Consider the following 72,089-nt stretch of genomic DNA (forward strand, 5'->3'; position numbering starts at 1 on the left):
TGCTCACTCAACTTAACAAAGGAATCCTCTTAAGATCATGAATACAAAGCAGAAATACAAACAAAAGAGATTGAAATAATTTTTTGGTTTTTCTCTATGAATATTATATTTACTTTTTCTCCTAGTAACTTTTATTGATACCTCACTTAATGTCGTTTTTCATTGATAAGAAACAAAGAAAGATAAGAACTGAAGAATAGAAAATTTAATGAAAAACCATGAAGGAAAAAAATGTTAAGTTCAAAAGCTATGAAGACCTAAACAGTGTGCCCATTCTCCTTACTTCAATTTCTAGCTATTTACCCTTTTAAATAAGAGTGAAACTTCCAAAATTTGAGTTGGTTGAACACCTTTGACTTCGTTCTTCTTTCTCAAAATTCATAGCAAAAACACAGAGAAAAGATGAGACAATAACAGTAATTAGAGTTGGCTTGAATCCTCACTTAACTGCTTTTCTTCCTTTCTTTTTTTTTAGCTTCAACAATCTGAACCATTGATTCATTTTTTAACTCAAGTTTTATTTTTGACTTTTAATTTACAACAGAAATACACAACTTTCATTTTCTTCATCTTATCCAAATAATACATATAGGAGGAAAGTAGTTTCAACAAACTAAAATAGTAGTACAAAAATAAAAATGCTATTCTAATTTTTCTTCTGATTTAACCTTTGATTTGATTTTTATTTTTGACACTAACATTTTATTTTTCTTCCACCTTTTTTTTTTGTTGCTTGGATTTATTGATTATCTTTTACATTTTGATGGAATCCTAAACTGAATTTCTTTTTTTGCTTATTTTTAAAACTTGTTAACCTTGATTTAAGGTTATTCATGTGGTCACGTGAGTAAAAATAATTAAGAAGAGAGGAATAACACACATATTACAAACAGTTTTTGAGCTTTTAACCTAAGAGAGAAGTAACACACATATTACAAACATTTTTTAGACTTTCAACCTAAGACTATAATGTCAATCATTGTCAAATTATTATTGTTGTTTTTCTCAAACTCAACAAATAGATTGACTTAAGAATTTATCAAGATGAGAAATTTATTATACCATTTTATTTTTGCCAATTGTTGTTAAAAAATGAAAAGAGTTAAAAATTAAAAAAATTTATTCTGACATTATATTTTGAAAAATAAAAAAATACCATTCACATTAGCAAAATCAGTTTTTTAAAAACCAAAAAGAAAATTTAAAATTCGCTCTTCGAATTGTTAATTTAAAAAATTCTCTTTGAAAATTTTTATTTTTTTCCCATATTGGCTATTGCAATAAATCACTCCTAATAATCTGTTTTTGGAATTCATCCATCAACCAATCATATTAAAAAAAATTTTGACAATAAAAGAAATAGTGAATAATTAATATTTTATAATAAAATTTATTAACCTAAAATATATATTATTTGGTAGCTAAAACAAATAAAATATATAACTTAATACTAATTAATAGATGATGGTAGATAATTAATATATTTTCATCAAACTAGACTACCAGGAAAAAATATATATATTTGTTCATTTATGTGCTTCATGTATATATTTGTTTATTATTTTATTATGAACCGACCAATTGTTTTAGACTTTAGTATGACAGACAATAATCCAAAACGAACCATCAACCAGGGAGCAGCTGTAATTGATCAACTTGATAACTGATTAGCATATTCTATTTTAAAACCTCTGTTCCTATAAAGCAATTTGCATTCATGATCACTGAAGTCGGCAAGAATTAGGAAGTATATTAGACTCCGTCTGCAAGTGAGACAAAAGTTGAGAGAGAGATCAGGAGATAATGACCGAAAAATAAAGAGTAAATTAAATTTTTATATTATATTTAGTATAAAATATATTTGATTAAGTTATGTCTTAATATTATATTTAATTTAAAATAAATAGAGATTGAAAAATAAATTTAAAATTTAAAAAATTAAATGAGAATATTTTTAAAAAATATTAAAATTTTAATTTTTATCTCCAAAAATTTTAGTTTCTTAGGTAGTGTTTGTTTTGAGGTACTGGAACAGAAATTAGGAGACTGAAATTCAGTATTATGTTTGTTGGCTCAAAGACTAGTACTAAAATTTTTGTCTCTGTCTCCAAAATTTCAATATTTCAGTACTTCTAAAAAGTAGAGACACAGGAAACTGAAATTTTTGGAGACTGTGATGCGTGAACATCTTGTCTATCTTTTCCTAGTAAATTTGCACTTAAATTGTTGAGTTTAATTAAGAATTAATTATATTTTAGCCACTATGGATGCTATTTTGAGTTTTGTGCAATTTTATTTATTTCAGGTAGCATTCGGCAGGATTTGATGGAGTTTCTGCAGCACAAGAATCAAAGGAGATGGCTGCGAGGAGCGACGCGCACGCGTGCCTCACGCGTACGCGTGATCTGGAAGTATCCATGGCGACGCGTATGCGTGACCGACGAGTACGCGTGATTTGAGGAGTTGCTCCGCGACGCGGCCGCGTGACCAACGCATCCCTGAAAACTAAAACTTTAATAATATTTTATACCTAAAATACTCTCATTTTAATTAATTAATTCCAATTTTACTCTTTATACAAATTAATTAAAACTTCATTCTTATTTTAATTTCTATCTCTCACTTTACACCAAATAGAATACTAAAATTTATTTCAATCTCGATCTCTAAATTTCAGTCTCTCTATCTTTATCTTTCAATCTCTATCTCTCTACCAAGTATATCCTTATTTTGTTGGAAATATATATACTAAAATTTTTCAGTTTTTTAACATATGAAAACAAACGCTACGTATTAAATGAAAAGTATTATAGAACAAATATTTTTTATAAAAAATCAAAAGTTAACAAAAAAAAGTCAATATTTTTTGGTAAATATACTATGATAGTAGCAAATTCTTCGTTCCCCGCTATTGTTTTGGTTTCTACTTTTAACATTTTGCATCTCTTATCCTTTTTTTGTTTTGTTCTCTTTTTGGGAATCCCTTCTTGTTTGGTCATCACGACTAATAAATTAGTAAGGCAAAATCTCTGGTGTAGGAGATGTTGTGCTTTCTACATGTGTAGACATGGCGTGGTTGGTAACCATTTGTGACACGTGTATGAGTTGGAAGATAGATATGACATATTGCAATATTGATCTTTTCTCATGTTTGAGTCTGCTCCTAATATGATATGATATAAAAATGTTGTTAGCTTCTGTAATTAACTAATTACTAATTACATTAACGATAACTTTTTTTTTACAAGATATTAACGGTAGCTAATTAGTGTGAGATAAAGTTGGGCCTAATTTTGTTTGGGATTTTTATATTTTTGGAATGAGTAGGAAAAACTAGTGAAACTCAATTTGCTATGGTAGTGAACATTGGAATAAAGAAACATGAAAAGTTTATTAACGGACTAAACATTAGTGAACTTAAAAATATAATTTAAAAAAATCAATCTAAAATTTAAAAGAAAAAGACAAGTTTAGACTTTTACTTTTTAATAAAAAAACATATAAATACATACCAAAAAAATATTTTGTAACAATAATTATTGTGCAATAAAATTTTAATGTATTAAAAAATTTATATACATATTTGTTTTAATTTTAAAATATAAAATTCTTAAATTATAAAAATAATTATAAAATATTATTATGCACTTCTCTCTCATTTAGTATAATAATATAATAATGATGATGGTTTTCAAACTCAAATTGAATTCTTATCATACCGAAAATTTAACTTATTCAATTTAAATGATTAAAATTTTTTTAGTCTATTTATTTTAATAAAAACATCGTAAAATGATACATAGATATTAAATCAACGAGGTACTATAAGATAGTGGAGCCAAAAAAAAAAACAAAAAATATTACATCCTCTAACAGTTTATAATAGTATCAATTTTTACATAAATATCTACATATTATAGAAATATATAATAGTAATCAATTTTCACATACATTTCTACGTTATATAGCAATTTATGTATAAATTTTGAAATATTTATACTCTATAATAGATTATTAATACTTTCTAAAATTTATATAATTATATAATTCATGCATTTCGTTTTCTGTATATTAATGAGTTAAACTCTAAAATAGTCCATGAAATTGGTGTTATGCATTAAAATCGTTCTTAAAATTTCAATTACACAGAGATCGACAAAAGTGCACCACATTAGTCTTTGACCCATTTTTCATTAATGGCATGATAATATAAACTGCTAGTGACACATGTCACTCTATGATTTGGCCACGTGTAATAGTATGATAATGAGTTGACTAGTGACACGTAGCATACTGATGTAAATAATTATGCCACATGTCACTGTTATTTGACCATGTGTCAATTTGTGTCACGTGTCACAATGTTATTCACTCACCTATAATCGATCATATCATCATTTTGGATATACTAAATTAATCCTTCCTGACTCATTTTAATCCCGAAAACTAAATATTATACACCAAACTAGTTCCTTCACCAGCTTTTTCTCATTTTAATCCCGGAAGCTAACAACATTTTTATATCACATCGTGTTAGTAGCAGACTCAAACATAAAAGGAGACCAATAATACAACATATCATATTGTCCCCCAACTCACACACGTATCACAAGCTGCTAGCAACCACGCCATGTCTACACATGTAGAAAGCGCAATGTTTCATGTGTTCACTATCCGTGTTCTTTGAAAACAAAAGAAATTGCATTGGGACAAAAGCTTAACCCAAGCCAGGGATTGATTGGGTGATATTTAAGATGCAAGGATGACGGATAAATTTGTGCGATGTGTGTGCCATATACCACCCTCTGTTAGCGCCGTCTAATCGAGTCGGATTGGTTCAAATTTTGGGTGAAAAAAATGGCCGGACCGTTAAAATATAATTGGTTCATTAGTTAAAGAGAGTGTATTACTAATAATATGCAGCAAAACTTAAATTAACCAACTTCGGAAGGACAAAAACGGAGGAGAGCTTAAGAGACGTATGAAGGACGAAAAGCTTGTGCATTTAAGTAAATTTTTTTCCTAAGACAAGCCTAATCATGGTTGAGCTAATTTAGCCAAAATAACTAGGTCTAAAATCTTGACTTCCAATGTGTCATCTACCTTTACAATACCATCAGTACCATCTACACCAATCAACTTGCCTGTAGACCCCCTCAATGCTCCACCCATTATCTTTATTTTGTCTGATTTCCTTGGCACCACGGCCTCCATTTCATTGGGAAGGGCAGTTATCGTTTCACCATTTCCACTTGAGCCAAGCGCTACCTTGCAAGACCCATCCTGAACAAACGCATAATTACAATGTCCATTAACAGTATAATCAGGCCAAATGAATACAGTTCCATTAACTAGGAAGGTTAAATACCGCACATATAACTAAAATTCAAAACAATAATCGGTCAAATACAAAGGTCGGCTTCAAAAACCATGTATACAAATTCGAAAGCAACAAACAAAAACGTGTATAAAACCAAAGCTTCTAGGATCACATACCGGAAGAACCTCTCTTATAACTCCAACAGATTCTTCACCTGGCCTATGTACATTAACTAATATGTCTGGCATAAACCATGGCCCCTCATTGTCCCCACCTACAACAAAATCAAACCATCAAATTGACAACCTGACAAAGATACACACTACCAATTGAAATCTTACCAATAAGTCGACCAAATAAGTGACAAAAAATATCAATCACATGAATGAATCTAACAGAGAGCATGTTTGTTAATAATCATTACTTGCCGCCTAAAGTATGATGACTTGATGAGAATTTGGTATACCATAGATGCGTGTAATAACACCGACACAGAGAGTAAATCTGTGCAATATGTTAATTACAAAACAGATAGCTACCTAAAACTGGGGACATCATGTCCAGACCACCAGTTCCTGGAGTCATGGGTGGTCCTCCAGGGGTGCTGGGAAGATACACCGCGGAATTTGGCGTCATAGGCTGCCCACCAGGTGTTGATGGTAAATATGGGCTCGCAACATTTACTGCAAAACAATCCCACCCCCAAGATGGGATATTAGTATTAAAATACTAAATATTTGATATCATGGAGAAAAGTAAAAAAGTACTACCGTATGAGTCATGCGGTGTTCCAGCCTCATTATAGTTTCCGCCAGGAGTGCTACCCCAACCAGCACCAGGAGTGGGGGCTTCATATAGCCGTGAAGGTGAGCTTCCTGCCTGAAAACGTCAAAGCAAAAAGAGAAAATAAGATTTTTTGTTCATGCCAAACAAGTTCCAAGGCATATTAAAAGTTAAGGAACTGTTTTGACCTGGGACTGTGGGCTGGTTCCCCATGAGCCTGGATTTCCATCTTCCCAGTCCCTGATTAGTTTTCACCATCAGAATGCATAATATAATAGTACTTAACAGTCACTATAAACTAGAAATGCTTCTTATAACCCTCTTAAACTATAGTTTTATGTTTTGGACATTGAAATATATTACAAAATTGAAGAATTTAAACAAATATACTCTCCTATATTTCTCCTATTCTGTTAGATAAAAGAAGCCCATTGTCTGTAAATAAGAGGGAGGAGTGCTGAGCTTGTTGGAAGATGGCATGTAACAAGCCTCAAGTAAAGATTGACGAGAAGTTGGGGAAATGTAGGTCATTCAACAGGGTTGTTGATAGGGAGAAAAAACATAACAGGAGGCAGGTATCAGCTGGAAATGGAAGACACAACAATAGGAGAGAGAAATGGGCCATCATTTCCCCCCTTTGATTTTGCAAATAATTCCCCCATTTCTCTAACCTATAACTGGATGCCCAAACATGTCAGAAGAGCAAAGCTTTCCAACCACTCTTTAGCATAAGAGATATCATGAGACTTGCACAAAGGTTAACGATAATATATATATTCAGAATAAAATAGGAATGGACAAATTACAAAAAAAAAAAAAGCAATATACACTATGTAACATCGGAAGGATGACAATAATGCAAACCTAGTCGGACTCATTGGGGTATAAGGATTCCATGCCCGGTCACGCCTTGGTGTCCTCATTCCATCATGTATAGGAGTTGCTACAAATAGCAGTCCAGTGAACATTATTAGCAGTTATGTTAATCAGTTAATCAAATACGAACACCTCTAGTGTCATAAAATAGATTAAACAAACCTCCAGGATCTCTCATAGGGGTCATATATGGATGTAGGGGAGTTCGAGAAGGATGCATTGGGGTTTCACATCCAATCGAATATCGAGTTTCACTGGTTAAAGACATGGTCAAATGGGTAAGTATCCTCTGTTGAATGCAGTTAACAAATTGTTAAGAATACATGCATGCAACTTACCGCTGTGGGGTTACAGCTACATTATCCGATATATGGTTGCGATCAACTGCAGCAAACACAAGTCAGATAAGTTAGAGAAACACGCCGCATAAAAATACAAGCATTGCAGGTGTTTTCAAAAAAGACTAGGCAACCTACCCGTCACAACCTTCATTTGGGACTCCAATTCAACCCGAACTGTTGTGCCTTTAACTTCTATTACACGTCCACGATAACCTTTATAAGCACCCTGGCGTACTTTGACTGTTGCACCAGCCAAACCATCGTGTCCTCTTCCACCCCTGTGCCTTCCTCCAGCTAAATCACATTAAAAGAAATCAACATCAAATCTCTCTCATCAAAAGAAGCATCAAAATGGTACTTCAACTCAATATTCCAGTACATCTGAAAATTAAAAAATAAAAGATATTAACATACAATCAATTGGAGGCCCTCCTCGTGAAAACCTTCTTGGGGACTGGGGAATACGAGGTGGAGTTCTAAGGCCAGGGAATCTTGAGTAGGCATCACCCTGAGAAGACATGGAACAACTTAACCAAGACATATTTGCATGAATCAAACTAAAAAACCAAAATGCATAATTTAAAAATTAAAAAATTAAACTAAATAAAGGATGAAGAACTGGCTACGTTTCTGTCACCACTCGAACGTGAACCTCCAACGACCACACACGAGCCAGCCCTAGCACATATAAAGCCTGCATGTTCAAGATGATGGCGATCATAGATGAACAAGAACCCCCTAAATATGTGCTCCACAGGACCAGATTTTCCCTTCAAAAGAATCAAGAAAGCTGATCATCTGAACAAGAACTCTAAAGAAAGAAATAAGGCATAAGTTATAGAATCTTACATGGCAAGGACCTTCGACAACTCGCACAACATCCTTTACTGAGATTGTATTCTTATGCTTATCCTGCGCATTTATTTTCTTCTCTACCTTGCATTTAATCTCTCTTAATTTAACAAGTGCAACTTCAGGCCTGTCTGCAGTCCCCTTAAGAACCTATAAAAATGTAACACATGATGATGTTAATATAATAATAAAAAATTCATTTTAAATGAATGGAAAAGGTACTAAAGTATTGGCTCAAAGTAAGAAAGTAACCTGAAATGCCTCGCTTTCTACACGAATTATTACACCAAAGTCCATATTACTGCACATGCATAGTTAAAAGTGAGAGAAGTGTGAACCATGATATACAGGCAAGAATTTAAGATAATCTCAAGATCAACAAACGACTTACTCTAACAATACAAGATCACGAAGTTCATAGTCCCCAATTTTTGTAATTCCAGTGGTCACTTCAGAACTCTCCACAACATCATCTGCAAACACACGGATCTGAAGAGAGGACATTTCCATGTCACTTTTGCGCTACATATAAAAGCAAAAATTCACAAACCCTAGATCAACTTTATGTAGGGACCATTGAGCTCACATGTTCTTTTGTTGTGTCAGATAATAGAATCAATACATGCTGTTCCACCTTCACAACCATGCCGGTAGCACCCTCTTGAGCACCAGTAACAACCTTAACGTGGTTTCCAGGTTCAAAATATTTACAAAGTTCCCTTTCATTTACAGCAAGGGTTTTCTGGTGGAATAAAAGGTAACTTAAACTAAATCATCATGGAAATAATTCATTACAAAACCTTGGAGGAAAAAAAGCACATTTCGGAAAGAAACTAGCCAATTAAAAATTTATACTTACAGGAAGACCCTTCAATTCTGGTCTTATATGAACATTATCTTCATCTACTTTCTCCACCCACCCCTTCAACTTCTTCAAATCACCCTTCACAACAATTACAGCATCACCTTTCATAAAATGGCCTTTCTTTCTGTTAGCGAACAAAGTTGACAGACTTGCTACATCGCTGTCACCACTCTCACCAGGTTTTCGAAATTTTTCAAGTTCATTCAAAGTAGGTTTGATGTTTTGAGCATTGATGGATTTTATTGATACAGTTTTGTACAAGAATCCATCCTTAAACATCATTCCTCCAATTGCATCAAATCTTTCCCCATAGGCATCACGTCTATGCTCGACACGAATATGCAGTTCCCTGTATAAAACACAGTCTATCAGACCAGGAAGAAGAACAGGAACAACCACCACTATCAAACCTAGTACAATGAGAAGGGATTGGACACATGGATCAGTCAATGATGTCATGTCCTATCAACAAAGCATGCCTATGGATGATCTATTAAAGCTAATTTTTTTTCCAATGGTTTTGTGAATAGATTTTGCTAATCACTTTGTCATTTCTAACTAGTTATTGGACTACCCTCTGACTTATTTACTCTCCAGATTGAACATCTATAAGACTAGGAAGGAGAAAATTCCCAGGAAACAGAAGACATTCACTTATAGAGGAGATAATCACGAGTTACCTAGCTTCATCAACATTTAAAAAACGAGGAGGAGGGACAAACGCCTTCTTTTTCACAACTTCTCTACCTTCCTGCATGATACATCATTTTCACAACAAGAGACTCAAGTTGGTACGACTCCAATATGGAAACTAAGAATTTAATAAGACATTTAAGCATTTCATACCAGTTTATTTGCAAGCGCCTGCAAGTCTATCCTTGGAATCAGTTTCACCGTAACCCTCTGCCTCACATTATCAACATCAACTACCTACAGAAGATATAGTTTGATAGTGAATATAGCAGCCAAAACGGTAGTATGAATAATTTGCCTAGAATATGATGCATACCTTGGCAAGGTCCCCTTTATATGTGCCAATCTTCATTCTGACCCAAGTATCTCTGGCAAGATCAATTGCTTTGCTTTCAACTGACAGCACATCCGTCATTTCTCTTATTGGAACTAGTGTTATTTTTGACGCCCCATATATGTTCCTTAAACCCTTAATAGCCTAAAAAATATGAAAACTATGAAGAAGGTACAGAATATTGTTGATAACGATACACATGATCAGTAACTAAAACATGTTTCACATGACATTACCTCTCTCACGTGGGCCTCTTTATCTGCTTCCACATAAATATAGTTTTTAAGATGATCAAGGGCAATAGCTGACCTGATTTGCAATTCAGCCCCCTTATCTATATACTTTTGCATAAGGCAAACAGCTGTCTCTCTCTCATGACCAATCTAATGAACATCAACAGAAGAATATATAACATGCTTCTATATCTTTGCAAAAGATTATCACAAAATCAGTTGGGTTATACCTGACATTTCACCATCCACAGCTTTGGATCTCTAACAGATGGCAAAAGAGCTTGCTGTTCTACATCTGTAGCCTCTTCATCAAAAGATTCCACACGCCTTGCATATCTTTCCTGGATGTGTCTTTCTAAAGCTTCAAAATCTTCATTATCTTGCTCATGCAAAGGCCTATGAAGTCTGCTCCTACTGACATTGTCCTCAGGAATATCATTTCCATTATCAACAAAGAAATCTGCAACGTCAGATTATTGTTAGCTAATTAAGATATTTGACGTAACTATGCAAGGTAGCTTATACACGCAAAAAATTCAAATCTTACCAGAATTCATCCATTCAGAAAAGGCATAGATAAGATTTATAGCACTTCATACACTATGAAAGTGCATTTGTTACAGCTTTAGGATAGGAAATGAGTGATTATGAACTTATATCTTTTTTATATGATTGAAAAGCTAAACAGATTTTCTCACAAGTCACTCTTTTCAAATTTATTAAAAATATGAAACTGGATTTTTTTTTTTTTTTGCAGCTTAATTATTTAAATAATTTATCCAAATACATGAGAAGTTATTTCTTAGCACCGATTTACCTGAAGCAAACAGACCCTAAATGAATGTATTTGTGAAAACTCTACGATCTCATTCACTATGTAACATCAGTCATATTGAGGGGGAAATGTAAAATAGAACACTGGGATTCAGACAAATAGAAGAGACAAATATATAGAGCCTATTGCCTACTCTTGAGCTCGTCATGGTTATAAGTAAAATATACAAGTACAGTTATGTCCATGTCTTTGAAACTATTAGTGGTTTTGGAGAACCCTGGCCCCTCCATATATTATAGTTCATGTTTCTGACACAAAACAAGTCAGATATAAAGTAAAGGGCTACAGAAAGATCAAATATCAAATATAAAACCAGGTCTAACGAAATTGATTTTCAGCAATGTCTGCATAATTCATCACTGGCAGGCTACAACATAATTCATGTCTCAGTTTGAGAAAGCTCATTCCAACAAAGGGAAGTTTTCCAAACTCCAAATCAATAAAAACTTAACTACAAGTCACCATAACTGTAAACATACATATCAATCCTCCGTAGCAATGGGAAATAAAATGAAGGGAAATCAGGAACAGTCAGAACATACTGGTAATAGAGATCCATCTAAGTTTGATCAAACCTAAACAGCATCGTACAATTGACAAATCTCCGTGCAAAACCAATCCTATCTGACCAACGACATACTCAAGTACACAGAACCTGTTCATCCAATTCATCAGAATAACACTCATGTGCATAGCATATACATAGTCAGCAGCTTAAGGACTACCCAACAGCAGCTCCGCCGGCAAGAAATTGATTTTTAACCACACAAACCCCAATCCTAATTGACTTCCTCTTCAACTCGATCGCAACCTCCTAATAATCTCTATGCTCGCCATTTTAACCAGTTCCAAAGAAGAACAAAACGATGAACAAAAATGAAACCCTAAATCCCCAGTTGCAACCCTAATTTCTTCCCCCTTTCATATCTAATAGAATTTGCCAATATAATCGAATTACAATAAAGAGAAAAGCAAATGAACAGAAGAAAAATAAACGTACCGTCCTCCCCTTCCTCTTCTTCTTCTTCCCCATCTGAATCCACCTCCGCTATGTCATCGAAGAAATGAGAAGCAGAGGCTTTCCTATTCTGGCGCCTGCGGCCGCCACCACCCCCATAATCATCGTCATCGTCCTCCTCCTCCTCATCCTCATCCACCTCCTCAGCATCATCATCGATGAAATCAGATCTCCGACGCTTCCTGCCGCCGCTGCCGCGCCCCCTATCGTCCTCTTCCTCCTCTGCCTCCTCATCGAAGTCGGCTACCTGCTCGTCCTCCTCGTACTCCTCCTCATCATCGTCGTCCATTCCTCTGTGACTCATGGCGCAAGAACAAACCCTAGCGAACGCTCTCTCTGCCTTTTCTTTCTTTGTTTCTCTCGCGCGATGCAAGTGATGGTGGGTGCTGTGCGAGATACAAAGCCTTATGAAAGATAAAAGATTTTGGGGTAACAGAGGGATACTTATATACACTGCCAGGCCGTCAAATGCAGTTAAATATTATTTTAAAATTTCGCTTTTATATACCCTGTTTTAATCTAGTTTTACTGTATTATCGCCACGTAAACAAAATTAGTATCTTAAACAAGTGTAACAACCCTTGTGTGTCATGTATAGGATAAATTTTTTATTTTTTTAATTATAATCAATGTAATAATTAGATAAATTATCGTTTTTGAAAGAAATAATATATATAATTTGTTATACAAAATACTAATTTGAACATAACTATAAATTTAAAAGTTATATTATTTGAATTTAAATATAAAAATTTTAAAATTTAATTTTATTGCACCGATGCATATAATAATTTATATAGCATATAATTATGTTTATTTATTTTAGATAATTATTTATATAATTAATATAAAATAAATTATTTTTATTAATATAATATTATATAATTAAATGTACATATAAAATTATTTCACAATAAAAATATATACAGGACTATCTTTTAAAAGTGATAGATGGTCATTATTGTTAACAACTATTATTTGCACTAATATCATGATTTAACTTGCTAACTTTTAAATTCGTCAAAATAAAATAGTTTAGAACAAAACTTGTTCTGCAAAAAATGGTCAAAATTAATATACATTGCATTAACATATAAACTTATATTGTATCTTTTATGCAATTACGTGTAAAAATCTATGGGCTTGTTTAGGTAAGCTTTTAAGAAAAGATCTTTTTTCGAGTTATCTTTTTTTAAAAGATCTTATAGAGAAGTAAAAGTAATTTTATGTTTGGATATCTCATGTAAAAATGTCTTTTTATCTATCAATTATGTTTGGATATAACAATATAAAAGTACTTTTTTGTTTATTTATTACATGAAAAACATCTTTTTTAAGGAAAAAAGATCTTTTAAAAAAAGATGTAAATTACAGTTTCTCAGTGCTTTTACTTTTATTACTAAAAATTTACCAAACACGTTAAAAAATTAAAAAAAATCTTTTTTCAAAATAATGGCACCCAAACATGCACTATATATGTTAAATTTAATTAAGAAATATATATTAATTTTAAGTGTTAATTAGTCTAAATGCATTTTGAAGTGAGTCAGAGAAAAAGGAGGAAATTGAACTTCTTTATCTTATTGAGAATTAGAATTTCACATTTTTAAAAGTTATCTAAACACAAAACATATTATTTGCCATTAATTTTAAATACGTTTTAAAATTATTTTCTAACTTTAGTTATCCATTTAAACGCAAAGCAATATTTATGTACATTAATTTTTTGAAATGACACGTCACTTTTATTTTTTTATTTTTAAAATACTAAAAATATAATAATAATAGTTCATCTAAATTATTAAGGGCATAGTAATGATTTGGTACTATAGGGGGAAAAAAACCCCTTAAATACACAGAAGAGAAAAATCAATATTCCCCAAACACCTCATCTCAACACGTGTGAGGCACCGAGTCCAGAAATCGCAACCTTCTAGCACTTTTTAGCAAAGGGCAGTGAACAAGCTATTCGAGTTTCACACTTTCACTAGTTCACTGCCACAATTATAATAGAACCGTATCCACACAAGTCTAGAGCACTTTGACCAAACTAACCATGCATAGCCATATATATTAAGACCTCAGCATTCTGCCTTAATCTTTCTCCACGCTTGCTAAGATTTTCTCTCGGGTTCCTCAGCATACCGATTCCATTGTTCATTTCAATCACATAAAAATCTTGTGTGGACATGGCAACAGCCTTGTCCACAACCTGTTTTCTTTCCTGGAGGAACCACCATCAAGTGAATATACAACCCTCTCCATTACAAAATGGAGTTCAAAGAGCTTCAGCTGATTCAGTATCAAAGGGGAGTTGTTTGACCAATGAAGAAAGCCAGAGATGTTCCACTTTGTCTTTGGTGAACAGAAGAGCGGTTTTGGCTTCTGGGGTGTGCTTGTTGGGTTTTCCAGGGGAGAGTTTTGCGGTTGTGAAACAAGGTCTTCTGGCAGGGAGAATCCCTGGCCTGTCAGAGCCAGACGAAAATGGTTCGTTTTCTTTGTTGTTTTGGAATAACATAGTTTATCCTTGTTTGGAGACATAACCATTCATTGTTTTGATTCTGTAGTTAATTAGTGTTCTTTTCCCACTCATTGTTGAATAATAAACCACTAGAAATAGCATTCAAATTTCACATGGAAGCTTATGATAAAGGAATTGTGATGATGCCAAGGGGGGTTGTTGCACAAGTGATAAAAACTAGGAACATATTCAATAGATGCAAGTTTTAATCATCTGTATTGTTATGAGAAAACATGGGGGATGCTTTGTCCTTGGTAGTATCAGTGGTGTGAATGAAGCTGTTCTTTGTAGCGTTGTTCTTCTTCAACTTCAGATCCTAGCGAAGATAGAAAAAACTATCTATGAGTTGGTTTAAAAGATTTGTTATGTGGTCTAACTCTAGTTAATACTTGATAATCTTAAAGGTGTCAAAAGTTATATCAAGCTACCCAGTGTTCATTGAAAAAACCCTCAGCTTTTTCTCCATTTATGAAATTAGAAGCTTGCAATGTTTCTTACTCAACTTTTGTTTCTAAATATTTTCCATTTAGAGTTCGAAATGTCTGTTCTGATATTGATTTCAAGTGACAATGACATAATGTGGACAAGCGTTTGATCAGACAGGTTGGAGGACATACCGCAGGCCGGATGATAAGTCCGGTGGACATGGTGTTGGATGGAGTCCGATTATACCATACGCTTTCCGAGTACCTGAGGAATGGGAAGAGGTAATGATCAATTAATTCTTTTGTTTAAAGCTGCAAAACAATCCAGCAAGATTTCTGTTATATGAACTATTGATTAAGTTTTGAGGTAGAAATTCCTCAAAGTGCAAGAAAGAACTTTTAATATAATCACAGGACAGAAACATATTCTGTAGGACATACTAATTATCCTTGAATTATTTAATGCGACCCATACAAAAATCTACAAGTAATTGCACAAGTCCACGATGGCCATTGCCATTCCTAGCATTACTTACACTATATATATTTGTGATCGTCACTACATATGCTTAACAGGTACCAGTATCAATAGCAGATCTTGGTGGCACTGAGATAGATTTGAGATTTGCAAACTCTAAGCAAGGGCGTCTGTTTGTCGTTGTTGCTCCTGTTCTTAGATTTGCTGATAGTGAGTTTTCTTTGATTCTTTTTGTATTTTTAAAGAGATTGAAAATAAGATTGAAATGAAAACAGCAGTGAAACTTCATGGGAAATAATAAAATGTTGACTGTGTACAGATCTTGGTGATGATGCTACAATAGAAAAAATCGGACCTCCAGAGAAAGTCATCAATGCATTTGGTCCGGAAATGATTGGGGACAATGTCGAGGGGAAGGTTCTAAGTTCAGACGTAGCAGAACACGATGGAAGAACATACTACCAGTTTGAGCTAGAGCCTCCTCATATTTTTATTACTGCTACTGCAGCAGGAAATCGCTTGTACTTGTTTGGTGTAACAGGCAGTGGTATGTATATTTATTCTCTTCTAAGCAGTCTTGCATCATCAAGTCTGGACAGGCATAAAAAAAACAAGAAAAAATGCTTGAAAATGTTAACAGAAAATAACAGAATGTTGTCCTCATTGCAGGTCTTCAGTGGAAGAGACACTACAACGATTTGAAGAAGATAGCCGAGTCTTTTCGAGTTGTATAATTATCAATTGAGAGCTTTTGAGAATGAGAGATCATAAATGTGCACTTTCTGTATATGTATTTTAGTAACAGCAGATATTTTCTTTCCCACTATTTTGATTGGGAAACGAATTTGAGCAATCATGTATGAAAAGTCTGTATACCTTCAACATACCAATTCTGAGGTGGTCAATGGTCTATCTTTATTTTGACATTGCTTGGCAGTCCCCATTCTAACTTCTAGGTACACACTTTAGTGATTGTGACTTATAAATGGAGGACATTATAAAGGCATTTAAGTTCTTCACTTTTGTAGAAAGTCTTGGATTCCATTGAACCAGCTTGTTGGTTTACACCTTGGCTTCAAAGCAGTGTGTCTTTTGCCCTCAACACCACCTTGATCAATGATCACTAACCATAACTCAAATATCTTCAGTGATTAAAGTGATCTATTGGAATAATATCCCAAAATTGGGGTAGCAAGTAGCAACCATGGTGATCTCGTCAAGGAGCTCAAAGTTATAAAACAATTATGATAGAGATCAAATCCTTCTGTTTTTAATATATTACTTTGTCCAAGTGAACATGGACGAAGCACTGAAGATGAATGAACTGCACCCAGGTGTTTTTTGAATTCTTTCATCTACTCTGATCCTCATCTGTTCACATTTCTCCCATTTTTCAGAAGCTGCATAGGTATTGAACAGAAGCACATTGAGAGAATCAGAACTTGAAACAGTGCTTGCACTGATTAATTTCATTACTTGTTCTGCCATTTGCACGTCTGAATGAATCCGGCATGCACCAAGCAGTGCCCCAAAAACAGCTTCATTCGGTTTCATTGGCATTCTCTTTATCAAGTCATAAGCCTTCTTTAACCTCCCTGCTCTTCCCAATAGGTCAACCATGCATCCATAATGTCTAATTCCTATTTCAATTCCATATCTTTCCATTTTAGCTGCTACTTCCAAAGCCTCATTAACCAAACCACCATGAGCACAAGCAGAGAGCACAATGAGACAGGTGATTGAATCAGGCTTTATATTTGATTCCTCCAATCTGCCAAAACACTCAAGGACTTCATGGAATTTTCCATTGATGGCAAAGCCTGAAATCATTGCGTTCCAGCAGATGATGTTCTTCTCAATGGACTCTGATGCTTCAAATACCAACCTTGCATTGGCCAGGTCCCCACATTTTGCATACATGTCAACCAATCCACTCACAACAAAGGGACTCAACCTCATCCCTTTCTGCTTTATCATGTTATGGATTTCCTTACCGGCATCCAAGAGTCCCAGCTGAGAACATGCAGATAAAACACTAACAACAGTGAATTCATCCGGTTCAAACCCTTCACCCTTCATTTCCTCAAAAAGCTGCAGTGCTTTTTCACCAAATCCATTCTGGACATGCCCAGCAATCATTGAATTCCAAATCTCCACGTTGCGTTCTGGAACGCGCTCGAAAATCACCCCAGCCTCCTCGACAATGCCCTTCTTGCAATAACCACAAATCATAGATGACCACACAAAGCAGTTCCTAATTGGCATCTGTTCAAAGATCTCCCTGGCAGCTTCCATATCCCCATTCCTAGCATACCCATCAACCATCACAGTCCACGTCACTACGTTCTTTGCCTCGTCCGGAACCTTATTGAACAACCTCCTAGCAGCAGCAGTATCCCCGTTCCTGGCAAACCCATCAATCATCTGGCTCCAAGACACGGGAGTCTTCTCCGGCATCGCCTCAAACATTGAGGAGGCAGATTCTTTGTCCCCAGCTCTCAAGTACCCACCAATCATTGCATTCCAAGTTACAACATTTCTGTCAGGCATTGTATCAAACACCTTGCGGGAGTCCCCAAGGATACCACATTTTGAATAAGTTCCTACTAATGCTGTTCCGATGAACACATCACAATGTGAACCAGCTTTAATGGACTCGGCATGCAAGGCCTTAACGTGGTGAAGAATTGAAAGAGAAACACAAGCCTTGAACAACAAAGGGACAACGCTGGGATCATAGAGACCTTCGCGGCGAGTTTGTTTATACAGAAGAAGAGCACATTTATGAGAACCTTGACTAATGTGGTTCCTTATGGAAGAAAACAAGAGCGATGAGTACGTTAATGTATTGTTAGTACTTGTGCAAAGGCTAAACCTTTGCATGGTTAATTAAGCAACAAAAACCTGCTCCAAATCTTCATGAAAGATTCTACCAGCATAGAAGTATGAACGCTAATTTTATCTCTTCTATAATCCCTTCGGCTGCGTTTGTTTCCAAGAGAAGGATAGAATAAGACACTGAAAATAGGATAAGACAAGATTGATAGACAAAAAGACATAAAATTTTATCTATTTGATAATAAATTAGAACAAATTATAAAAATTTAATTTATTTTCATTTTTTTTATTCAAAAAATTTGAGATGAAAAATATAACAATAAAAAATATAATTATAAAAAATTAACAAGAATAATAAAAGAAAAAATAAAAAATAAGTTGTGTTCTTTGTTAGTGTTTCTGTGTTTTTTTCTGTCAGAATGGACATAAAATACACTAATTTAGTGTCTTTAGACACATTATATCTGTCCATATTTCCTCTATCAAATACGATTTTATATCTCAATATCCCTGTCAGTGTCTTGTATATGCAAATAAACGCAGCCTTGCTTACTCTTCCAGAACTTGAAACTTTTCCTTCCTTATCCTTTCAAAGTTTCAATAATAATAATTATGATGTATTTATCAAATTTCGTTATTACCGTGATGATGTATATAGTGAAAAAAAGTAGTTAACTCTAGCATAAAAAACAACCGAAAATTGTTGTGATGGAACCTAAAATCTTGACAATTGACAAATCATTTCAATTACGATTTAAGGATAACAGCTGTGCATAGTTATAAGTATGAACTCGTTTGCAAATAGGCATTGTTGACAAATGAAAAAAATTTATGGAGTTTTGGTTTTCTTTTACTATATCCATAGGTGAAAGTTAGGTTGGAGTTTGGATTGAGGTTAGGGGATAAGGGTAAAAATGGCAAAAAATAATTTCGCTCATAACTTCAGAGTTAAAAAATTAATGGCAAGAATAAAATTGAATTTTTTTTAAATATTAGTGATAAAATTGAATCAAATGAAATAATAGCAAATTAACAATAGTTTAAAAAAAGAGTAAAGTATTGTTTTTGTTTTCAATGTTTAGGGTATGTTTTAAATTTGTCTCTAACATTTAAATCGTCCTATTTAAGTTGCTAAAGTTTCAAAATTGAGTTGTCCTGCCGCTAGAAATCGTCTTATTAAGTCTTTAGCGTTTCAAAATCGTCTCAATTTCGCTCCGCCGTCAATTTTGTTAACAGATCTTCAACGACAAGACAATATTAAGTCAAATTTTAAAACGTTATGGACAACTTTAGGGCTTATCCCAAAACGTTGGGACAAAAACAATACTTTACTCTTTTGAAAAATTTTAAAAACGTTAAAGATAAAATGTATCTTTCACCTTTAAAGTTATGGCCTAAAATGGACTGGCCTCCTTCAATGAACTCAATGAGACATGTCTAGTTTAAAGAAAATTAGTAAAAAAGTTACGTGAATTAATCTACCAAACTTATTCGGAGTATGGATATCATAATTTGTGTTAGTATTAGAATTCTTTGCAAGTATCTCTAATAGTCATCTTGGAACTGACATGAAGACATCTCAGGCACCCTCACTTCCATTTCCAATCTTTTTCACAAAACACAATAATTTTCAACCCGTTCTAAGTACGTCTCGAAATATTGATGTCGTTGCCGAAGACCTAGAACTCAACCTTTTATAATGGCGAACAATCAGCAGCAAGGTCAACGGATCGCGTCTGATTTTGGATTAAGAAGTGAAAACTACTGCAACGAGATCGAATTGATTCGACTTAGGTCAAAGCTGAAATTAAATAATCTAATAACGGTCCTTTTAACCCGTTTAAAATAATAATTTTTAGCATTGTTCTAAATCAATTCTACAACATTTAAATCACGAAAAATATTTACAACATGAAACATGTGCGAAGGATGGACCCTAGAATTAAGATATAGGTACTGAACGGTGTAAATCACACGAGTAGAACTCTTGGTTTCAATGGTCAGTTTATTCAAATTTGCAAAGAGTGAGAAAAAGGGAACAAGTACAAAGAGGAAAAGAGGAGATGTGAATGAATGATGAATGAAGCTACGATAGTGATGTTGATGTGATTCACAAGTTCTTGCTTCTATCTCAATACAAGTTCATTTGTCTATTGTGATAATGATGAAATGCTTAACCAAGTGACCAACATTTGGAACATTCACCCCCTTCCGCCATCACAATAATTTGGAAAGATTCCCAACCTTAATCTCTTACTAGAGGCATGAATTCACACGAAAAGCTTATAGGTGTCGAAATTTAATTTTGTGTTATATGCTAAAGTTTTTTGCCATAGGCATATGGGTTATGCAAATTAAATGAAAGCTCAATACTTGGGTAAGGTAAGGCCCGAGTAGACTAGAATCTGCGGAAAGCACTTTGTTTTGGCAAAAGGGTAGTGACTAGTGAGCCTCCAATTGAATATTAATTGAAGTTGGTATGCAATAATAATGGATCAAAATTATATGTATGTGTCACAATAATGAAGCGTGTAGTCTTTGCACTTTCGGTGGGGACATGAAAAAGCAACAAAAAGACATCGAAGATGCTATGATGATTGAGAATTTGAGATGAAGGTTGGCAATCTTTGAAGTTGTTCATTGCCCGAAAAAGATGCTTAATCCTAAATTAGCCTCTTCTTGACGTGTGGCCTTAAAAATTTTGGTGGTGGTTTTAAGGGTCCTTGGCTAAACTTTAGAACTATTGGTGTTGCCTTGATTGCACGATGATTAGTAATTTGGAACTACGCACATGTCTCACAATTTTGAATTGGTTATAGAGTTAAAGATATTGTATCATCTTTTTTTTTTTTTATTGTTCACATTTGGGGGTTTTTTTAAACCTCGTTCTGGTCTTAGTTGAAATTTGAACTTGGTGTAATTTGTTTAAGAGGCAATCTCATTAGCCATTAGTCTCGACTTTCACTAACTGGTATTTAAAATTTTGAATGAACGATATGATCTCTGGATTAACTTTAAGAAACAAAAAATCATTAGTCAACCATAAAAGATGGCACACTCTAGAAAATTTGATAGTGAAATAGATGTTATTTTCAGCATATCTTCTATATACCACTTTAGATGCGTTGATGTATTGAAGTTACATTTAAAGATAGAAGACTATAGATATGACAAAATGATATCATATAATAAAATAAAATTTCACTAGATTGATATGGTCTAGATCAGAGATGAAATAATATTGTTAAGAGTATTTTTATCTTTGCGATATTGATATTGATAATAGATGACAACTTGTCAACTCGTTCAATTGTAAGATTATATGAAAAAAGATATTTATAAACATACTCTATTGTTTAAATTAAATTTTATATATCATGATTATGCTATAGGTAATGTTATAAAATAAATATAATTTATTTTTTTTAGTAATTAATTATTAATATTTAAAAATATTAACTAAAAATACAGTTAGATTGCTGGTCAAAATTAAAGAAGTCATTATAAATTGAGCAAACTATTATTTTTACCCATAAAAATTGAAAACACTGATATATTTACTCATAAAAGATTAAAATTATCATTTGTACCGATAAAAGATTGACTTTCGCAAACAAAATTACCCAAACCCTAAATAATTACATAAAATCCCTAAACTATCCCCTTCTCTTCTCTCACACACCCACCCTCACTCACTATTTACAGCACCTAAACCACCACTACCATCATCTCCCTTCCTACTCTCTCTCTCTCTATATCACTTACTCACTCACTTTTTCTCTCTCATCTCTTGAACATCAACATAACTCAGCCAATATCCTCTTCAAAATCACAAAAAATAAACTCAGATCAAATTGAAGAATAGAATATACATAGATTCAAAATAAAATCCTAATTTCTTATAACCTTAACCAAAAATTGACAATTTCTCAAATTTCAGATCACAATTTTCGTTGCAAATAACACATAACACTAATTTGATTTTGGCAACACTGGGAGGAGATGACAAAGATGCATCGCTAGGAGAAGAAGAAAGCAGTCATGCCAAGAGAAGGAGAATGCGAAGATACGACATTTGAAAAAGGAAGAAACTCAACGCTGAAGAAGTTGGGGTTGCAGAAAATAGAGGATTCAAAATTGCTACTTCCTGAAGAGGTTCTCGAAGAAGAAGAAAAAGAAGAGGAGGGGAGGAGAAGATGGAGCTCGCGATGGCAAAAGGAGGAACCACCATTAATGCACAAAAGAGAGAGAAGAACGACAAAGAAGAGAGAAACATCAATAGGAAAAGAAGAGGAAGGAGAAAAGTGCGAAGAGGAAGGACAGAAAGAGAGAATGAACGATTGAAGAAGATGGAGGAGAAGAAAGAGAGAGAGTGAAAAGGGGATGGTGCTGCAGCAGTGCTGGTTCACGGCTTAGATGAAGAGTTGAAGAGGATGACCACTAAGGGTAGATTGGGAATTTTTTTATGGGTAAATATGTCATGATACCATGTCATGATACTATGTATCATGTCATGATACCATTCATCCCAAAAACTTACGCTGATGAGAAAAGGTAACACTAATAGTTATATCTCTAATACTCCCTAAACTTTTATTGTACACATTGTACAAATATTCCATTGACTTTCTATACTTTTTCCTGGGCTAAACACAAATATGTATTTATATGTCTCCTCCAATAATTGTTGTCTGATGTCAATTAACTGTTTGTTATACATGCAATATCAATGTTTTAGAAAGGCCAATATCAACACTTTAGAAAGGCCAATATTATCTCAAGAAGATGCAACTTGTGTACTTTGTGAGTAAAAAAAACGGTAAATCATCTTTTCTTGTATTATTTCTTTTTGAGTTTCGCTATGGAGCCAATGTGGTATTTGTATAATGTGTACAATGGGCTGCTTATTTAACTCAATATGAGTTAAAAGTAAAAATTACCTACAAAATAATAAATTTAAAAACTCTTATTTAGTTATTTCACATCGAATTTCAAATTTTAAATTCTCCAATTTCAAATTTTAAATTTTTAAAAAAATCCCATTAGTTATTTAAAAAAATAACCATATGAAGTTCTCCAATACTCTCTTCTTTTACAACCGGCGGCCACCCCACCTTCATCAATAATCATCTCATTTCACCGTCCACATGCCACTCACCCTTAATAAAAATAACCATCCACTCAAGGATAAAAATAATCATCCGCATACCTAATGAATTGAAAATATAACATATTTTAATTATATATAACTAAACTCAATCCAATCAAAATAATCATCTACATAAAAATAAAATAACCATTCGCATACTTACTAAAATGACCATCCTAAATTGACCAGTAAAATAGAAAAAGAAGATGAATAAACAGAAGAAACTATTATTGTGGTGAAACATAATTTTGAAGGACTAATTATGACAAAAGCGACACTATTGTGAAGCATATGGCTCAAATCATAAAAGAATCTAACCATGCTTGGATCCAAAGAAGAAGAGCATGGTGGTATCATCGGTGAGAAGAGATTTGAAGGAATGGTAGAAAGCAAAGGCGCATCGGAGGAGGTGAGGACGGTGTCGGGAAGAAGGCACACACCGGCTGCGATGGAGGCGCTGGACGTCTAGGTTGCTGTGGTGCCGTTAGTTCGACCCACACAATATGTGCATCCTCCCTTGGCGGTGGCGTGTGCGGCAACGGCGCCAGTCGGAACAATGTCGACGTGATTTTCGATGGCGATTGGTGACCATGGCGTTAGTGTACCGGCAAGACTCTATGAAAAAGACATAGAATGCTGACAAACCGTATTGAGAGAGAAGTGAGAGAGGAAGGTAGTTTATTTATTTCCAAAATCGACTAATCCTAATATTTGATTTAAATTTCAAATTGAAAACTATTCAAAATTAATTAGTTATCTATAATTTAAAATTAATTAATTGCCTATCAAATATTTTAAATTTTAAATTAACCTCATTGTATGTATTATACAGTATCTTTATTGTCTCTTCATATTTTTTCTACTTTCTTTTTTAGTAAATTATAGTGGATGGCCTTAATAGGAGGATGTGTACAATGGATGGAGCCAATAATATTAAAATTTAGTTTGAGAATTGAATATAATAAGATGTAAAGGGATTATATAAAAATAAGTGACAAATTATTCTTTACTATTATTTGAATTATCTAGCATAGTAGAAATATAAAAAAATAAAGTGTCTGATATTAATAACAGTTAGCAGCATGTTAATGCACTTGTAAATCAATGAAGTGTAATATAAGAGAAAAAATATAATGAATTCAGGTTAGTAAGAATGGATGAAGTTAGTGGAGTGTGGTCTTGGTGGGTATGTAAAATATATATTTCTATCTGTAATAATTTTATTGTTGGTTACCTTGAGGATTTTTATTGTATGATAAAGTGTTCTATAGAAGAAAATGTTATTGAAAAATCTAATGATAAAGCTATTATTATAAGTATGGAATTAGTGCTTCAATTTTTATAGGAATTACATGTCAAAACAGAGGATATTGTGATCTTTATTGACAAAAGAGGATAATAAAATGATTAAATGGAAAGGAAAGTATTTCTTAGAAATAATGGAACTTAAAAAATAAAACTCATGAAATAAAGTATTTGGTACAAAATATTAAAATAAAGTATAAAAACACTAAAAATTTTAAGGCAAAAAAAGAATAAAAAGGTGTAGCTGTAATAAACAATAAGAATTCCACTAGAGAGACAATAATTATATACATTGTATACATTGTATAAATATTTTATTAATTTTTCATACTTTCTCAAACAATAATTATTAGATGAAGTGGATTACATAGATATAAGTGTATGACAATGAATATGGAATGAATGAAGTGAATCCACTAAATATAAATGATTAGCATGGTGAACTCATTAAAAAAAAAATCAAAACAAAAGAAACATAATATTTATAATCCTCAACAACAGATATAAAAAATTTATTCGTGTTTTATCATATAGCATTATTTATTATTTATTTATTTAAAGCTCTGTTATATTTTGATTGTTAATTTTTAAACGTTTTTTAGTTTGATCTTATATTAATCCATCCAGAACAAATACATATGTCATTAACGTATAGAGTATCTTAATATTTTAATTAGTCCAAATATATTTATTTATATTAATTGATATTCCTTGAGGCTTTTGTTCGTCAAAATAATAGCCTCACTCAATACAGATATATGCTACAAATTACTATATTCAAACTAATGTTAAGAAAAATCGGCCATTAAGAGTTATCAACTAGTCTATTACGATGATGATAAGTGTATATTAAAATCAGTTATTAATATAAAATAAATATTAAAATATAATATATATATATTAAAAATAAATTAAATAATATATTTATATATAAATATATATAATAATTAAATTTGATTTACACATAATATTTTTAAAACTTTTATTTAGTAAAAGATTAAAAAAATTAAAAGAGTGTTCAAATAGATAATCATAATAATTATTAATAAATAAATTAATATTATTATATTTTTTTCTAAAATTTCTTATGAAATATACAGTAATTATTGATAAATTAGTTTTCAATCAAAATTTTAAGATTCGAATAAAATTGTTAAATTATTGTTTTTATGATTAACTAATATTTTGGTTTGTTTTTGTTATATAGTTATACAAATCTAAATCTATAGGAATTGACAGTGCGAATCTAAAAAAATTTAACAATGAGGACGAAGTATACATAATATAATAATAATTTTTGTAATTATGTTATGTTATTGTAAAATATAATTAGTCTTTGAATTATATAATTAACAAATTAAAATGATAAAATAATAATTTAAAACATTTTTGGTCCCTAAGATATAGGTTGCAAATTTTTTTCTTTCTAACTTTTTTTTTACAAAATCGTTCCTAAATTTTCAAACCAAATTTTAAAATCGTCATTTTTACTTAAATATTAATATTTTGGACCAAATTACCTATAACAAAAAAATTATAAAAGAAAAAAAAAAGAAAAATAAGAGAATGAGTGTGTTTCTGGTCCTGCGAAGGGGAAAGGAAGATGAAGGGGAAGGGAAGAAGAAGAGGAAGCTGTCGACGATCCACCTCTGTCTCCGCTTCAGTCGCCAAAATTTTAAAACTAAGTCAAACCTTAGGGACAATTTTAAAACTAAGTTAAACCTTAGGGACAATTTCGTATAAAAAAAAAGGTTAGAGACGAAAAAAATTTTCAACCTATACATTAGGGACCAAAATCGTACTTAACCCTAATTTAAAATAATAACAAATAATTTAAAATTTATTCTTTCGAATTTTATATTTTCAAAAATTAAATAATTTTTTTATTATCATTACAATCAAATATCTCTTTTTATATATGTTACTAAATATTCATTTAAAAATTTATCTTTCATATAATTATGAAGCCAATTTTTTTATAATGTTCATAGTAGAGATAGTTCTTTCAACTGATGCACTTACTACGAGTAAAACTAAAACTAACTTAAAATAAACTAATAAATAAACAATATTTTTTCGAATCTCAATTAATTTTTGAAAAATAAACACCAATTTTCTTTTAATTTAAAAATTGATCATCAAAATACACATTTAATATAAAGTTCTCAAGTAATTGACTATCAAATGTCAAAAATTAAATGAAAAAAATTTAATAGATAAAATAGAATATCAGTCAAAAGCTAGGGACTTGGAGAGTTGGGATAATTAGAATAAGTGTAAAGATATAATTTATTTTGACTTCTAATTTTTTATGTTTTTATTAATTTTCTTTTTAAAATTTAATATTAAAATAAGTTTAAAAAGATAACTTTTTTAATTTGGGATTAATTAACACAATCAATTTATATATTAGTAGAGTTAAATTTAATAAAATAATTTTTATAATAATTTAATATAATAGAGTCAATATTAATAATATAGTGGGGTAAAAAAATTTATTTACTAAGAATTATTCAAAAAAATTTAAAATTTCATTGGGGGCATTTGCCCCACTCCCTTGTGAATGAATCTGTCTCTGGAGTTGATTACAGGAAAAGAAGTACTATTGTTGATTTGGCTGAATTTAAAAAAAATACTAATAAGAAGAAAATTTTAAGAAGCAAAAAGCTAAAAAGTTGATAGATTTACTCGTTGAAATTGGAGATTAAAAATATAAGAACAAATTTAAAATCCTAACCTAATTGATTAGAAATAGTGATTAGATTTGAGAGAAATTATGATTTTAAAATTGGAGAAGAAGAGGTATATTTAGTAGAGATAATAAAAATGGCAATGTTATCAAGTTTCAAGAAAAACATAGCGTCAATTGAAAAGAAAAAAAAAAGATAACGTGAATCATGAAGCTCTAATAAAAAAATACTTTATTAATAATTATTGTATATTCACAAGAGGTAATTTATCCTTTATTTTCGAAAGAATAGAATAGAATTTACCAAATAAATAATTACAATTTTGTATCGATTTAGTTGTGATATCCTACTATTATATGTATTTTTTATTTTTTTTTAGTTTTTTACGGTATCCTTCAATATGATAGGTCAAAGATTAATCCACTGCAGTATTAAATTTTATTTAAAAATTTATCGTTAATTAATAAATTATTAAATACAAAATTTGAAATTTTCACACTAGTAAACTAACTACTAAACTAACCCAATAATTTTTATATGTTCTTTATTGATACTACTTTTCTTAAGAAATCCAATGCACCAAGTAACTTTTAAATGGAAGTTACGCTAAACTTTATAAATGTAATCCTTCGTGTTGGTAAAAAGTTCAACACGCTATCCTAATATTGCTTTAATTTAATATTAATGACCGAATCTTCAATGATAAAATTGATCATTATCTATTGTCATTATTCTTTCACTAACATTATTGTAAAATGTAAACAATACTAAAAACATCACTTTTTCATTTTATTAAAAAACATTAAATCAGTCAAATATTTTAAAATTATTTATTTATTTTAAATTATGAATTTTTATCTTAAATTATAAATTTAAATTTAAAAAAAAAGAAGAGGTTAAAATTTATATATGAGATATCGAATTAATCTATAATTTAGGTCATTAAAGACAATATTTTTATATGTATTAAAGAAAAAATATAGATAATTAACTAAAGATATAGTTAAGTTAAGTCAACTTTTTAAATTTAAAAAATATTCAAAAAGTACTCTCCTAATATTTGTAGTGTACATGTCTTCACATGTTTTTTGTCTCTTCTTCGTCTTCTTTTTCTTCCTCTTCCTCTTTTTCTTGGTCAAATTTGTACTAACCGTCCGTCGCGTGCCACGTCGCCTATCCCCTGCGCACCAGTCCATCGCATGTCGTGCCCACCACAACTTCAGGCACCAGTCGCAACACCACCTTCTTCTTTTTCGATTTTGAACGATTCTTTTAACTAATTTTGGATGTTTATTTCGCTTAGGTTTTTTATGATTTTTTATATGTTTTAAACATTTTTTTCTTATATTTAGATGATTATTCTTTTTAGATTTTAGATAATTTTTTTAATAATTTTGGATGTTTTTTCTTTTTAGTTTTTGAATATTTTTTTTTTAATATTGTTGGATGTGTTGTTTTGTTAGGTTTTGATTTTTTAAAATGATTTTGCGTATCTCTTTTTTGTTATGTTTTTTTATTAGATTTTAAATATTCGTTTTATAATAATTTTATATGTCTATTTTCATGTAGTATCAGATGTTTTTTTTTTAATTTTAGATGTTTTTTTTTAGTTAATTTTAAATTTTTTTGATGATAATTTAAATTCACATTCCGTCTAAAAAAAAGCTATTTTTTTAATGGATTTTTTTTAACTAATTAGATGCATCCTAATTAATTTACCTAACAAAGTTGATTGTTAAATTATAATATAACTATTTTCATCGTATATGTCGTATTATTACATCAGCGGCATATATATGTATGTGACCAAAATTAGGAGATGATAGCCCATAAAGATAGAATTGCACTTAAGAGCCACAATTAGGGAAGACCCTCCTATCAAGTAGGGAAGAATATTATTATATCTTTTGATATTACCCTCCAATTCCATGGTTCAATAATTAAGTTAGGTTTTTCCATTTGAACAAAGGCCCCATGCATGATAAAGAAGGCTATTTTGTTTTGTTTTCTATCTAATTATGATACTCATTGCACATGAGACGATCATGATAAACTTTGTTTTCCGATGCATCAAAACCCTCCTACTATGAAACAACCTAATGATTTACTTGAACCCAAGTTGAAAAGTGTTCTTCTAAGTTAAATCTTATAAATTTATAAATTTAACACCGCAGCATAATATAAAATTTTAATTAGACCTCATTTTGATTAATTAGTTTTATATTGGTATAGAAATTAAAATAGTAAAATAAGTCTAATAAATTAATTTAAAATATTTATTTAATTATACTAAAATCTTAATTATGTTATGTTATTGTCAAAAATGTTATGTTAGCACTGTAATACTCTATGTCAATACTGTGTTAATGGCAATTGAATTAAAAACGAAGGAAGACTCATAATTTTTTATTTTTTATTTTTAAATAAAAAGCTCAACACAGTAAGGTAGAACATTTAGAAAGTCTAGAGTTACAATATAAATACTAAACAAAAAAATTGTAGTTATCTTCGGCATTACCATCAACAACTAGACGGAACAAAGCCAACCCTAGTTCCTAATCGACTTGGTAATAACTTCCGCAACACATGTTTCTTGATTCCTGGAAATCCTGTCATTCCTTTCCAACCACGTATTCGAAATGATAGCAAAAAAATCAATCAGCCACCTGTTACGTTCGACTTTTTTTTTACAGGAGCTCCTATTCCAACTCTCAAAGTGTTGCTTAATTGTTCTTAGAATAGACTAAAATTTAATTTATTATAGGCGTATAACCAAACACACCACATTTGTCATGTGAATTCACAGGCAATGAATAAATAGAAATCATAATTTTTGAATAATTGAATTTTTTTAAAAAGAGACTATTTAATAAATGTTGAAAATTTCAATTGACGTAATCTTTATTTTTTTTTCTTCGAAAAGCCTGCATGAAACAAGTGTAAGGAGCTGTTTTAAAAAAAATATATTTGTTATGGTGTTTAAAAAATATTGTTTAATTATTAAAATAAATTAAATAATTAATTTTAAATTTAAAAGTATAAAAGTTAAAATTTTTAAATATTTTAAAATTATTATAAAAAATAATTTCAACAAAATTAAATACCAAATAAAAAATACCATAAAATTGACTTAAAAAATACAGTATTAAAAAGTGTAGTAGAAGAAACATTTCCACATTAGGCAGTATAATGCAAATAAATGCATGCGCCTTCCTAATAAAAAAAGGTACTTAATATGGTCCCAGATAAGATATGATTTATTATGATGTTACATGCAATTTTATGAATGAATCTATCTGGATAATATTAGAAGTATCTGGGTTTTCCAGCTAGTTAAACTATGACTTTATACTCAAATATGTTCCACATACAAAAGATCAAATTCATGTGTGCAACTGTCAATTCAATTGCTGGTACTCACTGTTGAAATAATTACGTGCGTGAATTGAATAATTTCTTTTTTCAAAATTAAATATGTTAGAAAAATATCATAGAATCTTTGTTCCATATTCAATTTTGGTGAATAACGTGATTAGTTACATAATACATGTATAGTATATATATACGGATACATTATATATAATAAAGGTAGATTGTAATTTATTGGTCCAATTGAAGGAAAGTCAGAAGCAACATAATGAAGTGTTGCATCATAAATGGAAATAGAGCTGTTATAGCAGGTCAGAAAGCACTACATCTCTGGCATGGTGAAAACTTTTCACTCCTTACCAGAGGAAAATAAATGAGATTAATGCAAATCATCATAACATTGATTGTGTTAACCATTTAATTTGTATGAGTATTACTGGGAAATAAAAATCAATAAAATATAATAAGCTCACTTAGAAAGGTATACATTAAGAAATAAGGCCAAATAATACTGTTCTATGAAATACAGACATTTTTTTTTAATTTGTCGTCTGTTATTTAATTCATGCATTTTGGATATAATATTCATCGACACTCATTTGATACGTATGTCTTTGTATTTAATCATATTTAAAAAAAATAAAATTTTCTTTATAGAAATATTTAAACACACTTAAATATTATCACATGTCAATATGTCAAATCTTATTTTTTATATATATTTTTAAAACGAATTTAAAAATAGAATACATTATTAATTATTAAAAATATTTTAAATATTTTTTATAATTAAAAAAATACATTAAAAATAATAAACTAAAAAAAGAATGAATCTACTATAAAATCTGAATAGCCTCGGAGATGTGCTTGGATATTTAGCTAGGAAGCATTTTTATATTAATAAAATAATTTTATACAAATATTTAATTATCTAATATTATGTTAATAAAAATAATTATTTTTAATATTAATTACATAAATAATTATTAAAAATAAAAATATAATTAAATAATTATATAAAATATTTTATATTATTAATATATTAAAATTAAAATCATAAAATAAATCAAAACAACCATGGTTTAGTTTATAATCTAGACTATATTATAAATTGGAACAATGTGATATATATGTGAGAATGTCCGGATTTATCCACCAAAGGTCGTGAAAATCTATAGACAATGCATTGGGGACAACAAGCCACAACTAGGCACATATTAGCTTCTTGTTGTTGAGTTTAATTTGGTTATTGGACCCCATAACATAAAACATGATATAAAGCAAGTTACAAAGTAGTGAAAGTACAACAGTTCATTCATTATATTCATCATTATAAACTGACCTAATAATTAATAAGAACGGATATATATCTATCTCACCTCCTTTAATTTGATTGACTTGCTGCATGTGGTGTCTGCTTTATAAATATATCAACAAACAAACGACACATGCCCAGCTTGATGCTGAAATCTTCTCATAATTATATTCTTCCATCAACACACAAATTTAAGAACGCCTTTTTACGTACATTTGGAAACCTGCACAACTTGCTGTATGAATTTTTTTTTTTTTCCATTGATCTCTTTCTTTACATTTCAATTTTATTTGCATGTTATGACTTCCGCAAATTATTTTTTATATTAGAATAAAAATTATATTTTTCATGATCGTAGATGGTAAGGATGTTAATTTTAAATGTGATACTAATTGATTTAAAGTATAGAAATCAGACCTTTTAATTTTTTTGGGAGTAAAAATTATTGGACCTTTGAATTTGTAACTTCAAAAAAAATCACAACAAGCAAAACAGATTATCCGATTTTAAATCAATTTTTTTAATTTTTCTTACAAAGTAATGAGACCTATTAATTACGCATTTTCATAAAAAAAATTACATACAAAGTCAATAAAATTAGATTGTACACCCTCTTCGTCCGTAACAAAAAAATTTTAGTCTTATGACCTCCTAATATAAACTATTTTTAATTATACTAATATTTAGTTAGATATATAGGGTAAAGTATTAAATTGGTCCCTATGTTTGGGCGTAATTCTGTTTTAATCCTTAAAGTTTAAAGTGTCCTATTTGAATCCAAAAAAGTTTCATTTAGCATCAATTTAGTCCCACAGTGAGGTTAAAGTCAAATAATTAACAAAATATCCTACATAACAACAATACAAGAACAAAATCGATAATTTGGAGAACAAGTACAAGCTCTAGAGGCACAAAATCAACCGTAGATATAACAATATATTTATTTATTATTTTTCTTATAATATAAATAAAATATTTTTTATAGAACTAAAGAGAATGATAAATAAATGTATTGATACATCAACAGTTGATTTTGTGCCTTTGGAGTTTATACTTGTTCTCCATATTATCGATTTTGTTCTTGTACTGTTGTTATGTAGGATATTTTGTTAATTATTTAACTTTGACCTCACTGTGTGACTAAATTGATGCTAAATAAAACTTTTTTTGATTCAAATAAAATACTTTAAACCTTAAGGACCAAAACAGAATTACGCCCAAACATAGGGGACCAATTTAGTACTTTACCCTAGATATATATTAGTAGGTAAATGTTAGCCCTAATATTTCTTTAAAAGAATAGTTTAAATAAATTTTTTATTTCAATAAAAGATTCATTTTGGGGTTTGATTTTTATAAAATTTTGTTTAGTAAACTTTAAAAGGTTTTTATTTTAATTTCTTAGTTATTTTAGTTGACATTATAAATTAAATACTAACATAGTAAGATGCGTTACATCAATATTTAATTTACAATGTTAGTATTAACAGAACAAACTAACAAAGATTAAAATAAAAATATTTTAAATTTTATTAAACTAAACCGTAAACACCATTAAAGATATACCTTCCTTTTTTTACAGCAAAAGTATGACATAAAAATTATCAAAAATACTATTTATATACCAAAATCAAACACCAATATATTTATATAAAAATACATGTGTGATTTAATTTATTTTTAATATATATTTATATTTCAATATATATTTTATATTAATGACTAACTTCATAACTCAAAAATCATAACCTAATTTTTTTTCTCTCTTAAATATAGTGGCAGAAGGTATAGTCCCGTGAGCCATGAATATGACATATCCTAGCATGGGCATCTGAATTTCTGAACCTCTCATTTTGGCGCATCTCTCAAACAAACAAACTATATACATACGCATATACATCCTCAAAATGGGGCTCACACCCTTAACACACCAATTACCTTATTTACTAATTGCTACTACTCTCATTAATTTACTAAAAAATACGGATGCTTCACTGAATCATTGTGTACACATTTTAGATATAATATTTAATTATTTATTAATATTTTCTGTCATGCATATTTATTGTGTCTAATAGTATTTAATAAAAAAATAATAAAAATTCTTTTTTAGATATATTTTAACACATCTAAATATTATCATGTGTCAACGTATATAATTTATTCTTAATATATATTCTTAAAATAAAGTTAAAAATAATATATACTATTATTTATTAAAATAATAAATATTTTATATATATGTCGTGTTTTCGTATTTATAAAATTTTAAAATTTATATATCCTTCGTGTCCCGTATTCGTCTCCGTGCATAATAGCTCATTTAATTAATTAATTAATTACCTTACCTTGACACCAACAAAAGAAATTAATTATCTTACCTTCTTTTAATTCTTTCTATATAAATAAACCACACTCTCTATCTTCAAATCTTCACTCTTTTCTCCCTATCAAACTAGTATCACATCTTGATTGATTAGCCTGTTTCCATTTCTCAAGAAACTGAATCCGTTCATTCTCTGAGCTAGCTTACATACATTGCTTCAACAAAGAAACGAAAAAAGATTCAAAGAAAAATGGAGATTGCACATTTCTTGTTTGGCATATTTGGTGGGTTATACTTTTGTTTTTTGTTTTCCATATTGTTTAGTTTCTTCCTCTGTTTTTCTCATTCTGCTTCTTCTTTTGGTGCCAGGGAATGCTTCTGCTTTGTTCCTCTTCTTGTCTCCAGTGTATGGATCATCACATTCTTCTTTTCTCCTTTTTTTTTTTTGTGAGTGATTTATAGTAATAAATCTGGATTTGCTTTTGTAGGATCACATTCAAGAGGATTATTTGCAACAAATCCACTGAAAAATTCTCGGGCGTTCCTTACGTTATGACACTCCTCAATTGTCTTCTTTCTGCTTGGTCACCTTTCTTTCTTTTCTTTTCTTTCTTAGTTTCTTTTGTTTTCTTTCTTTCTTAGATGTGTAGTTTAATTTAATGATTAAGCATAGACTATACAAAAGCATGTCTTTCTTACTATTTATATTTTTGTCAAAATTATACCTTATCATATTGAAGATAGACTATACACTTTTTTTCTTGATTTTATTTTTATTTTTTTTTAAGATGAAAGTAAGTACAAAAGTGTTACTTTTTTTTTCTTTCTGATTTTATTTTTTTAATAAAAAAACAAACAGGTATGGGTTGCCATTTGTGTCACCCAACAATATATTGGTATCAACTGTGAATGGTGCAGGAGCAGTGATTGAAATCATTTACGTCTTCATCTTCATCATTTTGGCACCGAAGAAGGAAAAGGCCAAGATTATTGGTCTCTTCGCCTTTGTTCTTACTGTGTTCGCAGCTGTAGTTTTTATTTCCCTTTTTGCCCTTCATGGCAATTCCAGGAAACTTTTCTGTGGCTTAGCTGCCTCCATATTTTCCATAATCATGTACGGTTCACCACTCTCAATTATGGTAAGCTTACCTTGTTTCCATTTTATTTGATATTTTGATTCAATTAATTAATCTTGCCCCATGATTTATAGAATTCATCAAAATTAAACAAACCATGCTATATATTTATCAACCATTTTAAATATATACTAAAATCAATAAACAATATAAAATATTAAAAATACACATTAAAATATAAAATACATATTAAAAATTAGTTCAACTTTTAGTGATTTATTTTTTATGCGTACATAATATTTTAGTATGTTTATTGATTATGGATTTATGTGCAGAGGCTAGTGATCAAAACAAAGAGTACAGAGTTCATGCCCTTCTTCCTCTCACTGTTTGTGTTTCTATGTGGCACTTCATGGTTTATCTTTGGTCTTCTAGGCCGTGACCCTTTTGTTGCTGTAAGCACTTTTCTAAATTATATGCAATTTTAATTCCAAAATTTGTAGTAATAGAATTTAAAAATATAGACTAAAAATATGTTATTGGATTACTAAACTAAAAATACTAGTAAAAAATAATAAATTTTGCTAACTCTTGAACATTTCTCGTTTGCTATTTATTTAGGAAGAGAATTTCAATTATTAAACCATTGAGGGACTATTTTGCTAACAAACTGATTGATCGTCTGAGAATTAAAATAGTAATTTTTTATTTTCAGGTACCAAATGGTGTTGGTTCTGCATTGGGGACAATGCAACTAATATTATACTTCATATACCATGACAAGAAAGGTGCTACAAAGAACCAAACTCAAACAGAGGAAGAATCCATGGAGATGGGACAACAACAAGGGAAGCAATCCAACAACACAAATGGAACTACACAAGGATAATGATGAATCACGATGACACACGAACATTTGTCCAACAACATCAAACTGCTACCAACTTTGTCATTTGTAGTAGCTGCACCATGTTGTATGCAACTCACTATAGCCAAATGCTCTTCTTTTCTCCACTCCCCCCATTAATGCTTGTAATTTGCTTCTTCTTACTTGTGACATTGGCTGTTTGAGCCAATGGTACTGCATGGAAAAACAATATCAATGGATCTTAGTAGCTTCTTCCTCACTCAGGAAGAATTTTCTATTACAATGACTTTTCTTGAGCACTGATATAAAAGAATGAAAATTTGTCATTCGTTGGTTTAAGTAATTTTATATTTCTATTTAACTCCAAGGAATGTGATACTAAAATAATACATGTGATGTATGGGGGATTTAATGGGGTTTTGGAAAAAAGCTAGGAAGATTTGTTTTTCATTTTTATTTTTTTTCTTTTGCTTAAAGATAAGAAATATTATAAATAATATTTAAATACATTGAAGAATAAGCATTTTACTATTACTCTACTAGAATAGAAATCACGCTAAAACTTATAATGATAAAATAAAGACTCAATTATAATTTTAATTTTATTAAATTTTTAATTAGTTCTTCAGAGTTTAAAGTTTAGAATCGAGCCTCTATATTAGATAAAAATTTCAATTAGATCATTTCTAATTAATTTTTGTTAAAAATACAAACTCTTTAAATTTTTGTTTTTATTTGTTATGTAGAATGAAATAAGAATATTCTAAAAACAAATATTCTAAAATTATTGTATTTTTCTGAAAATAATAAATAATAAAAATCTAATTATAAATTTTTATAAGAAATTTTTAAACAGAAAAAAATTAATTAAACCTAAAATAAATAAGTGTTCTACTAACATGGATGGGCCTGAATACCCAGATGTTAAAAGTCCAAACCTATATTCTGAAAGGCCTATACTATTTTGCAAAACATTCCATATCACACATATGACCAAAAAAAGCCCAGAGTAAAGGATTAGGAATGTTGTATACTTATATTCACTTTTACACTTTTTATTTTTTATTAAAAATAATTAATAAAAAATTAGAGAAACTAATATTTTTTTTTAGTTTTTGGGCCATAAAAATAAAAATACACACACAAAGTGGCAAACATTACTTCTCTATAAAATAAATGTTTCATTTTTCAAGCTCTAAACTCACAAAATGTCTGGCTCTTGTGTTTCACCAACAGTAAACGCGGATTGGATATAGTCAAAATTTTGATCCGATCCGAATCAAATATTGAATATATTTGTAAAACACAATAATCTTTTTAAAAGTTTATTTTTATTAAAAAATATCAATAAAATTTATTTTTTTATTTTTTAAATATATTTACTCTTAAAATAATATTAAACATATTTTTTTAAATAATAAATTAAAATAATACAACATATATAATAATTATTAGTCGAAACAAAACATAAAAAGAATATTTATTTTTTTATATATGCTTACACAAAATTTGTAATCCGGTTTTATTAATGTGCAAATCGAATCCATATATGCAATTTTTGAATCAAATTCAAATAACACCACACATATACAGATTCGATCCGATCCATAAACACCCCTAACAAAAGAACTTACATTATGTGTTCTTCGTATTGTTGTTCTTTTTTGGTGATCCCTTTTCCTTTGTATCCTCATGCGCCACCTCTCTATCCACCTTCACATCGTCATCACCATGCTCTTTTTTTATGACCCTTTCCATTTTAATACCCATCACTTCCTGATGAACCTTTGCCTGTAGAATCAAACAACATAAAACAAAAAGGATAAAATAAAAAAAAAAAATTTAAAATTTATCAAATCACCTACTGGATATTTGTCCTCCTCGGGATTTTGCTTGTCAGTGAAAATACCAGCAGCAACAGCCTATAGATTATAATATCAACAATGTAAGACAAGAGAAAAGACAAGGATAAATTAATTAAATAAAAAATGTTAAAAGTAAAAGAAATGAAATATATGGTATCAAAATTGCATTATCTCATCAATATTCACACACCCTCACCCTGAGTGACTCTAACTGTTCTTCACTAATTGTTTTGTGTTGCATGGAATCTGGTCTTCTTGTAAACCTTGCTGGTCGCCTGCTTAGAGCCATTGAATTTATTTCAAAAATATTATGAAGCCTAGTGTTTTGAGTGAAAAGCTTCTTCTCAACAATGGTGCTATATATACATACAAGCTAGGATGGAAAATAAAAGCCATGCATATATTGTGCTAGCTTTTTGGTGCAAAGGAGTATACCCGTTTTTAAATGAGGTAGAACTTTTAAAAGAGACTTTCTTTAAGTAGTGTATTAATTAATAAGACGAAATTCTATCAGCAATTCAATTCACAGCACACAAGCTCAATTCTAATATCATATTAAAAACTTAGAATTGAATGATTAGATGATCGAATTCAATTCCAAAAAATAATTAATTTAAAATTAAAAAGTTTTTATGCAATTAAATCATCACTCCATAAAAAGAAGTGAAATTTCTATATGCAAAGCACACACCATGCACATGAGTACACGAGTTAAAGGTGTCATGGTAATGTTTTACTTGCAACACCTTGTAAAGTATAATAAATGAGTAATGTGTTTATTTGTACGCTGTTTTTAGAAAAGATTTTTTTTAATAAATTTTTTTAAATTTTTTTTTATAAAAAAGTAAAAGTAATATCAATTATATTTGGATAAAATAAGATAAAATATATTTTTGTTTATTTATTATGTGAAAAATATTTTTTTTTAAAAAAAAGTTTTTTTTAAAAAAATATAAATTGTAACTTTTTAAAAAAGATATTTTTTATTTTTTAATATTTTATTTTTATTATTAAAAATTTATCAAATACACTAAAAAATAAAAAAAAATCTTTTTTATTGAAAATTTTTTTTTATACGTCCAAACAAGTACAATATCTATGTAAAATAAGACAATCTCCTATTTATTAATAACTTACACAAAAAATATTCTTTTTCAATTTTTTTAATCATTTTAATTCAATGTTAAAAGTATATTCTTTTATTTAAGGGATAAAAATAAAAAAATTTAAAAACTCTGCAGATGTATATTATATTATATATGAATGAATTTTTATAGAAAAAATGAGGTAAATATATTTTATTGACCAACATAAAGTATTTTTTCATAATATTTTATAATTCTTTTTGCTGGCACAAGTATTTTTTTTCTAAAAATATAGATAAAAAAAATCTTTAATCACCCATAAATATGATACATAAGAGTTATTTTTTGTTTTAAGATACTTACACATATACATACAAAAAAAAAATTAAAGTCATCACAGCTGTTAACATACATACAAAGTAATTAAATAACGTACATACAAATTCTGTTAACCGCTGTATAATTAACATGCTACTGGATAATGCACACAACATAAAAAAAACATACATACAAAGTAACTATCCCTTGATTTATCTTGCTTTGCATAGGGTCGTTACCACTGTTCATTAGTATCCAATAACACAAAGTTAACAAAGTTTAGATAATTGCATGAGCTTGTTTAAGCATTATGAGCAGTGTGGACAATGTTTCTCACCTTCTACATGCATATTTATTTTGTACTCTTGCAGGTCCACCATTTGTCTATGTATATTTATTCTTTATTTTCTGCATAGAATTGAGAAAACAATTATTACATATTCATTGATGTACAATAAGACATATATATTTTAATTAATATTTTAAGTATGTATATATTCTGTTTATTCTAATTCTTAGTTACAGTTTTTTTCTAATGATAATTTGTGTGATTTTAATAGTATTTTTACAAGACATTTATTTCAAACCGCTAAACCTGATTTCAAATGTATATTTTTTGTATATATTTATTGTTTGTTTGACTTTTAAAAATTTAGTAACAAATTAATCCTAATTTTTAATTGAAAAAATTGAGTACCAAAAAATCTCTTTTTTTTTGTGTGTGCGTAAAAATGAAAATAGTTGATTGAAAATGATTTTGGGAACAAAATTAAAATTAACAATAACTTATAATGTTCACAAACATGGCATGGTCATTTATATATTAAATTTTATGGTATCCTTCCTTTCTAGGATGCGAAAAAACAACCTTTTATATATATATAACTGATACAAGATAAATAATAAATAACAACTGCCACTAAATTATAACTCAAATGGCATAATTTTTTTCATATAGTCATATATCCTCTTTATGTTTATATCTGTCTCTACGTGACTATGTCATACAAAGAATATTATAGGTTTATATTGGATTATTAAACTCAAAATTGCTTTAATTAATGAAATTTTTCACCCCTTGAAAATGATGATAGTTTTGCTTGTGAATTAAATGTAAATTCTACAAAGCAAATTTGTTACTCCATTCATCGTTTATGAACCTGTCATCAATAGACACTTTAATACTGGTCGAAGAAAACTTTAAAATATTTTATTCCATTAATTTGAATGAGAATAAACTCATCTAAGTACAGATACTAGTACAAAGAAAGATAGATTATGGTAATATAAAAAGTTTAATTATGCCAACTAATGCAATAAAACAACATCAACATCATATCATCATATTCTTGTAATAATTCTTCATTGCAATCTAATACTTTGTTATTCTTCATCGTCTAAGTCAGATCCAATATTATCTTCAGTTGCATCCTTTGCAATTTCAACTGGCTGCAAACCCTAGTGACGATAAAAAAAAAGTTAAAATTTTTTATAACAGATTTGTTCATTTGCACATATAATTCAACCTTCATTCGTTATTTAAAGATTATAATATTAGAGAAAAAAAATAATCAATTTACATCGTATAAATTTAACTTATTTAATATTTATTTATTATAAAAGATATTAAATAAGATCAAAAGTAATAAAATTAAACTTTTTTTAATATTTTTTATTATCAAATAGTTTTAATTTAGAAATATAAAAATAACATGCAATAGATTTTTTTAAAATTTCTAAAATAAAAATCAACACATTATTATTAAAGGTGAGAAATTTGATAATACTTTCTGGAGCTTTTGAATTTAGAAGAATAAATCATTTTTATATGTGCCAAATAATTTAAAAAAAATTAAAATAGAAGAGAAATAAATACTCATATATGTTATTTTTTTACAGCCAGAAATATTTTCAGAGCTTGTTCTCTTGGATGATTGTTGAGGACTTCAATTGCTGCCTCCTGCACAAAGATTTTAAAAATAATATAAAATAATAACAAATTATGAAAAAAATAAAATAGAAAAACATTTATAAACATGTATCTATAAATTACTATAGAATATAATATGAGAAAAAGAAAAGAATATAAACACTATATAATAGAATGACAAGGAAGTGAAAACGAGACCCTTGCTATATTGAGTTCTCCATGAAAGAGGGTTTTTGGTTCAGATTCAATGGAAGACATTCTTTGAAGCTGCAGTGGAGGTGGTGGTGTTACAAGAGATATTGGCGGTGCACCTACATTTGATGATTGATCATCTAATACACCATCATTATTGGCGTTTTGTTTATTCATCCTTCTTTTTTCTCCTTAACTATTTTTTTTTTCTTTCACTCCTTGCACACTTCTCTTCTACTTGACTCTATGAGCACCAACACTTTCACCTGTCTTAAATAGAACAGCAAAAGTAGTAGTATAGTGCCCCTGTTTTAGTTTTTATTGTTAACTTTAATTATTTAATATAATTAAGCAATAATAATAAAAATTTTCCAAACGTACTCAAGTGTGTGGTGATATTCTGGTCAATGAATGACTGAACTAATATTTTGACATTGAGTACTTTTAAAAATATTTCAGATAAAATTAAAACCTGATGTTTGAGATAAAAAGAGCATTTACTCAAATAACTTCTTTCGCAAAAGTAGAGGGAAAAAAGAAGCATCTTTGACTACTGTAATAATAATAAAGAGAATAGAAAGAGGGATGAGACAGGTGGTATGAAGATAGCAATGAACGTGGCATCCATGGTAAAGAAGATCACAGCAATACAAATACAAATGACACTGTGACAGATATACAAGACTTATTACTTATGAAAGATGAATTCATAGAAGGAAGAACTTATAATGCATGGAACGTACCAACAGCAGCAACTACCACGCATCCCAAGTACATGACAAAAGACCTTTTCCTTCGTCTATCCGGTGGAAGTTGGACTTTATTACTACCATATTTAATTGAATTTGTATACATCTTCTTTATTCACATATGGAAATATCTGGAACAATGTGATTAACAAGTAAGATTGTATTAGGGTTTATTTAGATGAATTTTTAAGAAAAAATTTTGTAAATATTTTTTTAAAAAGATTTTATAAAAAAACAAAAGTAATTTTATATTTAAATAATTTATGTAAAAAGTTTTTTTATTTATTAATTATATTTAGGTATAATGATATAAAAGTATTTATTTATTTATTTATTACGTGAAAAATATCTTTTTTTTAAAGAGATTTTTAAAAAAATATAAATTATAGCTTCTTAAAAAAATATTTTTTATTTTTTAGTATTTTTATTTTTACTACTAAAAATTTATTAAACACGCTAAAAAACTTTTTTTTTATTAAAAAAATATTTTTTTATCAATTTAAGGTCTTGTTTAGGTACCATTTTCAAAAAATATGTTTTTTTAAATGATATTTTTTTAAAAGATCTTTTACAAAAATAAAAATAATTTTATGTTTGGATATCTCAGGTAAAAATATTTTTTTATCTATCAATTATATTTGAATAAAATAAGATAAAAGTATATTTTTGTTTATTTATTATGTGAAAAATATATTTTTTTTAAAGAAAAAAAGATCTTTTAAAAAAATATATAAATTGTAACTTCTCAAAAAAGATATTTTTTTAGTATTTTTACTTTTACTATTAAAAATTTATCAAACACACTAAAAAAAATTATTAATTTTTTTTTTAATTTAATAGCGCCTAAACAAACACTAATAGTGTCCAAACAAACATTTAGTAATTAAATTGATAGAGCTAAAAATTTAAAGATTTAATCAGAATTCAACAAAATATAATAAGTATAAAACATAAATATTTGACTAGATAATTATACTAACAAAATGAAAATTAGGAATTAATTTAAGAAATGACTACAAAAATTGAAGAGAATAAATATGTTCAAACTCAAACAATTAGTATAAAAGATTAACTATTATTCCAAAACATCTAGTAATTAAATAGTATATAGACAAAAACAATGGGCTATACTTTTATACTTATTATCAACACAATAATTATTTTATTGCCGTTCATGAACACTTAAGGTGGATTTAAACATAGAAAATTTATATATACTAACCCTGTATAGAAAATTATTATTATTATTATTATTAATTTATTATTTCACAAGAAAAACAAAAATATTACTCTTTAATTTATAAATATTTTTATTAGAATACAGAATAATAACTTAAGAACAACTATTAAATGCTATTATTATCAACGAGGAGTACTTATTTATACACTAAATTAAGATACAATCTAAACATAATAACAAAATTAATATAATATCAAATTAGATAATAAGAAAATCAATGGAATATATACTTAGGTAGTATATTAATTTATAATATCTAAATATATTCTAATATCTCTCAAATTACAACTTATTTAAAAAATGAAAAAAAAACAATAAAGTAAGAAAATTAAAATAGTATATTTAAATAAAATTCTCACAAATCAGATATATATATATATATATCTAACTTAAAATATGGATGGAATGGAAAAACTACGAAAGGCAAAGTGAAACTACTCCAGTGAAATGGTTGAAACTTAGGATATGGATGGAATGGCTAAAATTTAGTATTCTTGATTACAAAACAAGTGGTGAAAAAAGGGAGTCCAATAAAAAAATTTTGGATGGTGTCTAGTAGAGGATTTCACCGTTTATTATTCTCTCTCCCGTTTAATTTTGGTCTCACTTATAAAATTAAAGGTGAGAGATCACACTTTATCCTCTCAAGTATTAAAAAAATAGAGAGAAACCATTTATGTGAATCCGTAAAAAAGTGACAGACTTGAGCTTAAAACAATAACAAAGACATATGTGCCATAAACTTTTGGAGAATATTAATGGTAAGTCCAATATCAGATTATCTGGATTTAGAAATCTAACAATAGAGGGTCGAAAATTAAAATTTTGTATAATCAAATATAATGTCATATATTTAATAATAGATATAATTATATTAGTTTTTAATTAAAAAATTAATAAATACTTGTCAAATAAAAAATTATCTAAGCCTTTATAATTTTTATCATAATTTTTTATCATTTTACCTCTAATAAAATATAAAATGATCTATTTTTAAATATTTTGTTAATTAATTTACTTTAATAAATATTTATGTGCAGCGAGTTAAATTTTTATATTTTATATCATTATAAAATATGACATAAAATAATATAAATTAATTTCTCTAACAATTTTGTTATGTGAATTTAAAATATACTAAAGTATTTTTATATAATAATAAGGGTAAAAAGTAATAGAAAAATAATAAAAAAGAAACAACTAAATTACCAATTAAAAAAATAATAATATTATTATAAATAATATTAAAATATTTTTATATGATTATAGATGTTAAAATTAATTTTAAAAAAATAAATATAAAAAAATTTTAAATTGTAAACCCCGTTAAATTAGTAAGTAATTAGCCAAAAAATTAATTTTAATAAAGAAGATTAGAAATGTGAATATTATATCAAAAATCGATTTTCGCCAGAATGAAAAAGACATATTAGGATAGAGCTCATCGAAACGAGAATTTTGACACTAATTTTCAAAAAATCGGTCAAAGATTGGATTGAACAGACCGAATCGGTTGAACCGAACCCAAATCGGACATGTGGACCCAACCGGCCCAGCATTTAAATGAGCCCAAAGCTCATTTCCTTCAAAAAATACAACAGAAAAAGCCCTGAATGCAGTAGGGAAGAAGAAGGAAACGAACACTTACGGTGTTTTCAAAACGTCGTAACTCCTCCGTCCGAGCTTCGATCCCCGCACTGTTTGTGGCCACACGATCACCGCGTCGAGCTCTATGTTTCTACCAGAACTATTTTATAGGTAATCTATTTATTCACCCTCGGCCTCTTCTTCCCCAATTTTTGAAAAATTAAGTGGAGGTATTGAATTTCTTTGCTCTTTGATGTTTTAGGATCCAATTAGTTTGAGAAAAATATTCACTCTTGCTTATATGAAGCTTGGGTAAGGTGTGGATACCATAATTCTATTTTAATTTTACTGAATTTATGCCTTGGATATTAAATTGGGTATATGTGTGTTTTGAACGTGTATTAGGTTGTGAATAAGTAATTAGAGCTTGAAATTGTGGATATTGGAACTTGGAGGAAGCTGAACACTAGTATTTTGTTGAAGTTGTTGGGGCTGTGTTGGTTTTAATAAATTGTCTTGATCACTACGAGAAAATCGGCCAAGGTATGGTTTAGGTTTCTCGCATTTAATATATAATGTTCTGTGAAAACTTAGACTAGAGAACCATAGGATAGGTTGGAAAGACTATGTATGTTGGATGCTTAGTATTAATAGCATTGATTGGTAATAAAAATTATGTATGTGTTGGTGGTGTTGTTGGTAAGTTGGTGGAAATGAGTGCATATGTATGTATGGTAAAATAGTGGTAATTTTGTTTAAGGAAGTATGGAATTTTGTTGATTGATGGCAATGATGATCTATGGATGGTAGAGTGATTTGGAGTTGTTATATATTGTATGTTTGTGCTGAATGAGGTAAAGGAAGTGAACTTTGAAATTGTTTAAAGAAAATTAAGGTTTTTGAAGTAGGATGAAAATTGGTTTTTGATTGAATTTCGGCGAGTTATAACTTGGCTTTTGGACCCTCAAATGGTTTCAAACTTATTTTAACAAAAAATTGGTTTCGTGAAGTTTATGCCATTCGAAGAACAGAAGAAAAACGATTTAAAAAGATTAAGTAATGCTCGTCGGAACTTTTGGAGTGTAATATGCAATTATGCAGGTGAACATTTCATGGTTATGCATCTCTCTGGTTGATCTGATTTTTTTGGAAAAACGTACATCCACGCGTACGCGTGGCATGCGATTTTTTACTGTGCGTACGCGAATAGCCCTATGCGTACGCATAATGAGCCAGCATGCATGTCTACGCATACGCATGATAAGGGGATGCGCGTGCGAGCTACATTTTTACACTCCCACGCGTACGCGTGGCCCCATTTCCAACAAACATGATTTTTCTATGTTTTGAACTCTATTTCAAACTTCTAAACCTCTATTTTCATTTCTCTAGTCATAAATAATAGTATTAAACTTGATAGTTAGATGATGTTAGGAAAAAGGGATAACTTGGAGATGAAGTAAAGCTGAAAAAGTAATGAATTAAATATAAAAATGCTATGAATAATTATGTATGATATTTGGCTTGAATAATCAACTGATCTGAGATATGAGATTCCCTGGGTAAAGTATGTGGCTTTCCACCACGTGTACCAGGTCGAAAACTTGATACTCTGTTGACCATACGACGTAAGGATGACCGGGCACTTATAAATTCCCGGAGATGGTACCCCCATTGAGCAATTTGATATATATGTGTGTGTGTGTGTGTGTGTGTGTGTGTGTGTGTGTGTGTGTGTGTGTGTGAAAAAGCTATGCATAGACTCATGGGGATGCGCGTCGGGGAACAGTCCAAAAGTTTAGCAAACCGGACTTGTTGGGTTGGCTTGATAACTGACAGATGAGACTCATCAGTTATAGCACAGGCATGCATCATGTGTATATTACTTGAATTACTTGTTTCTACATTAACTGGGTGTGCCTAAGTGCATTTGCTATGTTAAATGTATATTTGCTACCTGCAGTACTTGTAACTTTCTTGTGTTTACTTTTATATGCTTATTTGTCTGTGAAATATTGTCGGAGATGGAGATATGGAGGAAAGGCAATAGGACTTAGGTTCAAGATTAAGTTAAGATAGGCTTAGTTACCCTTAGAAAACCACTTATTATGACTTCTGTTTAATACTTTAAGCTTTGTAATCTGAGTGTCGACGTTCTAGAATTGCCTCTGACATTCCCAAGACCTTATATCTTATATGTGTGGCACCTTTACCATACTGAGAACCTCTGGTTCTCATCCCGTACTATGCTGTTGTTTTTTTTCAAATGCAGGTCAAGAGGCACCTCCTTAAGCATCTGAGCTTCTGAAGCAAAGTGGTTGTCGGGTTACTTTTTGGATTGTATAGTTATACTTGTACATGTACTTAGTTTTCTTTCCGCGTAACTTGTTCTTTTTTATCCTCTTAGAGGCTTATGGAGAGACAGGATTTTGTTTATGTAAATTTGGGTTTTGGATATGTATATATATATGTGTATATCTTCTCCGACCAGCCTTGACTTCGCAGGCTGAGTTAGGAGCTTGTTGTTTTGTATCTTTGGCCCTCTATTCCTACTTTTGTTATCTTATGCTTGATAGTTATAGTTTTCTTAGCACGCAAGTTAACTCGTTTTCTAAACGTTGCGCTTTAATTCACGATTTTTATTTCTTCTGTTCTTCAAGACTCCTAGTTTATTATACTCTTTCTGCTATTATATGTACACTTTTTTATTTTAGAGGTCGTAATACCACATCACCTCTATTTTACGGCTTAAGCGTAAAGCTCTGTGTAGTAGGGTGTTACATTATGGTGTCAGAGCAGTTCGTTCTTATAGAGCCTGAAAGACGGACTGATTATGCTTCTGTGCATTCTCTGTATATGTGTTCATGTGCTATTAGGATATCTGACTGATATACCTGGCATAAACGTTTGTCAGCATGCATTTGGAACTTAAAGCATTAGACCTGCGATATTGAGACTGATCAACTTAATATCACTTGTTTGGTGTGTATAGGGACCAGATGTCGACTCGCGGACACGGTCACGGCCGAGGTAAAGGTAGGATAGGCACCGTTACTCCTAGCCTGGCAGGAAATGATCCAGTAGACTTCATGGCTGCCCTAGAAAATATGGCTGCGGCTATGCAGGCGACAGCCGAGGCGCTAGGTAATCAGATAAACCAGGGTAATCATGGGAATAATAATGATGAGAACAGCCTTATGACACTTGCTACATTTCTGAAAGTTCACCCTCTGAACTTCAGGGGAACCTCAAATCCCACTGATGCAGATAATTGGATTCAGGCTATGGAACGGGCGTTGCAGGCTCAACAGGTTCCTAAAGAGCAATGGATTGAGTTTGGAACTTATCAGCTGCAAGGTGAGGCTCAGTATTGGTAGTAGGGAACACGATGTATCCTGCAGCCTGATGGTGCTACGATTCCTTGGGAGGTTTTCCAAACGGAGTTCTATAAGAAATACTTTTCCAATTTAGTCAGAAACATCAAGGAGCTTGAATTGATGCAATTAAAGCAAGGCCATATGACCGTTATTGAGCATACTAGCAGGTTTGAGGAATTATGTCGCTTTTCTCGTATCTATCAAGGTGCGGTTGAAGATTTTGCTGAGTGAAAATGTATTAAATATGAGGGAGGTCTTCGGAGAGATATTCTGAGCTTCGTTGCCCCAATGGAGATCAGAGTATTTTTTGAATTGGTAAATAAGAGTAGGGTGGCTGAGGAATGTGTGAGGAAGGTGGCAGTAGAGAGAGAAAATTTGAGGGTGCCTTTTCAGAGGACTTCAGGGAGGAACTTTGCTCCGAGAGGTAGGAATTTCAATTGTGGAGGCTTTGTCCCGCAGCAGAATCAAGGCCAGGACAATTACAGAAGGCCGAATACTAATGTTAATCAAGGAAAAAAGTTTAGAAAGCAGTCACAGCAAGATTTGAACTGTCAGAGGTGCGGGAAGTATCATCCTGGAGTTTGTGCAGATCAAGACTTGGGGTATGCTATTTTTGTGGACAGCCCGGACACTTAATCAATAATTGTTCGGAGAAGAAGAAGTATGAGACTGGTAGAGTACAGTAGCCGGGGAGAGTGTACACCACTTTTGCAGCAGGTGCTGAGGAATCTGAGACACTGATTAGAGGTAATTGTGAAATGGCTGGTAAAATCTTAAATGCTTTATTTGATTCAGGAGCAACTTATTCATTTATTGCATTTGAAAAGGCTAATGAATTAGGGTTGAGGATAGTGGTTTTAGGCTACTCATGAAGCTATTGTGAATAGGTTAGGATATCCACAAGTTCCATTTCGAATACAACAACGTAAATTTGTGCATGATTTGATTTGTTTGCCGATGATTGGTCTTGATCTCATCTTGGGATTAGATTGGTTATCCAAGAATCATGTTTTGCTTGATTGTTCTAAGAAGTCAGTACAGTTTATGCCGGAAGGGTCAGAAGCGCCGACTGTGATGAATAGTTACTATTTGAACTCTATGATAGTAAACTGTTTTGGAACTGAATGTCAGGGTATTATGTTATTAACTGCGAGAGTATCAGGTGATGATCAGAGTTTATCGCAGATTCCAGTTGTATGTGAATTTCCAGACGTGTTTTCGGATGATATTAATGAATTTCCACCTAACCGGTAGGTTGAATTCGCAATGGAATTGGTGCATGAAGCCAGTCTGATTTCGATTACTCCTTACAGGATGTCACCTTTAGAAATGGCTAAATTGAAAGCTCAGCTGGAAGATCAATTTGGTAAGCTCTTTATTCGACTAAGTGTTTCTCTGTGGGGAGCGTCAGTGTTACTGGTAAAGAAGAAGGACGGAAGTATGTGCTTATATGTTGATTATCGGTAACTGAATAAGGTTACTGTGAAGAATAAATATCCATTACCTAGAATTGACGACCTAATGGATCAATTACAGGATGCCGGTGTGTTCTCTAAGATTGATTTGTGATCCGGGTATCATCAGATAAGGGTTAGAGATGAAGATATTCCGAAAACTGCCTTTAGGACATGTTATGGTCATTATGAGTATACGGTGATGTCTTTCGGGTTAACCAATGCTCCAGAAGTATTCATGGATTATATGAACAGGATTTTCCGGCCATACCTGGACAAGTTTGTTGTTGTCTTCATTGATGATATACTTGTTTACTCTAAGACTGAGGAGGAGCATGTTGATCACTTGCGAACTGTGCTGCACATTCTGAGGAACAAGAAGTTACATGCTAAGATATTTAAAGGTGAAGTTTCTCAGTCACGTAGTGAGCAAGTAAGGAATAGCTGTGGATCCTGCTAAGGTAGAAGTAGTAATGAATTGGGAGCGACCAACTTCAGTAATAGAGATAAGGATTTTCCTAGGTTTGGTTGGGTATTATCACAGATTCATTGAGGGATTTTCACAACTTGCCTTACCTTTAACTAAGTTGACTTGGAAGGATACACCTTTTGTCCGGACTTCAGAGTGCGAAGAGAGTTTTCAAGCATTGAAGCAAAGGTTAACAACTGCACCTATATTGGTATTGCCTAAGCCAAGTGAACCGTTTGAAGTGTACTGTGATGCATCATTAAAGGGTTTGGGGTGCGTTCTGATGCAGTACCAAAATGTTGTAGCCTACGCCTCACGATAATTAAGGTCGCATGAGATGAACTATCCGACTCACAATTTAGAACTTGCTGCTGTTGTGTTTGCTCTGAAAATCTGGAGGCATTATCTCTATGGTGTTGATGAGCAGATAATTTATATGCTTTTTGGCATAGTTTTTACATAGTTTTTAGTATGATTTAGTTACTTTTTAGTATATTTTTATTAGTTTTTAAGTAAAATTCACATTTTTGGACTTTACTATGAGTTTGTGTGTTTTTCTGTGATTTTAGGTATTTCCTGGCTGAAATTGAGGGACCTGAGCAAAAATCTGATTCAGAGGCTGACAAAGGACTGCTGATGCTGTTGGATTCTGACCTCTCTGCACTCGAAATAGAATTTTCGGAGCTACAGAAGTCCAAATGGCGTGCTTTTAACTGCGTTGGAAAGTAGACATCCAGGGCTTTCCAGAAATATATAATAGTTCATACTTTGCCTGAGTTTAGATGACGCAAACTGGTGTTTAACACCAGCTTTCTGCCCTATTCTAGCGTTAAACGCCAGAAACAAGTTGCAAAGCAGAGTTAAACGCCAGAAATAAGTTACAAACTGGCGTTTAACTCCAAGGAAGACCTCTACACGTGAAAGCTTCAATGCTCAGCCCAAGCACACACCAAGTGGGCTCGAAAGTGGATTTCTACATTATTTACTTAATTCTGTAACCCTAGTAACTAGTTTAGTATAAATAGAACTTTTTACTATTGTACTAGGGGTCCTTTTTTCCCTATTTTTGAATTCATATGCCATTGGGGGCTGGCCTCACGGCCATGCCTGGACTATCATCACTTATGTATTTTCAACGGTGGAATTTCTACACACCATAGATTAAGGTGTGGAGCTCTGCTGTTCCTTGAGTATTAATGCAATTACTACTGTTTTCTATTCAATTCATGCTTATTCTTATTCTAAGATATTCACTCGCACTTCAACCTGATGAATGTGATGATCCGTGATATCATCACTATTCTCACTTATGAATGCGTGCCTGACAAACACTTCTGTCCTACCTGCGAAAGCTAGATTGTGTATCTCTTGGATTCCTGGTCCACGATGCATGGTTGCCTCTTCTGACAACAGAGCCTTTCATTCCGTGAGATCAGAGTCTTCGTGGTATAAGCTAGAATCCATTGGCAGCATTCTTGAGATCCGAAAAGTTTAAACCTTGTCTGTGGTATTCCGAGTAGGATCAGGGATGGGATGACTGTGACGAGCTTCAAACTCGCGACTGTAGGACATGGTGACAGACGCAAAAGGATAGTAAATCCTATTCCTACATGATCGAGAACCAACAGCTGATTAGCTATGTGGGAAACTGTAGAGGACCATTTTCACTGAGAGGACAGAAAGTAGCCATTGACAACGGTGACACCCAACATACAGCTTGCCATAGAAAGTAGTATGAAGGATTGGATGAAGACAGTAGAAAAGCAGAGATTCAAGAGGGATAAAGCATCTCCATACACTTATCTGAAATTCCCACCAATGAATTACATAAGTATCTCTATCTTTACTTTACGTTTTATTTATCTTTTAATTATCAAAACTCCATAACCATTTTAATCCGCCTGACTGAGATTTACAAGGTGACCATAGCTTGCTTCAAGCCGACAATCTCCGTGGGATTGACCCTTACTCACGTAAGGTTTATTACTTGGACGACCCAGTACACTTGCTGGTTAGTTGTACGAAGTTGTGAAAAAGAGTGATATTACAATTGTGCGTACCAAGTTGTTGGCGCCATTGAGATCACAATTTCGTGCACCAAGTTTTTGGCGCCGTTGCCGGGGATTGTTCGAGTTTGGACAACTGACGGTTCATCTTGTTGCTCAGATTAGGTAATTTTCTTCTTATTTCAACCTTTATTTTATTTTCAAAAATTTTTCAAAAATTTTTTTCTTTGTTTTCGTTTTTCCAAAAAATTTATTTTTGAAAAAAATAATAATACAAAAAAATTTATAAAATCATAAAATAAAAATATTTTTGTGTTTCTTGTTTGAGTCTAGTATCAATTTTTAAGTTTGGTGTCAATTGCATGTTTTTAAAATTTGTGCATTTTTCGAAAAAAATTCATGCATTGCATTCTTCATGATCTTCAAGTTGTTCTTGATAAGTCTTCTTGTTTGATCTTCATATCTTCTTGTTTTGTGTCTTACCTTGTTTTTCATATGCATTTTTAGTTTATTAGTGTCTAAGCATTAAAAATTTTAAGTTTGGTGTCTTGCATGTTTTTCTTTTCTTGAAAATTTTTCAAAAATAAATCTTGATGTTCATCTTGATCTTCAAAGTGTTCTTGGTGTTCATCTTGACATTCATAGTGTTCTTACATGCATAATTGGTTTTGATCCAAAATTTTCATGTTTTGGGTCATATTTGTGTTTTTCTCTCTCCTCATTAAAAATTCAAAAATAAAAAATATCTTTCCCTTATTTATCTCATAAATTTTTGAAATCTTTGGGTTGACTTAGTAAAAATTTTTTAAAATAAGTTATTTTCTTATTAGTCAAGTCAAGATTTTATTTTTAAAAATCTTATCTTTTCAAATTTTTTTTTTCAAAAAATCAAATCTTTTTCATTTTTCTTAGTATTTTCGAAAATTTAAAAAAAAAATTTTCAAAATCTTTTTCTTAATTTCATTTCAAATTTTTGAAAACTTTACTAAAAATTAATGTGATTGATTCAAAAATTGGAAGTTTGTTACTTTCTTGTTAAGAAATGTTCAATTTTTAAATTCTAGAATAATATCTTTTAGTTTTTTGTTAGTCAAGTAATCAATTTTAATTTTAAAAATCAAATCTTTTTAATTCCCTTTTCAAATCTTTTTCAAAATAAATTTCAATCATATCTTTTTCAACCATATCTTTTCAATCATATCTTTTTCAAATGATATCTTTTTCAAAATCAATTTCAAAATCTTTTCTAACTTCTTATCTTTTTAAAATTGATTTTTCAAATTTTTTCAATTAACTAATTGACTTTTTGTTTGCTTCTTATTTTTTTTTTCAAAACCACCTAACTACTTTTCTATCTCTAATTTTCGAAAAAATCACTAACCATTTTTCAAAAACAATTTTCGAAAACTCCTCTCTCTCATCTCCTTCTATTTATTTATTCATTTACTAACACTTCTCTTCATCTAAAAAAAAATTCGAACCCTCTCTTCTCCTCTGTGTTCGAATTTTTCTCCTCCTTCTTCTATTCTTTTCTTCTTCTACTCACATAAAGGAATCTCTATACTGTGACATAGAGGATTCCTCTTCTTTTCTGTTCTCTTCTTTTTCATATGAGCAGGAGCAAGGACAAGGACATTCTTGTTGAAGCAGATCCTGAACCTGAAAGGACTCTCGAAAAAGAAGGAGACATGGCCGAACCCAATAATAATGCAAGGAAGATGCTTGGTGACTTTACTGCACCAAATTCCAACTTCCATGGAAGAAGCATCTCAATCCCTGCTATTGGAGCAAACAAATTTGAGTTAAAGCCTCAATTAGTTTCTCTGATGCAACAGAATTTCAAGTTTCATGGATGATGAGCGGATAATTTGTACGCTTTTTGGCATTGTTTTTAGTATGTTTTTGGTAGTTTTAGTTGAGTTTTTATTATATTTTTATTAGTTTTTAGTTAAAATTCACTTTTCTGGACTTTACTATGAGTTTGTGTGTTTTTCTATGATTTCAGGTATTTTCTGGCTGAAATTGAAGGTTCTGAGCAAAAATCTGATCCAGAGACTGAAAAGGACTGCAGATGCTGTTGGATTCTGACCTCCCTGCACTCGAAGTGGATTTTCTGGAGCTACAGAAGCCCAATTGGCGCGCTCTCAACGGCATTGGAAAGTAGACATCCTGGGCTTTCCAGCAATATATAATAGTCCATACTTTGCCCAAGATTTGATGGCCCAAATCGGCGCTCAAAGTCACCTACAGAAATTCCAGCGTTAAACGCCGGAACTGGCATAAAACTTGGAGTTAAACGCCCAAACTGGCATGAAAGCTGGCGTTTAACTCCAGAAAAGGTCTCTACACGAAAATGCTTCATTGCTCAGCCCAAGCACACACCTAGTGGGCCCGGAAGTGGATTTTTCTGTAATTTACTCATTTCTGTAAACCTTAGGATACTAGTTTACTATTAATAGGATCTTTTGACATTGTATCCGTACCTTATGACCTCATAACATTTTTACACGTTTCTTTCCACAGCATGAGTCTCTAAACCCCATGGTTGGGGGTGAGGAGCTCTGCTGTGTCTTGATGGATTAATGCAATTACTACTATTTCTTATTCGATCATGCTTGCTTCCATTCCAAGATAATACTTGTTCTTAATCCGGATGAATGTGATGATCAGTGACAATCATCATCATTCTCAACCATGAACGTGTGCTTGACAACCACCTCCGTTCTATCTTAGATTGAGTAGTTATCTCTTGGATTCTTTAATCGGAATCTTCGTGGTATAAGCTAGGACTGATGGCGGCATTCAAGAGGATCCGGAAGGTCTAAACCTTGTCTGTGGTATTCTGAGTAGGATTCAATGATTGAATGACTGTGACGTGCTTCAATCTCCTGAAGGCGGGGCGTTAGTGACAGACGCAAAAGAATCACTGGATTCTATTCCGGCCTGATTGAGAACCGACAGATGAATTCCGCTATGCTGTGACAGAGCATATGCAATCGCTTTCACTGAGAGGATGGGAGGTAGCCACTGACAACGGTGAAACCCTACACACAGCTTGCCATGGAAGGAGACTTGCGTGTTTGAAGAAGAAGACAGTAGGAAAGCAGAGATTCAGAAGATGGAGCATCTCCAAACCTCAACCTATTCTCCATTACTGCAAAACAAGTAACCATTTCATGTTCTTTTGCTTTTCACAATCAATCCTGATAAATTCTGATATCCTGACTAAGATTTACAAGATAACCATAGCTTGCTTCAAGCCGACAATCTCCGTGGGATCGACCCTTGCTCACGCAAGGTATTACTTGGACGACCCAGTGCACTTGCTGGTTAGTTGTGCGGGATTGCAAAAGTGTTATTGCAATTTCGTGCACCAAATTTTTGGCGCCGTTGCCGGGGATTGTTCGAGTTTGGACAACTGACGGCTTATCTTGTTGCTTAGATTAGGACTGTCTATTTTTGTTGGTTTAGAGTCTTTTAGTTGAGTCTAGTTCCATATTTTAAGATTGGTGTCTTTTTGTGTTTTTCTCTTAATTTTCGTTTTTGCATGTTCTTAGTCCCTTTTTGATTCATAAAAATTCTAAGTTTGGTGTCCTCTCTGTGTTTTTCCCTTAAAAATTTTCGAAAAAAATTAGTGTTTGATTTCTAAAAATTTTAAGTTTGGTGTCTTTTTGTGTTTCTCTCTTTCCTCTCTTCAAAAATCAAATCTTTTTCATAAAAATTTTTCAATCATATCTTTTTAATTGCTATTTTCAAAATCTTTTTAATTACTAATTGATTCAGTTCTCAATCTGCTTTGATCTTATTTTATTTTTAATTTTCGAATTTTTATTTTAGTTTTCTTTTGTTTTATTTTATTTTATTTTATTTTCGGTTAAATTTAAAAAAAAAAGAAGAAAATAAACAAAATTTATCTCTTTGCAATCATTATCATTTCCCTTTTGTCCATTATGGACTTAAGTGGAATTAATCAGTCCAAAAGGACTCTGGGGTCATATGCTAACCCCATTACAGCTGCATATGGGAGTAGCATCTGCACACCTCCCATCAAAGCAAGCAGCTTTGAGCTAAACCCTTAACTCATTATCATAGTGCAGCAAAATTGCCAGTATTCCGGTCTTCCACAGGAAGAACCTACTGAGTTTCTGGCACAGTTCTTACAAATTGCTGACACAGTACATGATAAAGAGGTGGATCAGGATGTCTACAGACTATTACTGTTTCTATTTGCTGTAAAAGATCAAGCTAAAAGGTGGTTGAATAACCAGCCTACAGCAAGCATAAAGACATGGAAACAGTTGTCAGAGAAATTCCTGAATCATTTTTACCCTCCAAAGAGGATGACACAGCTAAGGCTGGACATCCAAGGCTTTAAACAAGAGGATAATGAATCCCTTTACAATGCCTGGGAGAGGTATAGAGGTATGCTAAGGAAATGTCCCTCTGAAATATTTTCAGAGTGGGTACAGTTAGACATTTTCTACTATGGGCTTACAGAAAAAGCTCAGATGTCTTTAGACCACTCAGCTGGTGGATCTATACACATGAGGAAGACAATTGAAGAAGCTCAAGAGCTTATAGACACTGTTGCTAGAAACCAATATTTGTACTCTAGCAATGAGTTCTCTCCAAAGGAGGAAGTCATGACAGTAGTCAATAATTCTAATCCTCAAGAACAGATGATTGAGCTTAATCAACAATTACTCCTGATGACAGAACAGTTAGCAGAATTTAAAGAGATGCTCTATGAAAATAAAATTGCTAACAAGAACATAGAACTGCAGTTGAATCAAGCAAAACAGCAGATATCTAAACAGATAACAGAAGAATGTCAAGCAGTTCAACTGAGGAGTGGGAAGACACTGAACAACACCACTCAAAAGAGCAAAAAGTCAAATAAGGAACAATTAACAGAGGATAACCAAGCCACTGTCCAAAATCCCTCTGAGGACAGTAAGAGCCCAGAGAGGAATACTTTTGGCGTTCAAACGCCAGAAAGGGAAGGAAAACTGGCGTTAAACGCCCATTCCTTGCCCAGTTCTGGCGTTCAAACGCCAGAAAAGGGAGACAAGTTGGCGTTAAACGCCCAATGGGTAGCCAAGTCTGGCGTTCAAACGCCACAAAGGAGTCAGACACTTGCAAGTGCTGATAACAATCCCTCTAACAAGGCTTCTTCAACCACTTCTGTAAGGAATAAACCTGCAGAATCTAAGGTTGAAGAATATCAAGCCAAGATGCCTTATCCTCAGAGACTCCGCAAAGCGGAGCAGGATAAGCAATTTGCCCGCTTTGCAGACTACCTAAGGACTCTTGAAATAAAGATTCCGTTTGCAGAGGCACTTGAGCAAATACCTTCTTATGCTAAGTTCATGAAAGAAATCTTAAGTCATAAGAAGGATTGGAGAGAAACTGAAAAGGTGTTTCTCACTGAAGAATGCAGTGCAGTCATTCTGAAAAGCTTACCAGAAAAGCTTCAAGATCCAGGAAGCTTTATGATACCATGCACATTAGAAGGTGCTTGCACCAAGACAGCCCTATGTGATCTTGGAGCAAGCATCAATCTAATACATGCATCCACTATCAGAAAGCTTGGGTTGACTGGAGAAGTTAAACCAACCCGGATATGCCTCCAACTTGCTGATGGCTCCATTAAATATCCATCAGGCATAATAGAGGATATGATTATCAAGGTTGGGCCATTTGCCTTTCCAACTGACTTTGTAGTGCTGGAAATGGAGGAGCACAAGAGTGCAACTCTCATTCTAGGAAGACCTTTCCTAGCAACTGGACGAACTCTCATTGATGTACAAAAGGGGGAAATAACCTTGAGAGTCAATGAGGATGAGTTCAAGTTGAATGTTGTTAAAGCTATGCAACATCCAGACACATCAAATGACTGCATGAGCACTGATATTATTGACTCTTTGGTGGAGGAGGTCAATATGACTGAAAGTCTTGAATCAGAGCTAGAGGACATCTTTAAAGATGTTCAGCCTTATCTTGAGGAACTAAAGGAAATAAAAGAAATTCCGAAAATTCCTCAGGAAGAAGACAAGCCTCCTAAACCAGAGCTCAAACCATTACCACCATCCCTGAAATATGCGTTTCTAGGAGAAGGCGGCACTTTTCCAGTGATCATAAGCTCTGCTTTAAATCCACAGGAAGAGGAAGCACTAATTCAAGTGCTAAGGACACACAAGACAGCTCTTGGGTGGTCCATAAGTGATCTTAAGGGCATTAGCCCAGCAAGATGCATGCACAAGATCCTATTGGAGGATGATGCTAAGCCAGTGGTTCAACCACAAAGGCGGCTAAATCCAGCCATGAGGGAAGTGGTGCAGAAAGAGGTCACTAAGTTACTAGAGGCTGGGATTATTTATCCTATTTCTGACAGCCCCTGGGTGAGCCCGTCCATGTTGTCCCCAAAAAGGGAGGCATAACAGTGGTTCATAATGAAAAGAATGAACTGGTTCCTACAAGAACAGTTACAGGGTGGCGTATGTGTATTGACTACAGAAGGCTCAATACAGTCACCAGAAAGGATCATTTTCCTTTACCATTCATAGACCAGATGCTAGAGAGACTAGCAGGTCATGAATACTACTGCTTTTTGGACGGCTACTCAGGTTACAACCAAATTGCAGTAGATCCTCAGGACCAAGAGAAAACAGCATTTACATGTCCTTCTGGAGTATTTGCCTACAGAAGGATGCCTTTTGGTCTGTGTAATGCACCTGCAACCTTTCAGAGGTGCATGCTCTCTATCTTCTCAGATATGGTAGAGAAATTTTTGGAAGTCTTCATGGATGACTTTTCAGTGTTTGGAGACTCATTCAGCTCCTGCCTTAACCATCTAGCACTTGTTCTGAAAAGATGCCAAGAGACCAACCTAGTTTTAAACTGGGAAAAATGTCACTTTATGGTGACTGAAGGGATTGTCCTTGGGCATAAAATTTCAAACAAGGGAATAGAGGTGGATCAAGCTAAAGTTGAAGTAATTGAAAAATTACCTCCACCTACTAATGTTAAGGCAATCAGAAGCTTTCTGGGGCATGCAGGATTCTACAGAAGGTTTATAAAAGATTTTTCAAAAATTGCCAAACCTCTGAGTAATCTGCTAGCTGCTGACACGCCATTTATCTTTGATAAGGAGTGTCTGCAGGCGTTTGAGACCCTGAAAGCTAAGCTGGTCACAGCACCAGTCATCTCTGCACCAGACTGGACATTACCATTTGAACTAATGTGTGATGCCAGTGACCATGCCATTGGTGCAGTATTGGGACAAAGGCATGGTAAGCTTCTGCACGTCATTTATTATGGCAGCCGTATCCTAAATGATGCACAGAAGAACTACACAACCACAGAAAAAGAGTTACTTGCAGTGGTTTATGCCATTGACAAGTTCAGATCTTATTTAGTAGGATCAAAAGTGATTGTGTACACTGACCATGCTGCTCTTAAATATCTACTCACAAAGCAGGATTCAAAGCCCAGGCTCATAAGATGGGTGTTGCTTCTGCAAGAGTTTGATATAGAAATAAGAGACAGAAAAAGGGACAGAGAATCAAGTAGCTGATCACCTGTCAAGGATAGAACCAGTAGCAGGAGCATCCCTCCCTCCTACTGAGATCTCTGAAACCTTTCTGGATGAGCAATTGTTTGCTATTCAGGAAGTTCCGTGGCTTGCAGACAGTGCAGACTATAAAGGTTCTCCTTCTGTAACCATGGAGAGGAAGCATGAAGAGCTTCTCTCAAAACAGAGTCAAACAGAGCCCCCACAGTCAAACTCTAAGTTTGGTGTTGGGAGGCCACCACCAACTTCTAAGTTTGGTGTTGAACCCCCACATTCAAACTCTAAGTTTGGTGTTGGGAGGTTCCAACATTGCTCTAAGCCTCCGTGAGGCTCCATGAGGGCTCACTGTCAAGCTACTGACATTAAAGAAGCGCTTGTTGGGAGGCAACCCAATGTTTTATAATTAACTATTTTCTTTTGTTATTTTATGTTTTTTGTAGGTTGATGATCATGAGAAGTCACAAAATCAATTGAAAAAGCAAAAACAGAATGAAAAACAGGAAGAAAAACAACACACCCTGGAGGAAGAACTCACTGGCGTTTAAACGCCAGTGAGGCTAGCAGTTGGGCGTTTAACGCCCAGTCTGGCACCATTCTGGGCGTTTAACGCCAGAAAGGGGCACCAGACTGGCGTTAAACGCCAGGAAAGGGCAAGAACCTGGCGTTAAACGCCAGAAATGGGCACCATCCCGGCGTTTAACGCCAGAATTGGCTCAAAACGTGATTTTTGATGCCATTTGGTGCAGGGATGACTTTTCCTTGACACCTAAGGATCTGTGGACCCCACAGGATCCCCACAAACCCCTCACCTATCAAATCCCATCTCTCTTCACCACTCACCTCCATAAAACCCCACTTACCTCATCATCCAAATTCAAACCACTACTTCTTCCCCTTTTGGCCTAACCACAAAGCCATCTCCCTCTCCTCCATTTTTTTTTCTTCTACTATCTTCTTTCTTCTTTTGCTCGAGGACGAGCAAACCTTTTAAGTTTGGTGTGGTAAAAGCATTGCTTTTTGTTTTTCCATAACCATTTATGGCATCCAAAGCCAGTTCAACTGAGAAGGCATGACCTCAAGCCCATCACTAAGAAGAAGATGGATCAAACAAGAGACCCCTCTCATCATGAGATCCCTGAGATATCTCAAGGGATGCACTTTCCTCCACAAGACTATTGGGAGCAACTGAACACCTCCCTAGGAGAATTTGGGACAACTAAGGGTGGAGCACCAAGAACATGCCATCCTCCTCCATAAAATTAGAGAAGATCAAAGAATCATGAGAAATAAGCAACAAAGACAAGGAAGAGACATTGAGGAGCTCAAGCACTCCATAAGACCTTCAAGAGGAAGAACAAGCCGCCATCACTGAGGTGGACCCGTTCTTTAATCTCCTTGTTCTTTATTTTCCTGTTTTTTCGAATTTTAGTGCTTTCTGTTTATCCATGCTTGTGTCTTATGATCATTAGTGTCTTAGTGTCTATGCCTTAAAGCTATGAACATGAATCCATCACCTTTCTTAAATGAAAACTGTTTTTATCACAAAAGAACAAGAAGTACAGGATTTCAAATTCATCTTTAAAACTAGCTTAATTAGTTTGATGTGGTGACAATACTTGTTGTTTTCTGAATGTATGCTTAAACAGTGCATATGTCTTTTGAATTTGTGGTTCATGAATGTTAAAATTGTTGGCTCTTGAAAGAATGATGAAAAAGGAGACATGTTACTGAGGATCTGAAAAACCATAAAAATGATTCTTGAAGCAAGAAAAAGCAGTGAATACAAAAAAAAAAAGAGAAAAAGAAGGAGAAAAACGAAAAAAAAAAGGGAGAAAAAGAAAAAGAAAGAAATAAAGTTGTGATCCAAGGCAATAAGAGTGTGCTTAAGAACCCTGGACACCTCTAATTGGGGACTTTAGCAAAGCTGAGTCACAATCTGAAAAGGTTCACCCAATTATGTGTCTGTGGCATGTATGTATCCGGTGGTAAGACTGGAAGACAGAGTGCTTTGGGCCACGGCCAAGACTCAATAAGTAGCTGTGTTCAAGAATCATCATACTTAACTAGGAGAATCAATAACACTATCTGGATTCGGAGTTCCTAAAGAAGCCAATCATTCTGAATTTCAAAGGATAAAGTGAGATGCCAAAACTGTTCGGAGGCAAAAAGCTACTAGTCCGCTCATCTAATTTGGAGCTTAGTTTCATTGATAATTTGGAGTCTATAGTATATTCTCTTCTTTTTATCTTATTTGATTTTCAGTTGCTTGAGGACAAGCAACAATTTAAGTTTGGTGTTGTGATGAGCGGATAATTTGTACGCTTTTTGGCATTGTTTTTAGTATGTTTTTGGTAGTTTTAGTTGAGTTTTTATTATATTTTTATTAGTTTTTAGTTAAAATTCACTTTCTGGACTTTACTATGAGTTGTGTGTTTTTCTATGATTTCAGGTATTTTCTGGCTGAAATTGAAGGTTTTGAGCAAAAATCTGATCCAGAGACTGAAAAGGACTGCAGATGCTGTTGGATTCTGACCTCCCTGCACTCGAAGTGGATTTTCTGGAGCTACAGAAGCCCAATTGGCGCGCTCTCAACGGAATTGGAAAGTAGACATCCTGGGCTTTCCAGCAATATATAATAGTCCATACTTTGCCCAAGATTTGATGGCCCAAACCGGCGCTCAAAGTCACCTACAGAAATTCCAGCGTTAAACGCCGGAACTGGCATAAAACTTGGAGTTAAACGCCCAAACTGGCATGAAAGCTGGCGTTTAACTCCAGAAAAGGTCTCTACACGAAAATGCTTCATTGCTCAGCCCAAGCACACACCTAGTGGGCCCGGAAGTGGATTTTTCTGTAATTTACTCATTTCTGTAAACCTTAGGATACTAGTTTACTATTAATAGGATCTTTTGACATTGTATCCGTACCTTATGACCTCATAACATTTTTACACGTTTCTTTCCACAGCATGAGTCTCTAAACCCCATGGTTGGGGTGAGGAGCTCTGCTGTGTCTTGATGGATTAATGCAATTACTACTGTTTCTTATTCGATCATGCTTGCTTCCATTCCAAGATAATACTTGTTCTTAATCCGGATGAATGTGATGATCAGTGACAATCATCATCATTCTCAACCATGAACGTGTGCTTGACAACCACCTCCGTTCTATCTTAGATTGAGTAGTTATCTCTTGGATTCTTTAATCAGAATCTTCGTGGTATAAGCTAGGACTGATGGCGGCATTCAAGAGGATCCGGAAGGTCTAAACCTTGTCTGTGGTATTCTGAGTAGGATTCAATGATTGAATGACTGTGACGTGCTTCAATCTCCTGAAGGCGGGGCGTTAGTGACAGACGCAAAAGAATCACTGGATTCTATTCCGGCCTGATTGAGAACCGACAGATGAATTCCGCTATGCTGTGACAGAGCATATGCAATCGCTTTCACTGAGAGGATGGGAGGTAGCCACTGACAACGGTGAAACCCTAAACACAGCTTGCCATGGAAGGAGACTTGCGTGTTTGAAGAAGAAGACAGTAGGAAAGCAGAGATTCAGAAGATAGAGCATCTCCAAACCTCAACCTATTCTCCATTACTGCAAAACAAGTAACCATTTCATGTTCTTTTGCTTTTCACAATCAATCCTGATAAATTCTGATATCCTGACTAAGATTTACAAGATAACCATAGCTTGCTTCAAGCCGACAATCTCCGTGGGATCGACCCTTGCTCACGCAAGGTATTACTTGGACGACCCAGTGCACTTGCTGGTTAGTTGTGCGGGATTGCAAAAGTGTTATTGCAATTTCGTGCACCAATGGACTTCCATCAGAAGATCCTTTTCAGTTTTTAACTGAATTCTTGCAGATCTGTGATACTGTTAAGACCAATGGGGTTGATCCCGAGGTCTACAGGCTTATGCTTTTTTCTTTTGCTGTAAGAGACAGAACTAGAGTATGGTTAGACTCTCAACCTAAAGATAGCCTGAACTCTTGGGATAAGCTAGTCACAGCTTTCTTAGCCAAGTTCTTTCCTCCTCAAAAGCTGAGTAAGCTTAGAGTGGATGTTCAAACCTTCAGACAGAAAGAAGGTGAATCCCTCTATGAAGCTTGGAAGAGATACAAGCAACTGACCAAAAAGTGTCCCTCTGACATGCTTTTAGAATGGACCATCCTGGATGTATTCTATGATGGTCTATCTGAATTGTTTAAGATGTCATTGGACCATTCTGCAGGTGGATCTATTCACCTGAAGAAAACACCTGTAGAAGCTCGGGAACTCATTGACATGGTTGTAAATAACCAGTTCATGTACACTTTTGAAAGGAATCCTGTGAGTAATGGGATGCCTCAGAGGAAGGGAGTTCTTGAAATTGATGCTCTGAATGTCATATTGGCTCAGAACAAAATGTTGACTCAGTAAGTCAACATAAAGAGGGTTGGCATTCCACTTGCCAATTATGCAAGAAAATGTACGCCCCTACACTAGAAGGGTCAACTTTGATCAAAGGTTGGACTAAGTCCTAATGGACATATGTGTGGAAGGAGCTCAATGGAAAAGAGACTCAAGAAGCAATCTGGTTCAATTGAGAAGACCGAACCTTAAGCCTGTGGCTAGAGGATGGTTGGAGTTCATCCAACGCTCCATCATTCCTACTAGCAACCGATCTAAAGTGACTGTAGATCGGGCCATCATGATCCATAGTATCATGATTGGGTAGGAAGTAGAACTTCATGAGATCATACCTCTAGAATTCTACAAGGTGGCTGACAAGTCATCCACTTTGGCAAGGTTTGCCTTTTCTCATCTCATTTGTCACCTATGCAATTTGGCTGGAATTGACATAGAAGGAGACATCCTCGTTGAAGAGGACAAGCCCATCACTAAGAAAAGGATGGAGCAAACAAGAGAGCCTATTCATGGATCTCAATAAGAGCATGAGGAAGATCCTCATCAAGAATTCCCTGAGATTCCTCAAGGGATGTAATTTCTTTCACACAACTATTGGGAACAACACAACACCTCCTTGGAAGGCTTGAGTTATAACATGGACCAACTAAGGGTGGAGCACCAAGAGCACTCCATCATTCTCCATGAGATTAGAGAAGATCAACGAGCTATGAGGGAGGAGCAACAAAGGCAAGAAAGAGACATAGAGGAGCTCAAGAGCACCATTGGTTCTTCAAGAGGAAGACGCCACTCTCATTAAGGTGGACTCATTTCTTAATCTCCTTGTCTATTTATTTTCTATTTTTGGTTTTTGAACTTCATGTTTGTCTATGTTTGTGTCTTCATTACATGATCATTAGTGTCAAGTGTCTATGTCTTAAAGTTATGAATAATTCCATGAATCCTTCACCTCTCTCAAAAGAAAAATGTGCTTAATTACAAAAGAACAAGAAGTACTTGGATTTTAAATTGTATCTTGAAATTAGTTTAATTATTTTGATGTGGTGGCAATACTTTTTGTTTTCTGAATAAATGCTTGAACAGTGCATATTTTTTATCTTGTTGTTTATGAATGTTAAAATTGTTGGCTCTTGAAAGAATGATGAACAAAGAGAAATGTTACTGATAATCTGAAAAATCATGAAATTGATTCTTGAAGTAAGAAAAAGCAGTGAATAAGAAAGCTTGCGAAAAAAAAAGTGGCAAAAATTAAAAGAAAAAGAAAGAAAAAGAAAAAGCAAGCAGAAAAAGCCAATAGCCTTTAAAACCAAAAGGAAAGGGTAAAAAGGATCCAAGGCTTTGAGCATTAATGGATAGGAGGGCCAAAGGAAACAAAATCCAGGCCTAAGCGGCTAAATCAAGCTGTCCCTAACCATGTGCTTGTATCATGAAGTAGCTGTGTTCAAGAATCAACATACTGAACTAGGAGAATCAATAACACAATCTAAAATTCTGAGTTCCTATAGATGCCAATCATTCTGAATTTCAAAGGATAAAGTGAGATACCAAAACTGTTCAGAAGCAAAAAGCTACTAGACCTGCTCATCAAATTGGGACTAAGTTTCATTGATATTATAAGATTCATTGTATATTCTCTTCTTTTTATCCTATTTTGTTTTCAGTTGCTTGGGGACAAACAACAATTTAAGTTTGGTGTTGTGATGAGCGGATAATTTATACGCTTTTTGGCATTATTTTTTTTACATAGTTTTTAGTATGATTTAGTTATTTTTAGTATATTTTTATTAGTTTTTGAGTAAAATTCACATTTCTAGACTTTACTATGAGTTTGTGTGTTTTTCTGTGATTTCAGATATTTTCTGACTGAAATTGAGGGACCTGAGAAAAAATCTGATTCAGAAGCTGACAAAGAACTGCTGATGCTGTTGGATTCTGACCTCCCTGCACTTGAAATGGAAGTTTTAGAGCTACAGAAATCCAAATGGTGCGCTCTTAACTGCGTTGGAAAGTAGACATCCAGGGCTTTCCAGCAATATATAATAGTCTATGCTTTGCCTGAGTTTAGACGACGCAAACTGGCGTTTAACGCCAGCTTTCTGCCCTATTCTGGCGTTAAACGCCAGAAACAAGTTGCAAAGCAGAGTTAAACGCCAGAAACAAGTTACAAACTGGCGTTTAACTCCAAGGAAGACCTCTACACGTGAAAGCTTCAATGCTCAGCCCAAGCACACACCAAGTGGGCTCGGAAGTGGATTTCTGCATTATTTACTTAATTTTGTTACCCTAGTAACTAGTTTAGTATAAATAGAACTTTTTACTATTGTACTAGGGGTCCTTTTTTCCCTATTTTCGTATTCATATGCCATTGGGGGCTGGTCTCACGGCCATGCCTGGACCATCATCACTTATGTATTTTCAACGGTGGAGTTTCTACACACCATAGATTAAGGTGTGGAGCTCTGCTGTTCCTCGAGTATTAATGCAATTACTACTGTTTTCTATTCAATTCATGCTTATTCTTATTCTAAGATATTCACTCGCACTTCAACTTGATGAATGTGATGATCCGTGACACTCATCACTATTCTCACTTATGAACGCGTGCCTGACAAACACTTCTGTTCTACCTGTGAAAGCTAGAGTGTGTATCTCTTGGATTCCTAGTCCATGACGCATGGTTGCCTCTCCTGACAACAGAGCCTTCCATTCCGTGAGATCAGAGTCTTCATGGTATAAGCTAGAATCCATTGGCAACATTCTTAAGATCCGGAAAGTCTAAACCTTGTCTATGGTATTCCGAGTAGGATCAGTGATGGGATGATTGTGATGAGCTTCAAATTCGAGACTGTAGGGCGTGGTGACAGACGCAAAAGGATAGTAAATCCTATTCCTACATGATCGAGAACCAACAACTGATTAGCCATGCGGGAAACCGTAGAGGACCATTTTCACTGAGAGGACGGGAAGTAGCCATTGACAACGGTGACACCCAACATACAGATTGCCATAGAAAGGAGTATGAAGGATTGTGATGAGCGGATAATTTATACGCTTTTTGGCATTGTTTTTAGTATGTTTTTAGTATATTTTAGTTAGTTTTTATTACATTTTTATTAGTTTTTAGTTAAAATTCACTTTTTTGGGCTTTACTATGAGTTTGTGTATTTTTCTATGATTTCAGGTATTTTCTGGCTGAAATTGAGGGACCTGAGCAAAAATCTGATTTAGAGGCTGAAAAGGACTGCAGATGCTGTTGGATTCTAACCTCCCTGCACTTGAAGTGGATTCTCTGGAGCTACAGAAGCCAAATTGGCGCGCTCTCAATTGCGTTGGAAAGTAGACATCCTGGGCTTTCCAGCAATGTATAATAGTCCATACTTTGCTTGAGATTTGATGGCCCAAACTGGCGTTGCAAATCAGCTTCAGAATTCTCAACGTTTAACGCCGGAACTGGCACAAAAATTGGAGTTAAACGCCCAAACTGGCATAAAAGCTGGCGTTTAACTCCAGAAAAAGTCTCTACATATGAAAGCTTCAATGCTCAGCCCAAGCACACACCAAGTGGACCCCGGAAGTGGATTTTTACGTCATTTACTCATTTCTGTATACCCTAGGTTACTAGTTCACTATTAATAGGACCTTTTGATATTGTACCGGTACCTCATGACACTTTACACATTTCTCATTGTATCTTCTACAGCATGAGTCTCTAAATCCCATGATTGGGGGTGAGGAGCTCTGCTGTGTCTCGATGGATTAATGCAATTACTACTGTTTTTCATTCAATCACGCTTGCTTCTATTCTAAGATATCACTTGTTCCTAAACCTGATGAATGTGATGATCTGTGACACTCATCATCATTCTCACCTATGAACGTGTGCCTGACAACCACCTCCGTTCTATCTTAGATTGAGTAGATATCTCTTGGATTCCTTAATCAGAATCTTCGTGGTATAAGCTAGAATTGATGGCGGCATTCAAGAGAATCCGGAAAGTCTAAACCTTGTCTGTGGTATTCTGAGTAGGATTCAAGGATTGAATGACTGTGACGAGCTTCAAACTCCTGAAGGCTGGGCGTTAGTGACAGACGCAAAAGAATCACTGGATTCTATTCCAACCTGATTGAGAACCGACAGATGATTAGCCGTGCTGTGACAGAGCGCGTTGAACATTTTCACTGAGAGGATGGGAGGTAGCCATTGACAACGGTGAAACCCTACATACAGCTTGCCATGGAAGGAGTCTTGCGTGCTTGAAGAAGAAGACAGTAGGAAAGCAGAGATTCAGAAGATAGAGCATCTCCAAAACCTCAACATGTTCTCCATTACTGCAAAACAAGTACTTATTTCATGTTCTTTTACTTTTTATAATCAACCCTGATAATTATTGATATCCTGACTAAGAGTTACAAGATAACCATAGCTTGCTTCAAGCCGACAATCTCCGTGGGATCGACCCTTACTCACGTAAGGTATTACTTGGACGACCCAGTGCACTTGCTGGTTAGTTGTGCGGAATTGCAAAAGTGTGATTGCAATTTCGTGCACCAAGTTTTTGGCACCGTTGCCGGGGATTGTTTGAGTTTGGACAACTGACGGTTTATCTTGTTGCTTAGATTAGGACTGTTTTATTTTTGTTGGTTTAGAGTCTTTTATTTGAGTTTAGTTTCATATTTTAAGTTTGGTGTCTTCCTTGTGTTTTCCTTTAAGTTTTCAAAAATTTGTGTTTGATTTTCTAAAAATTTTATGTTTGGTGTCTTTTGTGCTTTTATTCACTTAAAAATTTTTCAAAAATTTGTTCTTGGTGTTCATCTTGATCTTCAAAGTGTTCTTGGTGTTCATCTTGACATTCAAAGTTTTCTTGTTTGTTCTCTTCGTTTTGATCTAAAATTTATAAGTTTAGTGTCGATTTGTTGTTTTTCTCTTCCCTCATTAAATTTTAAAAAAATCAAAAAATATTCTTTCCTTTTTTTACTCATAATTTTCGAAATTTTGCATTAAATTAGTCAAAGATTTTCAAAATCATATCTTTTTTTAGTCAAGTCAAAATTCTAATTTCAAAATTTGATCTTTTCAAATCTTTTTCAAAAATCAAATCTTTTTAATTTCTTCAATCATATCTTTTCAATAATTTTTTTTATTGCAATCATATCTTCTCAATCATATCTTTTTCAAAATAATTTTCAATCATATCTTTTTAATTGCTAATTCCAAAATCTTTTTAATTAATTAATTAATTTAGTTTTTAATTTGCTTTGATTTTATTTTCTTTTAGTTTTCGAAATTTTATTTTATTTTCCATTTATTTTATTATTTTCGGTCACTTTTAATTAAAATAAAAAAAATAATAAAAATAAAATAATATCTGCATCATCTCCCTTTCTCCATCATGGACCTAAGTGGAATTGAGCAGTCCAGAAGGACTCTGGGGTCATATGCTAACCCCATTACAGCTGCATATGGGAGTAGCATCTGTATACCTCCCATTAAAGCAAGCAGCTTTGAGCTAAATCCTCGACTCATTATCATGGTGCAGCAAAATTGCCAGTATTTCGGTCTTCCACAGGAAGAACCTACTGAGTTTCTGGCACAATTCTTACAAATTGCTGACACAGTACATGATAAAGAGGTGGATCAGGATGTCTACAGATTATTACTGTTTCCATTTGCTGTAAAAGATCAAGCTAAGAGGTGGTTGAATAACCAACCCACATCAAGCATAAAAACATGGAGACAGTTATCAGACAAATTCCTGAATCAATTTTACCCACCAAAAAGGATGACACAGCTAAGGCTGGACATCCAAGGCTTTAAACAAGAGGATAATGAATCCCTTTATAATGCCTGGGAGAGGTATAGAGGTATGCTAAGAAAATGCCCCTCTGAAATATTTTCAGAGTGGGTACAGTTAGACATCTTCTACTATGGGCTTACAAAAAAAGCTCAGATGTCTCTAAACCACTCAGCTGGTGGATCTATACATATGAGGAAGACGATTGAAGAGGCTCAAGAACTCATAGATATTGTTGCTAGAAATCAACATTTGTACTCTAGCAGTGAGCCCTCTACAAAAGAAGAAGCTATGGCAGTAGCTACTGATCCTAATCCTCAAGAACAGATTGTTGAGCTTAATCAGCAATTACTCCTGATGACAAAACAGTTGGCAGAATTTAAAGAAATGCTCCAAGAAACTAAAATTGCCAACAAGAACATAGAATCACAGTTGAATCAAACAAAACAGCAGTTATATAAACAGATAACAGAAGAATGCCAAGCAGTTCAACTGAGGAGTGGGAAGATATTGAATAACACTGCTCAAAGTAGCAAAAAGCCAAGAAAGGAACAGTTGACAGAGGATAATCAAACCACGGCTCAAAATCCCTTTGAGGACAGTAAGAGCCCAGAGAGGAATACTCCTGGCGTTCAAACGCCAGAAAGGGGGGAAAAGCTGGCGTTAAACGCCCATTCCTTGCCCAATTCTGGCGTTCAAACGCCAGAAAAGGGAGAAAAGTCGGCATTAAACGCCCATTCCTCACCCAATCTTGGCATTCAAACGCCAATGAGGAATCAGACACCTGAGAGTGCTGATAGTAACCCCTCTAAAAAGGCTTCTCCAACCACCTCTGTAAGCAATAAACCTGCAGCAACTAAGGTTGAAGAATATAAAGCCAAGATGCCTTATCCTCAGAAACTCCGCCAAGTGGAACAGGATAAGCAATTTGCCCGCTTTGCAGACTATCTAAGGACTCTTGAAATAAAGATTCCGTTTGCAGAGGCATTTGAGCAAATACCTTCTTATGCTAAGTTCATGAAAGAGATTTTAAGTCATAAGAAGGATTGGAGAGAAACTGGAAAAGTGTTTCTCACTAAAGAATGCAGTGCAGTCATTTTAAAAAGCTTACCAGAGAAGCTTCAAGATCCAGGGAGCTTTATGATACCATGCACATTAGAGGGTACTTGTACCAAGAAAGCTCTATGTGATCTTGGGGCAAGTATCAACCTAATACCTGCATCCACTATCAGAAAGCTTGGTTTGACTGAAGAAGTCAAACCAACCCGAATATGCCTCCAACTTGCTGATGGCTCCATTAAATATCCATCAGGCATAATTGAGGACATGATTGTCAAGGATGGGCCATTTGCCTTTTCAACTGACTTTGTAGTGCTGGAAATGGAGGAGCACAAGAGTGCAACTCTCATTCTAGGAAGACCTTTCCTAGCAACTGGACGAACCCTCATTGACGTTCAAAAAGGGGAATTAACCCTGAGAGTCAATGAGGATGAGTTTAAGTTGAATGTTATCAAAGCTATGCAGCATCCA

General features: G+C 32.7%; 4 protein-coding genes across 4 annotated transcripts; 2 read left to right on the top strand and 2 right to left on the bottom strand.

Moving 5' to 3' along the window:
* Positions 1–4,982: 4,982 nt before the first annotated feature.
* LOC130944362 (putative transcription elongation factor SPT5 homolog 1) lies at positions 4,983–12,548 on the bottom strand. The gene is made up of 22 exons (XM_057872653.1): positions 12,133–12,548; positions 10,528–10,757; positions 10,301–10,447; positions 10,047–10,208; positions 9,884–9,967; positions 9,718–9,788; positions 9,032–9,386; positions 8,759–8,914; positions 8,564–8,661; positions 8,425–8,473; positions 8,170–8,322; positions 7,947–8,090; positions 7,735–7,828; positions 7,456–7,614; positions 7,318–7,363; positions 7,142–7,233; positions 6,968–7,046; positions 6,292–6,343; positions 6,091–6,199; positions 5,860–6,003; positions 5,497–5,594; positions 4,983–5,283 (listed from the first exon to the last, which is right to left on the bottom strand). Exons 1-22 carry the CDS (start codon positions 12,452–12,454, stop codon positions 5,038–5,040), a joined length of 3,090 nt encoding a protein of 1,029 aa, XP_057728636.1. The 5' UTR covers positions 12,455–12,548; the 3' UTR covers positions 4,983–5,037.
* A 1,612-nt stretch (positions 12,549–14,160) lies between these two features.
* LOC130944019 (psbP domain-containing protein 4, chloroplastic) lies at positions 14,161–16,464 on the top strand. The gene is made up of 5 exons (XM_057872136.1): positions 14,161–14,637; positions 15,275–15,378; positions 15,673–15,784; positions 15,894–16,121; positions 16,244–16,464. Exons 1-5 carry the CDS (start codon positions 14,340–14,342, stop codon positions 16,306–16,308), a joined length of 807 nt encoding a protein of 268 aa, XP_057728119.1. The 5' UTR covers positions 14,161–14,339; the 3' UTR covers positions 16,309–16,464.
* Positions 15,971–18,457, bottom strand: LOC130945371 (pentatricopeptide repeat-containing protein At3g21470-like). Its single transcript, XM_057874098.1, has 2 exons — positions 16,451–18,457; positions 15,971–16,165 (listed from the first exon to the last, which is right to left on the bottom strand). The coding sequence occupies exon 1, from the start codon at positions 18,455–18,457 to the stop codon at positions 16,853–16,855; it is 1,605 nt and encodes a 534-aa protein (XP_057730081.1). The 3' UTR covers positions 15,971–16,165; positions 16,451–16,852.
* A 16,244-nt stretch (positions 18,458–34,701) lies between these two features.
* LOC130946651 (bidirectional sugar transporter SWEET1) lies at positions 34,702–36,801 on the top strand. Its single transcript, XM_057875478.1, has 6 exons — positions 34,702–34,850; positions 34,936–34,972; positions 35,055–35,150; positions 35,426–35,705; positions 35,978–36,097; positions 36,358–36,801. Exons 1-6 carry the CDS (start codon positions 34,817–34,819, stop codon positions 36,529–36,531), a joined length of 741 nt encoding a protein of 246 aa, XP_057731461.1. The 5' UTR covers positions 34,702–34,816; the 3' UTR covers positions 36,532–36,801.
* The last annotated feature ends 35,288 nt before the right edge of the window (positions 36,802–72,089 follow it).

The sequence above is a fragment of the Arachis stenosperma genome, chromosome 8 (assembly GCF_014773155.1).
Source record: "Arachis stenosperma cultivar V10309 chromosome 8, arast.V10309.gnm1.PFL2, whole genome shotgun sequence".
In the NCBI taxonomy this organism is placed as follows: Eukaryota; Viridiplantae; Streptophyta; class Magnoliopsida; order Fabales; family Fabaceae; genus Arachis; species Arachis stenosperma.

What these genes read in the sequence shown, in the direction of transcription:
- LOC130944019 (XM_057872136.1), top strand. Translation starts at nt 14,340, where the DNA reads ATGGCAACAGCCTTGTCCACAACCTGTTTTCTTTCCTGGAGGAACCAC. An exon ending in TGTTCTTAGATTTGCTGATA is followed by an intron (nt 15,785 to 15,893) that starts GTGAGTTTTCTT and finishes GACTGTGTACAG; the next exon opens with ATCTTGGTGATGATGCTACA. An exon ending in GTTTGGTGTAACAGGCAGTG is followed by an intron (nt 16,122 to 16,243) that starts GTATGTATATTT and finishes TCCTCATTGCAG; the next exon opens with GTCTTCAGTGGAAGAGACAC.
- LOC130944362 (XM_057872653.1), bottom strand. Translation starts at nt 12,454, where the DNA reads ATGAGTCACAGAGGAATGGACGACGATGATGAGGAGGAGTACGAGGAG. An exon ending in AGAAGAGGAAGGGGAGGACG is followed by an intron (nt 10,758 to 12,132) that starts GTACGTTTATTT and finishes CTGACGTTGCAG; the next exon opens with ATTTCTTTGTTGATAATGGA. An exon ending in ATAAAGGGGACCTTGCCAAG is followed by an intron (nt 9,968 to 10,046) that starts GTATGCATCATA and finishes TATCTTCTGTAG; the next exon opens with GTAGTTGATGTTGATAATGT.
- LOC130946651 (XM_057875478.1), top strand. Translation starts at nt 34,817, where the DNA reads ATGGAGATTGCACATTTCTTGTTTGGCATATTTG. An exon ending in TTTCTTGTTTGGCATATTTG is followed by an intron (nt 34,851 to 34,935) that starts GTGGGTTATACT and finishes TTTTGGTGCCAG; the next exon opens with GGAATGCTTCTGCTTTGTTC. An exon ending in GTTCACCACTCTCAATTATG is followed by an intron (nt 35,706 to 35,977) that starts GTAAGCTTACCT and finishes ATTTATGTGCAG; the next exon opens with AGGCTAGTGATCAAAACAAA.
- LOC130945371 (XM_057874098.1), bottom strand. Translation starts at nt 18,457, where the DNA reads ATGCAAAGGTTTAGCCTTTGCACAAGTACTAACAATACATTAACGTAC.